The 72,089-nt window shown below is 34.2% G+C and overlaps 3 protein-coding genes, 3 long non-coding RNA genes and 1 pseudogene across 12 annotated transcripts; 4 read left to right on the forward strand and 3 right to left on the reverse strand.

Moving 5' to 3' along the window:
- Positions 1-2,765: 2,765 nt before the first annotated feature.
- Positions 2,766-4,457, reverse strand: LOC139843030 (organic cation/carnitine transporter 7-like; annotated as a pseudogene).
- A 16,263-nt stretch (positions 4,458-20,720) lies between these two features.
- On the forward strand, positions 20,721-24,895 carry LOC139904066 (uncharacterized). 2 transcript variants are annotated; one of them, XR_011778645.1, is made up of 12 exons: positions 20,721-20,963; positions 21,056-21,109; positions 21,365-21,500; positions 21,861-22,015; positions 22,090-22,333; positions 22,431-22,506; positions 22,613-22,815; positions 23,217-23,267; positions 23,365-23,428; positions 23,511-23,587; positions 24,516-24,622; positions 24,715-24,895. It is a non-coding gene; the product is annotated as an uncharacterized lncRNA (long non-coding RNA). The 2 variants fall into 2 exon arrangements; XR_011778644.1 differs by having other exon boundaries at positions 21,861-22,333.
- Positions 24,896-25,516: 621 nt separating this feature from the next.
- Positions 25,517-26,682, forward strand: LOC139904067 (uncharacterized). The gene is made up of 4 exons (XR_011778646.1): positions 25,517-25,655; positions 25,956-26,121; positions 26,295-26,373; positions 26,459-26,682. It is a non-coding gene; the product is annotated as an uncharacterized lncRNA (long non-coding RNA).
- A 1,487-nt stretch (positions 26,683-28,169) lies between these two features.
- LOC139839813 (uncharacterized) lies at positions 28,170-35,306 on the forward strand. Of its 5 annotated transcripts, none has more exons than XR_011757080.1 (15): positions 28,170-28,327; positions 28,554-29,068; positions 29,185-29,366; positions 29,473-29,568; positions 29,839-29,935; positions 30,233-30,282; positions 30,444-30,579; positions 31,166-31,265; positions 31,822-32,144; positions 32,300-32,406; positions 32,507-32,654; positions 32,942-33,081; positions 33,175-33,840; positions 34,584-34,647; positions 35,188-35,306. It is a non-coding gene; the product is annotated as an uncharacterized lncRNA (long non-coding RNA). The 5 variants fall into 5 exon arrangements; XR_011757082.1 differs by lacking the exon at positions 28,170-28,327 and having other exon boundaries at positions 28,473-29,068; positions 33,175-33,268; positions 33,477-33,840; XR_011757083.1 differs by lacking the exon at positions 28,170-28,327 and having other exon boundaries at positions 28,473-29,068; positions 33,175-33,213; positions 33,477-33,840.
- An 8,710-nt stretch (positions 35,307-44,016) lies between these two features.
- On the forward strand, positions 44,017-54,995 carry LOC139843031 (uncharacterized). The gene is made up of 3 exons (XM_071833116.1): positions 44,017-44,163; positions 44,414-44,931; positions 54,758-54,995. Exons 1-3 carry the CDS (start codon positions 44,017-44,019, stop codon positions 54,993-54,995), a joined length of 903 nt encoding a protein of 300 aa, XP_071689217.1.
- A 2,730-nt stretch (positions 54,996-57,725) lies between these two features.
- LOC139904068 (probable pre-mRNA-splicing factor ATP-dependent RNA helicase DEAH5) lies at positions 57,726-62,712 on the reverse strand. Of its 2 annotated transcripts, XR_011778647.1 has the most exons (4): positions 60,193-62,712; positions 59,213-59,655; positions 58,967-59,051; positions 57,726-57,968 (listed from the first exon to the last, which is right to left on the reverse strand). XR_011778647.1 is itself a non-coding variant. In XM_071885999.1 (2 exons), exons 1-2 carry the CDS (start codon positions 62,652-62,654, stop codon positions 59,361-59,363), a joined length of 2,757 nt encoding a protein of 918 aa, XP_071742100.1. In that variant the 5' UTR covers positions 62,655-62,712; the 3' UTR covers positions 59,066-59,360. The 2 variants fall into 2 exon arrangements, 1 of the variants encoding a protein (XP_071742100.1); XM_071885999.1 differs by lacking the exons at positions 57,726-57,968; positions 58,967-59,051 and having other exon boundaries at positions 59,066-59,655.
- Positions 62,713-64,312: 1,600 nt separating this feature from the next.
- Positions 64,313-68,011, reverse strand: LOC139843032 (protein REPRESSOR OF SILENCING 3). Its single transcript, XM_071833117.1, has 4 exons — positions 67,783-68,011; positions 66,950-67,180; positions 65,829-66,254; positions 64,313-65,365 (listed from the first exon to the last, which is right to left on the reverse strand). The coding sequence occupies exons 1-4, from the start codon at positions 67,987-67,989 to the stop codon at positions 64,313-64,315; spliced, it is 1,917 nt and encodes a 638-aa protein (XP_071689218.1). The 5' UTR covers positions 67,990-68,011.
- Between the last annotated feature and the right edge of the window lie 4,078 nt (positions 68,012-72,089).

Below are 72,089 nucleotides of genomic sequence, written 5' to 3' on the forward strand. Positions count from 1 at the left end.
TTAGTACACAATAAGATGTTAAACCATTCTTAGATCATGTTAAATATATATAAATACATATATATACACAAACGTATAATTATCGTTTGTTATATAGTTCGTGATGTCATCGGTCAAATTGGACGGTCAAACGTTGTGTAAAACTCTTTTTAAAATCATAAATCTCAACAATTTAGATTACTTATCATGTTGGTAAGGTTTAATTTATGTAAATATTAATCTCATAGGTATAAAATGATCGGAAAAATCCGGGTCGTTACAAGTGTTGAAACGTGGTGTTTTATGGAGTTTATGAGGCGTTTTGTTAGTTTGTTATTGCTAAAGGCGCACCGAGGATGAAAACGTTAAGTATTTATCGGGTATATTGGGTTTTGAGTGAAGAAAGAGTGTAAAAAGTCGAAGGAACCAGACGCAGTGTATCGTCGCGGCGCGGAAAGGGGCCTCGCGGCGCGACATAGTACTAGTTTCCAGATCAGAAAGTGAGTTAAGAAGGTAACTATTTTATGAGTATCTCCGCGGCGCGACCAATAACGTCGCGGCGCGACACCTCTGGCGGTTCAGCCATTTTGGCAAGTATAAAAGGCCCGAATTTAACCCTAAATAATTCATTATCGTATCCAGACGAATTCCAGCCACTTTTTGACGAACTTAGGTGATTTTTGGGGATCTTCAAGGTCATTCTAAGGTACCAATCATTCCGGGAACAAGTCTCGATTCGTTTATCTTTCAGGATTCAATCTTTGATTAGGTTTATTCTTTTGTTATCAACAATGAATTTCTCTATTTCTTTGATTGTTATTTTGGTTTTAGCCATGATTGTAGGCTAAGCTTTTAATGTTTGTCTAGACTGAATATTTGCAAGTGTTTGGATGAAACCTTGATGTTTTATTAATTGATGCATGATAATTATGAGTTTTGATTAAGAACCATTCTTGTAGGTATTGATTATTGTTACTAGGTTGATTAGTGAATCTTGTTTGAACAAAGGGAACCCTGTTTCAATTTAGTGATCTAATTTCCAATTGATTTGTCTTAACCGATTGGGTGCTTACTGGACCAAGGGGGTAAACCGGGTAACGTAATTGAACAAAATAGGGGTGAATTGTGTGGAGCGAACGCGTAACCAATTGAATCTTAATCTTATAATTAGCTAGTTACTAAGTCACAAACGAAAGATGGTATTTGGTGAAAGGGAACCCTAAGCCAATTAATCCTAGTTTGACGTGTTTGCTAAAAGAGAACTCTGGGTAAACCGACTCTGTAATTGCGTGCATTGATTAATAGAACTAGTGCTTAATAACAAATCATCCAACACTGCGAATAGGATATCTAGGCGAACATTCTTTTATCCATTGAATTCAAATATCTTTACTTTTCCGTTGAGTCTGCATTTCTTTTACTTAAACTTAAAAACACAAAAATATTGTCTTTTACTTTTTAAAGCTATCTTGATTTGGCTAATCGTTAAATAGCCGCAAAACAAACTATCTCGTACTTTCAATTTTCATAGTTTAACTTAGTTTACTTTTATTTGCAAACTTAATTCTCACGTTAATACTGTCCTTGGAACGATACTTGGAATTACCATTTTTATACTATTGCACGATCGGGTACACTGCCCGTAAGTGTGTAGTAATCTTTAACCAGGCATATTTCCAAAGATAATTTATATACTAGATTTCACACATCATTTATCTTCTTTTTTTTACATGTAGATCTAGGTTTGTTCTTATGTAATTACCTATATATAACATGTTTATAATATGAATATGAATTAACTAAGATCAAAGTTGTAAATAGTTTAGGGTTTTTATTAACCAAGAAAATAACCATATAATGTATTTTTATATTTATCGTTTGCAACTTTAACAAACTCCATCGGTAACACCACATCATATCATCTGACTGAGGATCTATTTGGTTAATGAAACGAAAATTCACCTTTTGATTATTAGTTGAGCCTCCTGCAGCCTGTGAGTAGGATTTTTGTTCTTGACCACCATCAACCCCCGCATCATCATTTTGTTTATAACCTTCATCTCCCTTGCTAGGAGAGTTATTATTAGAGGAAGGAACAGGGTTTGAATGAAGAACATCCTTTCCATCATCAACAGTTTGTGTCCCTGGATTATCTTTGATCTTGTTCATGTGAACACCAGCTGCGGTATCATCCTCGTGATCATCACAGCCTTCATTGTTAGGATATGTATCATCATCACCCTTCGTATCTTTAACTGAAGGATCCTTTTCTGTTTCAGCTTTCGAACCCTTAGGCGAAGAGACTAGAGGAGGAAAGTCATAATCATTGTGGATAGATTCATGATCAGATGAGTCACCTGAGTGCACGCTAACATGTTCATCCTGTTTAAAATCATCCACCGAAGCACTTGTAGGCGTATTGGCCACTTTCATGTCAGTCTTGTTTACACCAGAACTTTCAGAATCAGATGTATTAACATCGTACGATTGGCTTCCCAAGTCTGTTCCCAGAGATCGATTACGACCTGTGTCTGAGACTTCTCCCTCCTTAGATTCGCCTACCTCCGGTTCCCTCTCCTTCGAAAGCTCATCAAGAGCTTCCCTAATTTTCCGATTGCGCAACACCCTGCCCGGTGTCGCCATAAATTTCTTCTTGTTCTTGCCACCCATCACGCCGCTTGCCGGAGCAAGAAAAAAAAAAGAAAACAGAAAATCGGCGAGACAGGAGTTACTCAAGACCACCGGATAGAAGCCGGTGGCCGGAGGAAAGGAGCTGCACAATCGATCTACAAAATGGCAGTAGAAGATCCACGAATAAAAAGTTTTGAAGGAGAAGAGGGATGCGGGTTTAAAAGAATCAGAGAAAGCAAGAACCATAAGAGAAGTGTTGTTTTGATCAACATTGGTGATAAAAGCATGAAAATAGATGGAGATTTTATTTGGGAACCACATGTTTTATTTAACATTGAAGAGAGTAACTCGGTTGTTTCATACGAGTGACCATCATTCGCCTTAAGATTTATCTGATCAGAAACAAGTTGGCCGATTGGGAGTTTTTTTTTTTTTTTTTTTTTTTTTTTGTTAAGCGATGCACCCTTTTCCAGTATATTTTGTGCCTCGATTAATCTTCCTTGCATACAAAGGTATCGTGGAGACTCGGGAACGAAACTATAAAATATTAGTGCCACAAGATATGGAACTGCAGATAATCCAAGTAGCCACCTCCAGCCGTATTTAGGCATGATCCATTGCAATCAAAAAGATTACAAATTGGACTCAGCTTAAGGCTGCAAAGAGGGACATATATCACAGATGGTCCATTTGGCAGAGGCGGAGACAAGGGGGACAGAGAGGTGCTCAGCCTCCTCCAAGGCTTGAATAAAGTTCAAATCTTAATTGTATTTTATGCCCAAATAATTATAAGCCTCCCTTAATGATCAAGTCTTAAGTGTATTATTATGTCCAAATAATTGTAAATTAGTTGGCCGATTTGTTCAAGACACGTATAATTTACAAGCAGTTTTAAAAATTAGTTTAAAAATTATAAATATAATATAATATGTGTTTATCGAGTAAGCCACCCTCATTTCTCAATCCTGGTTTCGCCTCTGCCATTTGGTTTGTATCATAAATCATCGGTAGTCCCTGTACTTTTTTTTTCGTCGGGATGGTCCATGTGGTCTAAACTTTGAATCACCGATGATATGGTGCATATCCACATGGATCATCCTTGACGAAAAAATGCAAACCATAGGGACCATCGGTGATTCAAATGCAAATCACAGTGACCATCCTTGACCGGAAAAAGTATACTAGGACCACCGGTGGGATCTGATACAAACCAGAGGGACCATTCGTGATATTTTGTCTCAAAGATGTTATTGTATATACGTGCCCAAGCAAGTGAAGCCTCGATGATGGTTGCAACGGTCCAAAAAGTTGACAAACCAACCATCCAAAAGCCTCTGTTTGAAAAATGGGACAAACTCTATAAACCATGACGTGAACACGTGCCCACCTCCAACACCAACACCAACAATGCAACGAAGCACCAGCAACGATGCGTAATCCGGAGCAAAAGCACCCGAGAAGCCTGCTACACTTGTTATCATAGCTGCACCGAGGAATCCCTTCCTAATTATGCATTAATGGGCAAATGAGAATATGATAAAAAGAATTGATATTATTTACGTTCATCGAGGGACGTACTTTATGCCATAAGAATCAGAGATGGCACCCCACAAATACGCTCCAACGAGCATTCCTCCAAAAGCCACAATTGAAATCAAGCTCTCTTCATTTGAAGATAGGCCCCACTCCGGCTGAACGGCGGGTCCTATAAACGACAAAAGCATCATTTCCATTGTGTCGGCTATCCAACCAAGTCCAGCATATGCGAAAATGATTATTTGGAGCTTCCCAAATCCAATTGTAGAAAGTGCATCATCTAATGTATATACATTTTCTTGATCACCCATTTAACAAGCAGAGTAAACAAAAAGTAATATCAGAACACTGGTTTAGTAATGATCATAAATTATAAAATAGTGTTAGATGAGGTTAAAATACTCAGAATCCAATCAAATCAAATTTTATACAACAAATAGGAAAAGACAGCGAGATTGGAAATTGCCATAATTAACATATTTAAACGTAATGGTCCTTGCGACAATACTTTTTATTGAAGTACAAGTAGAATGATAAACGTAATTGAAGTCGATTAGACATTACATTTAACATTCTCAATTATGCAATTATAGTTATAATTATTATTATTATTATATTATATTATATTATATTTATATTTATAATAATAGTAATAGTGATACTGATAGTGATAATGTTATAGAGTAAGTTAATTCGTTGGTTCTTACAGTTATATTAAAAATATTGATTTGGTCCTTAAAATTTTTTAATTATCTGAATAGTCATTTATTTACAAAATTATTATCAAGATAGTCCTTTATTTAAAAACTATTGCCTAGTACCTTATACTGAATTACTAACATTCGAAATCTATCTGATTAGTTATGTTATAGGACTATCTATGTAACAAAATGTCTAATTAAAGGACTATCGATATAATCCAAAAGGTTTAAAGGACTAAAACAACAATTCCGATATAACAATAAAGACCAACTAAATAATTTACTCCAATTTTATTGTACTAATAACGAATAATAAACGAGTATAGAGGAAAATGAGTGGCTCGCTGGTAACGCACGGAGTCAGAAATTTTTTTCACCAGAAGTAAAAAAAAAAAAAATTTAACGTATTTTTTTTATACAATATATGGAAGTTTTGGGGCCAAAATATAAAGTTGTTCGAGTAAAATTGGAGGTTTTGAGCAAAATACGAAGGTTTTGGGGCAAAATATGGAGATTTTGGGGTAAAATATGAAGGCTTTAGGGCAAATAAAATTCACTAGAGGCAAAATCAAAAAATCGTTAAAAATTGCACTAAAATTGCAAATCCACTAGGGGTGGGCGCCCCACCCCGCCCCATCATAAGTTCACCCCTGTGGTAACTTAATGAAGTCAATTACTCCATATTAGATACTTTAAAAGAAAAGAAAAAAAGAGTTGGGGTTCATATGTTTCATTTTGAGTGTTAGACTTGAATGATTTCTAATTTTTTCGTTTGTGTCGTTTAGATTGATCACCCTCTTTTTGTAGCGTATTTATTGGTTTGGTTTTGCTTGTTTCATTAAGGTTTGATGTAGGCTTGTTCTTTGTCCGGTTAGTTAGTATTGTGAGCTTCCATTTGGTTGTATGGTTTGTTTACCTCGGTAGTTCGTACGTTTATTGGGGGTTTCAATATTTTATGAACTTCTATTCGACTATAAAAATGCTGTAATTATTAATATTATTATTTTGAAAGGCAAACAAATTTTATTAAACTTAGAAAACAATACATAGAAGGCATATGAGGCAATGCTTGTTGTAATTATTTTAGCTCCATCAACTGCAATAAAGGACGAATTATCTAGTTTAACCGTTTAATGATCATAACATGGTGATCAGGTTGACCTTTAAATGCTAAAAATTGAACTTAAATTAGTTACACTAAGTCAATAAGTTTACTTTTTGATTATTGGGTGATGATTTTGGGTTGTTTTTGTGTGTAATCAGTAGTTCCACATCACATAGGGTGGTTAAAAAGGAAGATATTTTTTTTTTTTACTTTTATTTTATTATTATTTTATTTAGCTTTTCTATAGAATGTATGGTCTTCCTTAAATTACCATATTCAAGATGGTGTAACTCTCTTGTCTTCCATGAAGTTGAAGAGCTTTCAACTTCGCTTGGATTTTTGTCAATTGGATTTGGTATTGTTTCAAACTGGATGTTGTTGTTTGTTTGTTTTTAGATGCTTTTAACCGAAGGTCTATGAATGAACGAGGTCTGAAGAGAAGATGTGACCCGAATATTTGAATGTTGAACATTGAAGACACTAAATATAATTAAAATATTTATATTGTTGATATTTTTAATCTAAAAAATAAAATTAATGATTTTAAAAGTAATAAGAAAAGTTTTAATCAACAATTACATCAGTATAATTAACTAATAAAGTAAATAGATTCATGAAAGTTTCAATATCATAATATTTTTAAATAATGTTAAATTAAGAAAAATATTAATACTACTGAGAGTTACAGTGTGGTTGAAGAAATAATTTATCTTTATTTAAAATAAGAGAATGACTGTCTATGTCTTATCTCCACCATATTTCACTTTTATAAGTGAGTTTTGTTGTTGTTGTTATTGTTGTTGATTAATACAAGTGTTAAATAAATTTAATGAATATTTTACAATCTTTTAAGGTGCATATGATATGATTCTTATAAAACTATTTATTTAAGACTCACCAAATTTTTAAAAAAAAAATTATACTCCTTAATATTTATATTATTATTTTTTATAATATATACATATTTATAATTATCTTGAGAATTATATCTTTCATAAAAAAATAAATAAATAAAATACTTAATCTAGTTAAGTAGGTATAATTTCTCTTTAACTAGATATATATACATATATCTAGTTAAATTCGCTACTCTTAGAGCTGCAGGCGTTCAAATTTGCAAATAATCAAAATGATAGCTGGAAGTGGAATTTAAGTAACAATGGTATCTTTTGCACATCCAAGTTAACGTCGATAATTAATCACAAACTGCTACGTGCTTTCTCTCTTGACAATAAAACTCTACTTAATCCGCTGTTACCTCAGAAGATGGGAATTTTTGTTTGGCGTACTCGTTTGGGGCGACTCCCTGTTTTAACGGAATTAGATAAAAGAGGAATCGACTTGGATACACTAAGATGTCAAGTATGCAATGAGGGTCTCGAGACTGTTGACCACACTCTACACCAATGCAATTTCGCACAAGAAGTTTGGACCAGAGTTCTCAAATGGTGGGGCATAAGTAGCTAAACAATCCCAAAGCTTAGAAGATTTGTTGCAGGGTAAATCGGACCCTGCTAGACAAGACCGCCCTTCATTGTTATGGCAAGCAATCACTTGGTCATCTAGCTACCTTATTTAGAAATACAGAAATCATGCCATCTTTCGGAAGAAAAAAGGTCTTGGCCCGATGGCCCTCAACGAAATACAATCGTATCAATGGATCTCGAATCGCTATAGTAAGCTCGCACTCGATTGGAATAAATGGCTCCTCAATCCAAAGTCTTTTGACGATCATTGTTAAAAACCCATCGTGATGTTTTTTTCTTTTTTAGCTTTCGATTTCTTTTGTAGCTCCATAGTTTTCTAGTACTGTTTTCCTATTCCTTTCACATGCATTGACTCATATGCCTTTCTTGTATTGTATAATTTTCTAATTTAATATAAGTTGTTTGCCTTTCTAAAAAAAATAAAAATAATTTCTCTTTAAATATAAACACCCAATTGATACCTTTTTAAAATGAATATTTTATTTTATTTCTACTTAATTTGATACCACTTAATTAATTTAATTAATAAAACTGTTATGAAAGTAAAATTTGTCTGCCAATTTTGTGGCTATAAATTTTCCACAGAATTGCACAGTAATTTATGTTGTATTATAAATATATGAAGATGTAGTTTGCAGAAGATGCACCTTTGAATATATATTTTCATATACATATACTCTCTCTCTCTTTCTCTTCTTTCTATTATTCTCTAATTAGAGACTACATTATTAAAGGTAGTTATAAACTTCTAAAATTATAACACGTTATCAGCACGAAGTGCTTCGTATAATCAAGATTTATCTAAGCAAGCCCAAGTCACTAATCAAGGTAAGAAATTCTTTAATGATATCTTCTATTATTTATTAGTAAGGTAAATATTATTATCATCATAAGTTATATATGGTCGGTTATACCGCCTGAATTATATTTATGTAATCTAACTTTTATTAACTTCACTAACATTTATATTTATGTTATTTAAGTTATATATGGTCGGTTATACCACCTGAATTATATTTCTGTAATCTAACTTTGATTAACTTCACTAACATTTATATTTATGTTATTTAAGTTATATATGGTCGGTTATACCGCCTGAATTATATTTATGTAATCTAACTTTTATTAACTTCACTAACATTTATATTTATGTTATTTAAGTTATATATGGTCGGTTATACCGCCTGAATTATATTTCTGTAATCTAACTCTTATTAACTTCACTAACATTTATATTTATGTTATCTAACATTTATAATTACTTATGCAATTAATCATTATTTATTTCATGCATACTAATGTTTATTCTTAAAATTTATTATTTATGCATAATATGTTTATTCTCTTAATCTTCGTATTTATACTAAACGTATTTATACTAAATGTATTTATAGTAATCGTATTTGTACTAATAAAATTCTTTTATTAAAATTATTATTAATACGACGAGTACATAACAGTCGTTAACGTCAACTAACGACGTTACAACGGTCATATATACATAACGGTTGTTAACGTCAACTGACAACGTTACGACGACTATATTTTTCAAATATAAAATAAACATCTCAGTTTTCACATTTTCAGAAATCAATCTTCATTTTCTCAGATTACCACTCTCAAAAAGTTTTTTGTAAAGATTATTCACACACGGATGATTTTTCCTATTGTATTGGTCATACTAACTATCATCATTGTTGCTAATATACCATCGGGTGAACCTATATTCTATCATGCTCTCATGATTTTATCATTTGTAATCATGCAATTATTCTGTTGTTTGCTACTTATGAATTTAAAATGATTCTAATTTCATTTTATTATTTGTCTATGAATAGAAGTTGATTATGATTATGATTTATGTTGTTCATCTTTTTGATAATAGAAAATGTCGAATTTGAAAAGGCTTAAATTTGCTCCTTTAGAATCAAGTGGGAACAACTACTTAACATGGGTTATGAATGTAGAAAAACATCTCGAATCAATCGGTATTTTAGAAACCCTGAATGAAAATAACAATTGTTACGAACAAAAGAAAGCAATAGCAAGTATTTTTCTTAGCAAACATATTGACGAGTCCTTAGAATCTACATATTATATGATCGAAGATCCAAGTGTATTATGGAAAATACTCAAAGATAGATAGGATATTAATTATCAAGAAATAACGGTGATCCATGAAGGAATAAAATTGAAGATGTTAGTAGACGCACTTATAAGAATCTCGGAGATTCTTATTAATGATCTGGTAACGTGGATCATCAGTCTAGTATTTCTTGAATACATGAACATCTTGTTTATCTCTACAAATAAGTCTCAAAAGAAAATAAAACGAGAGTGAATCTGTTGAAAAATCTTGATTAAATAAACCCTGAGCTATCTTGAGACTTGAATGGTTTGAATTTTCTAAGATGCCTAGCTTACTATGTATCACTCATAAATAAATGGTTTTAGACCATAACACATATGTTTATTAAGTGTTATCTTTTATATACTTCAGATTGTAACTTGTTTGCATGTAATATAATTTGATTATCTTGCTGAAATATAACTCATTATTTGCTTATCTTATTTGAAGTTTTAGTATGAATCTTGCTAAAATACAACATCAATTAAATGGTAAAGACCTATGTATTGCAGATAGTGGTAACATACAAATCTAAGAAATATTTCATTGATTTAAATCAAATGAAAGAATTATAGATACTATATCAGGTCTTGCAAACTTGATATAAGGAACGGAAAAGGCAAAAATATATATTACCAAATGGTACGAATTTTCTGATAAACAATGCTTTGTTTTCTCCCAATCAAAGAGAAATTTGTTAAGTTTCTCTGATATATATCATAATGGATATGATTATCAGTCAATGATAACCGAAAATGAGAAATACCTATGTAGCACCGAAAAACGCATATGATGAAAAGCGCAGCGCATTTGATTAAAAGCGCATATGATAAAAAGCGCATATGATGAAAAGCGCAGCGCATATGATTAAAAGCGCATATGATGAAAAGCGCAGCGCATATGATTAAAAGCGCATATGATGAAAAGCGCAGCGCATATGATTAAAAGCGCATATGATGAAAAGCGCAGCGCATATGATGAAAAGCGCAGCGCATATGATTAATAGCGCAGCGCATATGATTAAAAGTGCATATGATGAAAAGTGCATATGATGAAAAGCGCAGCGCATATGATTAAAAGCGCATATGGTGAAAAAGATATATGATGAAAAGCGCATATGGTGATTAATGAAAAAGCACATATGGTGATTAATGAAAAGCACATATGGTGATTAATGAAAAGAATATTGACAAAGAATCACCAATGTTTCTTGAAAGAATTCAAGGTTATATATATGGACTAATTCATCCATCATGTGGACCATTTTGATATTTCATGGTTCTAATAGACGCATCTAGCGGATGGTATCATGTTTGTGTGTTATCAAGCCGTAATATGACATTTGCAAAGTTTATTGCACAAAATATTAAATTGAGAACACATTATTCTGATTACATCATTAAAAGGATGAGACTTGATAATGCTAGTGAGTTAACATCTCAAGCATTTAATAATTATTATATGTCTACAGGGATTGTTGTTGAATATCATGTTGCTCATGTGCATACACAAAATAGTTTAGCCGAATCACTAATTAAACGATTGCAGTTAATAGCTAGACCATTGATAATGAGAACAAAACTCCCAGTATCTGTATGGGGTCATGCAATTTTACATGCTGCATCATTAATTCGCATTAGACCAAGTGCACGTCATACATATTCTCCCTTGCAACTTGCTTTTGGCCATCAGCCAAATATTTCCCACCTTAGAACATTTGATTGTGTGGTTTATGTTCCTATCTCACCACCACAACGCACTAAAATGGGTCCTCAAAGAAGGATAGGAATATATGTTGGATATGAAACATCTTCAATCATAAGATATATTGAACCCATAACGGGTGATGTTTTTACAGCACGATTTGCTGATTGTTACTTTAATGAAACATTGTTCCCTAGATTAGGGGGAGAAATAAAAAATAAAGAAAATGATGTTTCATGGTGTGAACCTCAATTAATGTATCTTGATCCTCGCACAAAAGAATGCGAGACCGAAGTTCAAAAAATAATGCATATGCAAGAACTTGCGAATAAATTGTCTGATGCATTTACAGATACAAAAAGAGTGACTAAATCATATATACCAGCAGCAAATGCTCCAGCTCGAATTGAAATTCCAAAAGCTGGCAATAATGTCACTCTTGAGTCTTTGCCACGCCAGAAACGTGGGAGACCAATTGGTTCCAAAGATAAAAATCCTCGAAAAAGAAAATCAGCTGATAATGAGGTAAAAAAAAAGGTGTTCAAGAAGAACCACAAATCAATATTCTTTCTGCAGAGGATATTGACGATGTAAATACACAAATTACAATAAATTATGCAATATTATGGAACCGAAACAAAATGACAAATATTGATTTTTCATATAATCTTACAATGACATCATGAATAAGGATGATGATCTGGAACCAAAATCTGTCATTGCATGTCAAAATAGACATGATTGGACTCAAAGGATAGGAGCAATACGGGCTAAATTAGAATCGCTCAATAAAAGAAAAGTTTTCAGATCAATCGTATCACTTTTAAAGATGTGAAATGTATGAAATAAAAAAATGAATTTTTATCCGAAAAAGAAATGAGAAAAAATGAAGTTACAAGATAAAGCTAGACTTGTAACTCAAGATTTCTCTCAAAGACCATGAATGGTTTATGAGAAAAAACTTATTCTCCTGTTATGGATGCAATTACTTTTAGATACTTAATCAGCCTAACAGTTTTTAAAAAATTTAGAAATGCATCTCATGGATGTTATTACTACTTATTTAAATGAATCACTTGATAGTGATATACATGAATATTCATGAAGAGTTTAAGGTATCAGAAACATCTAATGCAAAACCCATAGAAATGTATTCCATTGAATCACAAAAATTTTTATATGGGTTGATACAATAGTATAACTGATTAAATGATTACTTGATAATAAAAAGGGTATACAAATAATCTTATTTGAACATGTGTTCTTATTAAGAAAACAATGTCCGGATATGTGATTGTAAGTTGTTTATGTCAATGATCATAACATCATATGAACAAATAAAGAGATCTATGAAATCATTCAACTTCTAAAAAAAAAATTAAATGAAAGATCTTGAAAAAAAAAAAACCAAGTATTCCCTTGGATTGCAAATTGAGCATATGCCTAATGGTTTAATTGTATATCAAACAAACTATACCGAAAAGATTTGAAAACATTTTTAAAGACAAAACCATTGGTTGATATATCACTCAATATTGACACTGATACATTTCATCCCCGTGGAGATCATGAAGATCTTTATGGATTAGATGTTCCATATCTTAGTGCAATTGGGGTTATTATGTATTTTACAAATTGTACAAGACCTGACATTTCTTTTGCAGTTAATTTGTTAATAAGGTTCAGCTCAACCCCTACAAAAAGACATTGAAATGGGATCAAGCAGATATTTTGATACCCTTGAGGAACTGCTGATTTAAAATTATTTTATTCTAACACTTCAAAACAAGATTTGGTTGATTATGTATATGCAGGTCATTCATCAAATCCTCATAAAGATAAATCTCAAACTCGATATGTATTCCTAAATGGAGGTACCACAAAATCATGGCGTTCTTAAAACAAACACTTGTTGCAACATCATCAAATCATGACGAAGTGATTGCATTATATGAAACTACTCGAAAATGTGTTTGGTTGAGATCAATGACACAAATCATTATTGATTCTTGTGGACTAGAACGCTATAAAAGACCAACAACTATATATGAAGATAATGCAGCTTGCATAATACAAATGAAAGAAGAGTATCAAAAGTGACAGAACAAAATATAAATGCCGACGAGGCGGCAAAGCCATAGACGGTCTTAACGGTCATAAGTTTGATGAAAAATAATGGTATGTTGGTAAGGCTCAGAAAAGACTAAAAGGGAATAGGAATTGAAACAAAGGTTTTGAGCAAACCATGAAGGAGACTGTAGACAAATCACAGGGGCTAAACTTGTACATAAAAGATTTAGATGATACCGTTTCAGATGAAAACCTCAGATTCTTGTCATATACTCAAGATCTCGTAAAAGACAACCAGATTAAAATGAGATACGTTCAATCAACAACTCTGCTGATCTTTATACCAAAGCACTGTCAACCGCTGTTTTCAGAACATACGTTCACAATATTAGCATGAAGCAAGTTCAAAAGATGTGATGACTCTGCGATGTCTACTTGAGGGGGAGTCAACTCTATACTGCACTCTTTTTCCTTTGACTAAAGTTTTTATCCCACTGGATTTTTCTTTAGCAAGGTTTTTAACGATGCAGTACTAGTTGCTCTATAATGAACTAAAATTGTCATCCAAGGAGGAGTGTTATGAAAGTCAAATATGTCTGCCAATTTTGTGGCTATAAATTTTCCACCGAATTGCACAGTAACTTATGTTGTACTATAAATATATGAAGATGTAGTTTGCAGAAGATGCACCTTTGAATATATATTTTCATATACATATATTCTCTCTCTTTCTTTTCTTTCTATTATTCTCTAATTAGAGATTACATTATTAAAGGTAGTTATAAACTCCTAAAATTATAACAAAAACAACATTTAATATTTGGAGAAGTCTCAAAGTAATTTAATAAGAGAAATTTACCAAAACCCATGTTAGATTAAACACAATGTCGAAACGAAAATAAAGGTTTTACGCGGGTGGGTTATGTTAGTAATTTTATTTATGGCTTAGTTTATACTCGGGTTATGTTAATAATTTTAATTTATCAATGGCTTATAGTTTTTACGCGGATACAAATGTGACCGTTAGTAACTTGGAGGCTACTCTTAAATCAGGAGTTGGGTATAATAAATATATGTGGAATTCAAGAATCAAATCAATCTATCATCTCTCCTCACCCAAATCCCTAACTTGTTCCTCCCACCATAATCACCAAATAAAACCCTAATTTCCCGTTCATCACCATAATCACCCAAACAAAACCCTTCCGAGTGGATCATCTTTGACCCGACCCACCTACCTTTCTCTCCATATCAAACTGCAAAATCAAGAATCCGAATCCACCATTGTTACTGCTCAACTTCAAGAATGTTAAATACCTCCACTTCATCACCCCATCAGGTTTCACAATTATTAATTACTCTTACTTTTATTATTATTATTATTATTATTATTATTATTATTATTATTATTATTATTATTATTATTATTATTATTATTATTATTATTATAAAAAACTTAAAAGTTTTAAAACTTACAAAAAATTAGTGGGAAGCCTAGAGACAATCTGGGCCCCACACCTCTAGCAATAGCAAAACCTATCCTAGTAAAAATATGAGCAGCAGCACCGGCACCAATATGTTGCGCCATCGAACTCTTCTGAACCCGCTTTAGCAAAGAAACAGCCTCCTTCTCTAATTCCCAAGGGAAGAAAATGAGAAAGGAATGAAACCATAACCAATCGCCAGACAACTAGATTCGTACTTGACCCGCTTTTGACGAGCCGCATCAATCACAGCACGTCCAGGGACAAAGTCAGAAAGCCCAGACCGTGTCAAAGGAGAAGACCCTGTTAAGTCAACACAAACATCGCGACCACAATCCCAGGAATAAAGTAACACATCTGCAGGTCTGAGGGCCCTGTCGTTCCCTCCAGGCAACCCAATGTCAACCTCCTTTCTCGCTGAAATCCCAGATCGATAACAAACATCAACAAGGGAATCCCGGACAATATAAATAGTATGTCAGTATGATATAGGCTATCCTGCAATTCAAATTAAACATAAAAATATAAAATTTTCATTAACTAGAAGAAAAGAAAAAAAAACCACAAAATACAGTGTCATCCATAACAACAAAAACAACAACGACGGTAGAAGCAACAATATATTATTATTATTATTAATCATTATTACTAATATTGTTGCTTCTACCGTCGTCGTTGTTTTTGTTGTTATGGATGACACTGTATTTTGTGGTTTTTTTTTCTTTTCTTCTAGTTAATGAAAATTTTATATTTTTATGTTTAATTTGAATTGCAGGATAGCCTATATCATACTGACATACTATAGTCAATAATTGATTCGAATGTGGATGATGATATCTTTGGGGGTTCAATGTTCATGTGTTCTTTATTCCAGTACAGAACATCTGCTACTTCTTATCAATTACACAAAAGCGGAATTGAAGGTATAATTGTATAAATGATGATTTTGTTCATCATGGTTTACATCTAATTGGATCAAGAATCTTGTTTTAACATACATACAATACAATACAATAAAAAATAATAATAATTATAATAATTGACACTTCACCACAAACAGATACTATGATTTAAGAGTCGGTCAGAGGCTTCTTGAAAATGTAACATTACATATTTTCAGATACAATAAGGTAATATGACCAAAAACTCCAAGATTTGCATTTATATTTGAATGGTTTTAACTTTGTATTACACATTCTATTACCATCGTCAGTTAATTAAATACTAGCTTAAGACCCGCAAGATTTGCGGGTTACGGCAATAAAAATTACTAAATAAAATACATTATTTATCATCACATCAATTAAAACGACAAAAATTGTATATAACAAACAAATCAAAGCAAGGCCCGTAGTTGAACAAATTGTAGATTTAAATTAATTATTATCGAAGAACCACTCGTTTGAAATAGTAATTTAGTTTCAACATTGAACCATCAAATTGTCTTTTTGTAAGTATATATCGCATATCAATTAAGCTCTTTTCACAGAGTTTATCATTCTACATAAAAAACACAACAAAATATTGTATTTGCTCGACAAGTATTTTCATTGTTGATGTTCTTCCAACCAATCGAGATAAATTTTTGATAACAATTTATAATTTGCAAGCTATAATTTTAACGGAGAAAAATATACGATAATATGAATAAATCTTTAACTATATACACAGTAAAATAAAAGAAGTAAATAATCTTAGATAAAGGGGACGGTACCTACATAAAAGCTTAAATTAGAAAAGATAAATTTTAAAAACAATGGGTACACCTAAAGGTGATGAATTAGTGCACATCTTATACACTCGCATGAAATTCCTAAAAATAACCAAATTGGTGGTATCAACACCAAACCTACAATATCACTAATATGCATTCGATGATCCATATTAATTTGTATAATCAACACTTATATTCAACATAATTGCATAATGACAAATGGAAGTGAAGCTGCCTTCTCTATCATGAAAATTATTGATATTCTTCTTTCAAGCAATCTTTAGAAGTGTATGACCAATTCAAAAATGAATCTCAATACACAGTTATGTGAAATCCCACATGAAATTACCTCGAGTTTGAATTTGAATAGTCAAAATAACATTGTTTGTCTGTATGCAAGTCCCTATGACAAATTAAAGTCAAACTAATCCAATTAGACCTTTTATATGTTACAACGTGAAACCATCACCCAATTAAAATATTTCGACAAAGAATCGCATGTTATGAGTACAAATAATGCTTGACTTTTCTGATGACTTATGCCAATTTCAGATTATATCTCCATTGAAAGTCGAAACACAACCTTTCGATTAAACTGGTAATAATAAAACAAAAACGACGGTTTGATTTTCCACATTGAATTTTAAAAATCAAACCTCCAATATACCCACACACTTCAACCACACAGTAATCCATAGACCAATTAGCATGGCCATTATCAAAATCAATCAAACAGACTGGTATTTATGATTTTAAATAAACTGAAAATATCATAAATCATGCTTCTAATCATAAGGCAACAGCAACACGCTCTCAACAGATTTAACTATGTTCATAATTTCCTGAAAACAAAAATATCATAAAAAGGTCACAAATTGAGCTATAACTAAAAAACCAAACTAATATTCAAAAAAAAAAAAAAAAAAACTTCATTGCACCTTTTACATAGTATTGCATCAAATGTTGCTCCACTTACAGTTTCATTGGAGTACCCTCACCATGCTTCACCTAAGTTTAGGTTAAGTAAATAATGAGTCAAAAATAGAAAAAACATAAGTTTCATAAAATAAAAACGAAACAATTGATAACTCTTCTTTAATATCCCAAGCAAAAATATAGAAGTTTTTGCACATCATCAAATGCATTTCTAAGTCTTCAAAACAGTTTATTAAGTAAATTAATTATTTTGAAACCATATGCTTGGTACAATTTTACCAAATACAGTAACAAAAGGGAATACATATTGACTTTTGAAATACTTGCTACTTCATATAAAATTTTAAGGTTCTTAGATCGCCGCATTAGACTTCAATATAGAACTTGTGAAAACTTATGATTGACCTCTTAAGCCAAACTGTATTCTTTTTATGGAAAAGAGTATTTATATAAAAGAAGGGTTAAGACGCTAACCTTGGATGCTAATAAGGTATTGTATGTCTAATTGTTTATGCAAAATAATAAGTATAATTGCACGAAACAAGCATATTAAGATGCTCAATAAGATGTAATCATGTAAAAAAGCAAGTAATACCATGGTCATAAAAGCAACCGCCTGGATCCTCTCCGAAGTATCAAATGGAGACGTAGACATATTACCGTAAAGCAAAATTATTACAACAAATAATATAAAGTAAAAGTTCTGTGACAGATGAAAGATCCGAGAGACAAATTTAGTCATACCAGTAAAGAGTACAATAGGCCAAGGCTTTATGCTTCACTTTCGACATAAAAAAACTCCTTCAATGCCTATGGAAAAAAGGTATGCAGGATATGCAGCGATAGAGTTATGTAGAGGAAACAACTAATATTGACCAAATTTCACCATTCCAGTCTCCAGATACAATCATGCAGTTCTATATGTGATAAACATAAATACTATTTTATCAGTAAGATATTTTTTCTAATTAAAACTACTTCACATTATAATAACACAAAGACCATTTGAACTGTCGAACCCACTTAGCGTGTTATGCTCACTTTATTGTTCATATTCTGCATTTGATCCAAGTTTGACTCGTTATAACATCATCATGTTAAAAATGCAACATCTAATCATTTACCTTCCGGAAAAATCAGATACAAGTCCATCATTTTCAGACGTAGTCATTCCATGGTTAGTGTTTACACTCAAATGAGTCAAATATGACCTCCTAAATCGTTTGATACAAATAGATACTAAGAAGTGAATAAGGTTCAAGTATTCACAAATATCTTAATAAATTTCATAAGCTTTAAAAAGTGAAAACAGTGTTTGGTCACTATTTTGTTCAATCAACAATCAATCAACCCAACCCATCCTGTTTTGACCTGTATCTTAAATCGAACACGGTAATGACCTTTCTTATCTCAACTTCCGCATACGATTAAGGTTGAACCCTAATTTTGTAGTTGACCATCGTATTAACTTTGTAATAGACCATAGTAGATGAGGTTTTGTATGTAAAGTTCATTAGATTAAACCCTTAAATATCATTTTATAAATTCCTCGTCTAACTTTTAAGACTTTGTTGCCACTCGACCATTAATAGCTTAACCATCTCCTTTCTTGTGGTATTTCAAAAATAAATAAATAAATATCAACACAGGTCCATTAGCTGATGAATGTTAACAATGCAAATAATTACCTTTGAAGCAAACACTTGAATCATCAATCGATTATTCGACAGGATACACAACGATTGCTCCCATTACTTGTCAAGATTTTTTGTAAGATTTTCCTTCTGCAAAAGGTCAACACATTGAACAGGTTATCTACTTCACAAAACATATAGTAACACCTTTAAAGAAATAAAATCTACATAGTTAAAAAGCAGTTGATCAATATTAGCAATACATTGCGCTTAAATGCAAGCAAGGATCTGACAAATCTAAATTACAAATCAATCAATCTAAACAAATGGCAAAATAAAAATTTAACCTAAATCAAAATCAATAATAAAAACTCCAGAAATTAAACATGTGGTGAATTGATCGAAAATATGTTACCTCCCAAAACCGTTCGACTAAATAGTAAAAAGAATCAAAACTTATTGTCATCGATTTGAAACATAATTCCCTCGTTCCATGATTTCGGACGTCTTGACCATCATCGAAACTTGAATTGATAAGATTGCTTCATCGTTAGATTCTGTTAATCAAAAAACCCAGAACCGACTGGAGATTCGAATAACCCTTACAATGAGTTTCGAGAAGAATTTGATTTTGGAGTAACATCGATGAGAAGCATTTGATTAAGGGATTTTTTTGTAGAAGCGATTGTGTTTTAGGAGCGTATGAAGAACGGGTATAACGATCGTGATGTTGAATTCACTGATTGTTGATCGATTGTTAGAAGGACGAATCAGACAGGTATAATGTGTCGTGATCTGGAATTCACTGTTTGTTAATCGATTGTTGAATCTGTTTTAGGGTTTGAATGAATGACGTGATCAGTTTAGGTTTCGGTTAGGGACCAATTTAGGGTTCAAATGAACAACTGAATGAAAGGGATAAGAGTGACCCCTCAACTGCATTATTTCTCCCGTATAATGTAAGGGTAAGGGTATTTAGGGTATTTTAATTGTTAAGTGTGACTTATTGATCAATAACTAAAATGAATGGTTAGATTATAGGGGTAGTGGATGTCTTTTAATTGATCTAATGGTTAAGATTCAAGGAATTTTTTTAAGATATCTCAATTAAGTTTTTCTTATAATGTATAGTGTAGATTAACTTCTACTTTAGTTTGAAGTATTTGTATTCAGCTTTAATGATCAAATTCAAGATGCCATAAATGGTGGTTTCTTCACAGGATTATCTTTGCAAGTAATGCGAATGTAACATTTTTATTTCTTCTATGTGAATTTGAATTATCCAATCACCGTGTTGTGTTTTAGTGTTTTAAAAATAAGATTTGACCCTCTTCAGTGGTAACTTTTACAGCCAAAAAGTAATGACCTTGATACTGGGGCTGATACAGCAGCAGATATGCTAGCTTTACCCAAGGGTCATATTAAGGTGAAGTACCCTTTCTTTAATTAATGTAACAAAATAAAAGAATTTATTTTTCCAGATGATTATATTTGTATATCTTGATATGCTTTCTTATCCAGTCTTTACAAGTTCAAATTTTTTGGTTGGTTAGGCTGCTTACTTAAAGGAGTTTGTTCTTACACAATTGTGAAGGTTAAGATGTACAATACTCATTTCTATCATCTCAAATTATAGCGTAGTTGTGCGTCTTTTATCTTTGGTTTATAGGTTAAAGGATCAGATATTTCAACTTATTGTGGACCTCCCGCTGCGTATGCTTCACAGCCAGTGGAAACAGTAGGATTGTGTTGTATTGTCAAAACATATTCGACTACTCTTTGTTTCTCTTCATATCTGTCTATTTGCACTCTGATTGCCTTTTCGCAGATTAACTATCTCAAATATTAGTGAAGGTATTTTACTTTATAAAACCGAGCCCGTATATTATCTATGTTTTTGTTTTCACATTCTGACTTTAGCTTTTTGTTCCTATTTTTGTAATTAGTATAGAAGATGTCCACGAATTTGTTCCAGGGTTACCTCAACATGGCCCTTATAGGTAATATTTCTGAACTCATTAGTATGTTATATCCTTCGGGCGCCAATTAGGCAAATTCAAGTTCTTACATGTCGTATAACAGCTATTCGTAAATTGTGGTCGTTATCAATGCTTGTTAAATCTCAAGCCCTGTATTCCAAGGCAAAAATCTCCAATTGAACCTTGCTATAAATAAAACACCATGCTTTGACACCACCTTTGCTTTTATTTGTTTTTTTGATATAAAATCTATATTGTTATCTTTTGGGTGCACAGATGATGTCAACGGAAATTTTAGTAAAGATATTAACAATCAAGAGTAAATAAAACTGATTATTTGTCGTGCCCGTCGAACATCACAGCACTATGCAGATAGAAAAGTGTACAGCAAATGATCCATATGCCACAGACGGTTTGTGCCTTGGAAATTCAAATACTTTTGTATCAGATGTGACAACATGGGCGGTTTGAGTTTCGGGTCAAAACAGGTCTTGGGTTGAAATTGGTTATTTGTGGCACAAGTTAAACGGGTCAGGCCAGGTTGAATAAATCTGCTGACATTTTCTCTTGCCCATTTTTTTAAAAAGCCAGTTATTAGTAACTAACATACATGTGATGAAGTATATTAAAACAGTAAAATCACATAGTACTCTAAGTCACTGATAAACACAACCCAGATGGACCCATTTATATGTAAATGAGTCAAATTTGTCACCTATTTAATAGCACCTTTATGTCTCGCTTTTTCTGTCATGCACTGTTATTTTTACAGGTTCTCAGGTGATGGGTTGCGAACCTTTTTAGTCAATCTTGATTCTGATGCTATAAAATCTCATAAATGGGATGATTTGTTAGAGGAGAAGTCTCCGATGTATATGATTATTCCGACATTAGTAATTTCTGAACTATACATATAAGTGATTTCAGGTTTGCCATTATATAGGCCTCATATAATTCTTTTAATTGTTCCTTGTAAAACTCTAATTTGCTCTAAGTTTCAGGATTTCATTTTTCAAAGTGATGACAATAGGCAAGTTAAGTACAATTGTTCCACAAATCTCTCACTGCACCGACCATAGTAAATGATTAATACGCCAGAGGGTACGTTTACTGTGTGTGCCTTAGAAATTTAAATACTTTTATATCGGATGAGACAAGAAGGGTGGTTTGATTAAAGGGGTCTTCTATAACAAAAACAAATATCACCTATGTGTCTGCTCGCTCTTTGATATTATTAGTTTGAAGGTATTTTACATCCTTTATAAGACCGAGCCCATATATGTTATATATATATTTTTGTTTTCACATTGTGACTTTATATTTTTGTTCCTGTTTTTTAAAGGCCCGGGTCATTGTAACAGCTGTTCATCCATCGTGGTCGTTTTCAAACGTTGTTCAATCAAGCCCTATATACCAAGGCAAAGTTCTCCGATTGCACATTGCTTCAAATAAAACACCATGCTTTGACACCTCCTTTGCTTTTATTTGCTCTATTGATATAAAAATTTTCTTGTTATTTTTTAGGTGCGCAGATGATGTCAACTGAAATTTTAGTTTAGAACTTAACATATGAGATCCATCATCGGCTTGTGTTTGTTAAGCCTCGAAACATTCAAGAATAGATGAAACTGACTACTGTTCCCTGAAAAGAGTTACTTTGGTATGTTAATCCTACTTTCGTCTATGCAGATACAAAAGTGTATAGCAAATGATCCATATGCCAGAGGGTACGTTTTACAGTTTGTGCCTTGGAAACTCAAATACTTTTGTATCAGGTGTGACAAGATGGGCGGGGTTGATTAACGGGTTAAAACAGGTCTTGGTCTTGGGTTGAAAGTTGAATAAAATTGGTCTTGGGTTGAATAAAGCTGCCGACATTTTTTTTTGCCAATTTTCAAGAAAAGCTAGTTATGGGTACTAACATGTGAAGAATAATATAAGTAAATGAGTCGAATTTATAAGTAAATGAGTCGAATTTGTTATCTATTTGATAGCACCTTCATGTCACGCCTTTTCAGTTATTTTTATAGGTTCTCAGACTGTTTTAGTCAATCTTGATTCTGACATTAGTATTCTCTGAACTATATATATAACTGATTTAACTGCCTATTACGTGGATGTGTTACAGATTGATGGGTTCCTTTTTGATCTTATGGGTCATATGATGCAAAGTACCATGGTATGTCTCATTACATTATTTTTCCTTGCACTCCCATTCATATGATAAATTTTCTTTAACTATTAATTGCAACGTTTTCCTTTTCTCGATTTTATAGATGAGATACTACGGTCTAAGTCTGTAGATCATTACTCATATAATTCTAGTGACTGGTTCAACAGGTGCTATTTTTATTACTATCTTACTATGTGAGGAACAACTATGTTAAATTTATACTCTGTAATTTGTAATTATCTTTTTCAGGTTAGATTTTAGCTATGATTTGAACAATTACGGGGTGTGCCTTCTCCAAAAGGAAAGTTTGAAAAAAGCTGGCCAGTGTAAGATTTTTTGGCGCTTATTTTACGGTTTCTGCAATTGGTTTAATTTCGTTTTTTGTTCACATTTCAGATTCTGACTTTGTGTGACCGTTTTTAAAGATCTAGTGTCCTTTTTGTTTCTGTTTGTAGCTATATTTAATCTATAGTAAACTTTTGTGAAGGCGTTAGAGCAGTTTAGCATCGATTTTATAATAGGAATGTTAATGAGAAACATATGGATGCCCTCCATACTAAAACTCACATAGTATATACACTTAAAGTTTTCAAATGTTATCCAGGTTAGTATTTCGAACTTTTTGCCGATACTTTTGTGAAATGGGTGATTGGGTCTGTGCTGTAATGCTACGTGATATATCTATCCATCAGTCAAATGGGTGAATTAAATATTAAATGTATATAGATATAAATGGAAATAATCCATACGAGTTGAAAGTCACCCAATACATTTTCTTTATTAGTAAATCCTTTAGATTGTTAATTTTAATAATTGGGTCTTCTGTAGTCAAATTTAACACACAAACAAATCATGGACTAAAATTTGATCAAAAAATCAATCTGACTGGATATATTTTTACATGCGCAAGGTTTTTTTTTTTTTTTTAAATGTATATATTTTTTATTTATTTTTAAGAAAAAACAGCTACTCGTACAAGAATTTACTAATTATGACCCGCCCAACCTGCCTGTTGCCCGGATTTGCATCCCAATTGTTTGGAAAACAGTCATCCTTGAAATAGTCCGATTCCACAATACCGTTCCACCACAGGTCCAGATGTCATTGTAATGAGTATTCAAAATGGGCCACGAAGGTGTTCCAGGGGGTTATCTCAACTTGAACCTAAGTGAACATTTTTGAACTGATTAGTATGTTATATATATCCTTCGGGTGCCCTTTAATCCAGTCAAGTTCTTACTTGTCCAATAACAGTTATTCGTACATTTTGGTCGTTATGAGTGCTTGTCCAACCGATATCTCATTTTCCAGCCCTGTATCACAAGCCAAAGTTCTCCAATTTCAAATATAACCCAATGCAGGTATGTTTTGCTACAAATAGAACACTATGCTTGACACAACCCCGACTTGTTTTATTGATGAAAATTTATCGTGTAATTTTTTTGGTGTGCAGATGATTTCAACTGAAAATTTGGTGAAGAACTCAACATACGATCGCTCATCAGGATAGGCTTTCATCAATGACAACTGTTGTGTGTTTGTTAAGCCCCGAAACATTCAACGGTAGATAAAACTGACAACTGTTCCTCGAAATGAGCTGATTTTGGCATTTTGTTTTTGAAGTGCATAGAAAATGATCCTTATGCCAGGGGGTACGTTAACTATGTGCGCCTTGGAAATTTAAATACTTTTTTTTTTGGCGAAAAAACGAGAACTTAAAACAGAAAACGTTTTCGAAAAGAAAACGAATTCAACAAGAAAAGGACCTTGTCGAGGCTTGTACCTAGAAAATGAATATCAACCAACTATCTATACCGAGCATCGCCTAACTTATACCGGAACTAAACTAATCAAAACAAGCGGAAATTTAAATACTTAATAATTAATAAATCTAACATTTTAATATATTGGAGAAGTCTCAAAGTAATTTTACTAAGAGAAAATTACCATAACCCATGTCAGAGTGAATACAATGTTGAAACGAAAATTAAATATTTACGAAAATTATGTTGATAAATTTATTTATATTTAGGCTTAATTCTTACGCGGGTCAGGTGTTTAGGAATAACTTAGTTTTTACGCGGATACAATAATGTTACCGTTAGGTAACTTGTAGGCTAAACCAAGAAGTTCGGTGGCTATAAATAAATCATAAATTAAATAAGTTAAAATCAAGAATTAATTAATCAGTCATCTCTCCTCACCCAACCAAATGAATCCCTAATTTAATTTCTCCTTCATCTTTTCACCATAATCACAATCACCCAAACAAACAAAACCCCTAATTTACGAATGGATCATCTTTATTCTTTAACCCGACCCACCATTGCAAACTGATGAATATCAAGAATCCGTACCCACCATTCACCATTGTTACTGCTCAACTTCAAGAATGTAAGATACCACCTCTTTATCACCCCCCTCAGCTTTCTTAATTATTACTATTTACTCTTACTTTTATTATAATTAATTATTACTGTATTATTATTACTTTTATGAAGTACTCCGTATCAGGTAGAAGATTAAAGGGAAATAAGTGTGGGGATAAAACTTTGAAGTATAAAATAAACTAAAAAAAAATGACTAGTTGTAACGTAACGGGTGTTTTGGATATTGAAAAGGGGTATGTATTTTGTGGTTTTTTTTTGGATGATGCAATTTTTTTTTTAACTTTATGTTAAATTTGAATTGCAGGATAGCCTATATCATACAGAGTACTCTAGAGAGCATACTGGGGGTATTTCAGTCAATAATTGCTTCGAATATAGATGATGATATTTTTTGGGGTTCATGTTTTCTTTATTCCGGTACAGTAAAAGTACATCTGCTACTTTATCAATTACAGAAAATGGAATCGAAGGTATAAATGATGATTTTTTTCATCATGGTTTACATTTAATTATTGGATCAAGAATCTTGTTTTAACATACATACATACATACAATTACAATAATAAATCATAATTGACACTTCACCACAAACAGATATGATGAGAATGTAACAGGGTTTCCATTTGTTTATCCTCTTTAACAGGGTCTCCTTACAGGATTATGTTTGCAATGTATGTATAACCTGATTTTGTTCCTCATGATTAACACTTCACCACAAACAGGTAGTGTATGTTAAAAGCTTCAAAGAGATGATCATAGGCTTCTCGAAATAAGATTTGACTTCTTTTAGTGGTAACTTTTTTACAGCCAAAAGGTCATGACCATGATACTGAGGCTGATACTGCACCCACATATGCTTGCTTTATTCAAGGATCATATTACATATCATAGTGAAGTACCCTTCTTTAATTAATAACAAAATAAAAGAATCTGTTCTGTTTTACCTACTAATTATATCCATATATCTTGATATGCTTTATTATCCAGTGTTTACAAGTTCAACTTTTTAGGTTGGGAAGGCTGCTATCTTAAAGGAGTTTGTTCTTACAAATTTGTATGGGTCAAGATGTACAACATACACATTGTTACACAAAACTCATTTCTATCATCTCAAATTTTAGCATGATTGTGCGTATTTTATCTTTGGTTTAAAGGTCAAAGGATCTGATATTTCAAATTATGGTTAAAGGATCTGATTAACAATGTGTCTACTCGCTCTTTGATATTATTAGTTTGAACTTTGAAGGTATTTTACATCCTTTATAAAACCGAGTCCAAATATGTTATATGCTTTTGTTTTTACATTTCACCTTCTAATTATATCCATATATCTTGATATGCTTTATTATCCAGTGTTTACAAGTTCAACTTTTTAGGTTGGGAAGGCTGCTATCTTAAAGGAGTTTGTTCTTACAAATTTGTATGGGTCAAGATGTACAACATACACATTGTTACACAAAACTCATTTCTATCATCTCAAATTTTAGCATGATTGTGCGTATTTTATCTTTGGTTTAAAGGTCAAAGGATCTGATATTTCAAATTATGGTTAAAGGATCTGATTAACAATGTGTCTACTCGCTCTTTGATATTATTAGTTTGAACTTTGAAGGTATTTTACATCCTTTATAAAACCGAGTCCAAATATGTTATATGCTTTTGTTTTTACATTTCACCTTCTGACTTAATCTTTTTGTTTCTCTTTCTAAAGGCCCAGATGATGTCATTGTAACAGCTATTCATCCATCGTGGTCGTAATCAATGCTTGTTCAATCAAGCCCTGTATTTTAAGGCAAAGTGCTCCAAATATGTTATATCCTTTTGTTTTCACATTTCACATTCTGACTTTATCTTTTTGTTCCTGTTTTTAAAGGCCCAGATGATGTCATTGTAATGAGTATTGAAGATGGCCACATAGGTATTCCAGTGTTATCTCGACTTGACCCTAAGATGGCAAACTTCTCCAATTGCAAATAAAACATCATGTTTTGACACCACCTTTGCTTTTATTTGTCTTATTGATCGGTATAAAATTTATCTTGTTGTATTTTTGGTGCGCGGATGATGTCAACTGAAATTTTAGTAAGGAACTACACATATGGTCCATCATCAGGATGCTTCTGGCTTATGTTTTGTCTATGCAGTGGAGATAGGAAATTGTATACCAGATGATTCATATGCCAAAGGGTACGTTTACGGTTTGTGCCTTGGAAATTCAATCTACTTTTGCATCACATGTGACATGATGGGCGGGTTGATTAACGGGTCAAAATAGGTCTTGGGTTGAAACTGGTCATTTTTGGCACAAGTTAAATGGTCCAGGCAAGGTTGAATAAATCTGCCGACACTTTTTCTTGCCAATTTTCAAGAAAAGCTATCGGTAACTAACATTTGAAGTATAATAAAATAGTATTATCACATTAGTACTCCATGTCACTGATAAAATACAACCCATATTGACCCATCTATAAATAAATGAGTCGAATTTGTCACCTATTTGATAGCACCTTCATGTCTCGCTCTTTCTGCCATACATTGTTATTTTTATAGATTCTCGGGTGATGGGAAGCGAATAATTTTAGTCAATCTTGAATCTGATGCTATAAATCCTCAAAAATGGGATGATTTGGTAGATAAGAAGTCTGATATAGCTGATTATTATACAAGTGATTTCAGGTTTGTCATTATACAGGTTTTATTTGTGTTTCTTATAATCGTTCGTTGTACAACTATAATTTGCTCTATGCTAAGTAAAAGAAACATAATGTGGAAGGAAAAAATTGTGGGTTGTTTGTTTCCTTTGTTATCCTTGCCCTTCATCTTGCATATGATTATGTTACGGTGCTAATGCAACTGTTCATTGTGATATCTGTGGAGGTTATGTTGCCTTTTGTTCACTCAGGTGAGTTTTGATCCCCAAGTATTAACTTTTCTTGCTCAACGAATTATGGAAATTTGTCGGTAAGAGAAGTTAATTTCCTTATTATTTAAGTATTTCATTTTCCATAAGTGATGACAATAAGGGTGGGTTAAATAAAGGGGTCAAAACAGGCTTTGGGTTGAAACTGGTCATTTTTGACACAAGTTAAACGGGCCAAGCCAGGTTGAATAAATCTGCCAACATTTTTTCCGGCCCATTTTCAGGAAAAGCTAATTATTAGTAACCAACTTGTAAAGTATAATAAAACAGTATTATTACAATTATTATATACTAAGTCACGGTAAAATGCAACCCAGATTGACCCATTTATAAGTAAATCAGTTGAAATGGCCACCTATTTGATAGAACTTTCATGTCTTGCTTTAGTCAATCTTGATTCTGATGCTACAAAACCTCAGAATGAGATAATTCGGCAGAAGTCTGCTATAGCTGATTATTATGACGTTGGTATTCTCTGAATATACAAGTGATTTCAGGTTTGTCATTATATAGGTCTCATTTGTTTTTCTTATAATCTTTCCTTGATCTAGCATATGATTTTGTACGATACTAATGACTCAATTGTTCATCACAATGCTGTTATGATGTATAGACAATATTTTGCTAAAGGAGTTGGGTGGTCTACTTCATTTGAACATATTATCAGATGAAAATGAATAATGGAAAATTGTCGTAAGAGAAGTTTATTTTCTTGCTCATTAATGATTTCAATTTCTGAAGTTATGACAATAGACAAGTTACTATGTGTATAGCAAATGATCCATATGCCAGAGGGTACGTTTACTATGTGTGCCTTGGAAATTTAAATACTTATATATCAGATGCGACAAGATGGGCGGGTTGATTAACGTGTGGAAATTTGTGCGTTTGCACTTTGCAGTGTTGTCGTTCGTTGTCCTTGATCATCATGTACAGTACTAATGACTCAACTATCCGTCCTGATATTCGTAGAGCTTATGTTGCCTTTGCTTCTCAGGTTAGTATAGATCCTCAAGCATTAACTTTTATTCGCTCAAAAACATGAATTACAAGTGAAAATTTCTAAACACTAACACATGTATTTGTTTGTTACTCATTAGACATTTAAAATGCTATAATGTGTAGACAATATTTTATTGTTAAGGAGTCTGTTGGTCTACTCCATTTGAATAATTTTTGTCAGATGTTGGGCTCACATATATCCATTTGCTCCCAATTTTCCAACTTGGAGATCTTGACGATGATAATGAAAAATGGAAATTTGTAGGTGAAAGTTTTTTTCCTTCTACATTACGGCCATCCGAAATGATCATCTTTGACCATAATCCGAACCGACCATTTTGTTACTGCTCAACTTTAAGAATGTAAGATACCACCTCTTCATTATTTACTATTACTATTATCTTTTTTGGAACTTTGCTAGTACTATTATTACTATTACTATTATTGTTGCTGCTGTTGCTCTTATAAAGTATCAGGTAGAAGATAAAGTGAAATTAGCGTGGGCGTATAACTTAAAGTGTAAAATAAACTCAAAAAAGAGCTAGTTGTAGCGGGTTATTTTGGATATCAAAAGGGGCCGTATGGATGACATTGTATTTTGTGGGTTGTTTTCTAGTTAATGAAATTTTTTATATTTTTATGTTGATTTTGAATTGCAGGATAGCCTATCTAAGTCAATAATTGCCTCAATTGTGGATGATCTTTCGAGGTTCATGTTTTCTTTATTCCAATACAGTACATCTTCCGTTACTTTATCAGTTACGCGAAACGGAATTGAAGATATAAATGATTTTGTTCATCGTGATTTACATTTGATTGCATCAAGAATCTTGTTTTAACATACAATAATTCATACTTCACCACAAACAGGTATGATTTAACTGTTAACAGTTTCAAAGAGATGATCAGAGGCTTCTCAAATGTAATATTACAGCCAAAAGGTTATGGCCATGATACCAAGGCTGATACAGTACATATGCTTCCTTTACCCGGGAATCATATTAAGGTGAAGTACCCTTCTCTATAAAATACGGAGTAGCGAATTAAAAGAATCTATTTTTGCAAATAATTCTATCTGTATATCTTGATATGCTTTGTTATCCAGTGTTTAAAGTTTAAAATTTTAGGTTGGGATGACTACTAACTTAAAGGAGTTTGTTCTTACAAAATTGTTAATTTTAGCGTAGTTGTGCATCTTTTATCTTTTTACAAAATTGTTATTCAAAAATTGCACATGCTTCACAGCTAGAGTGGAAACAGTAGGATTGTGTTGTAATGAAAAATAATATTCGACTGCTGTTTCTCTTTATATCTGTCTGTTTGCACTCTGATTAACTTTTCGCAGATTAACTATGTGTCTGCTCGCTCTTTGTTATTATTAGTTTGAAGGTATTTTTACATCCTTTATAAAACCGAGTCCATGTATTAAAACTAGCACATGTGAATTATAATAAAACTGTATAATCACATTAAGTCACTGATAAAACACAACCCAGATTGACCCATTATTACGTAAATGAGTCATATCTATCACCTATTTAATTGCTCCTTCATGTCTCGCTTTTTCTGTCATACACTGTTATTTTATATAGGTTCTCAGGTGATGGGAAACGAACTTTTTAGTCAATCAGTTCTAATGACTCAACTGTTCATCGTGATATCCGTGGAAGTTATGTTGCCTTTGCTTATCATGTAAGTTTTGATCACCAACTATTAACTTTTCTTGCTCACCGATTAATGGAAATTTTTCGGTGAGAGAAGTTTATTCCCATCTTCATATATAATGTAAGGATTCCAATTTCCAAAGTGATGACAATAGGCAAGTTAAGTATAATTGTTCCACAAGTCTCACTGCACCGACCATAGCAAATGATTATAATGCCAGAGGGTACGTTTACTGTGTGTGCCTTAGAAATTACATACTTTTATATCAGATGCGATAAGAAAGGTGGGATTGAAAGGGTTCAAAACAGGCTTTGGGTTGAAACTGTTTATCTTTGGCACACGGTAAACGGTCCAAACCAGGTTGAAAAAATCTGCTGACACATTGTGTGGCCCTTTTTCAGGAAAAGCTAGTTATCAGTAACTAACTTTTGAAGTCTAATAAAACAGTATTATTACAATTATATACCAAGTCACGGTCAAAAGCAACCCAGATTAACCCATTTATAATTAAATCAAACGAAAAGGCCACCTATTTGATAAAACTTTCATGTCTTGCTTCTCTGTTGGACTGCTTTTTCTGTAGGCATCTCAGGTGATGCGAAGCGGACTGTTTTGGTCAATCTTGATTATGATGCTATAAAACCATAGAATGAGATGATTTGGCAGAAGTCTGCTATAGTTGATTATTCTGGTTTGTCATTATATACAAGTGATTTCAGGTTTGTCGTTATATAGGTCTCATTTATATTTCTTATAATCGTTCCTTGTAAAACTTGCATATGATTCTGTACAGAACTAATGACTTAATTGTTCATCCGGATTTAACTGCCTATTACGTGGATCTGTTGCAGATTTTGATTGGTTCCCTTTTTGATGTTATGGGTCATATGATGCAAAGTACAATTGGTATGTGTCAATATATTACTTAATTCATATAATGAATTTTTCTTTAACTATTAATTTCCAAGTACAATTGGTCTTCAGGGTTATGAATCATTAGTATGCTATATATCCTTCTGGTTCCATCTAATCCAGTCAAGTTCTTACTTGTCCAATAACAGTTACTCGTACATTGTGGTCGTTATCAGTGCTTGTCCAACGTATATTTTATTTTCAAGCCCTGTATTACAAGGCAAAGTTCTCTGATCTCTAATTGTACCCAATGCAGGTATGTTTTGTTACAAATAAAACACCATGCTTGACACAACCTCTGCTTTTGTTTGTTTTATTGATAAAAAAATTATTGTGTATTTTTTGTGTGTGTGCAGATGATTTCAGCTGAAAATTTGGTGAAGATTTCAACATATGATCGATCATCAGGATAGGCTTTCGTCAAGGACAACTGGTGTGTTTGTTAAGCCCCGAAACATTCAACTGTAGATGGAATGACAACCGTTCCCGGAAAGAGTTGAGAGGGTACGTTTAATGTGTGTGACTTGGAAATACAAATACTTATATGTCAGATGCGACAAGATGTGCGGGTTGAATAACATGTGAAAACATGTTTTCGGCTGAAAATGGTCACTTTTGGCACAAGTTAAATATTGTAGTAACTTACTTGTGAAAAGCTAGCTATCAGTAACTAACTTGTGAAGTTAAATAAAACAATATTTGCACAATAATATTACATTATTTGCACTATAAAATTCTGAATCACTGATAAAATAAAACACAGCCCAAGTTCTAAATGCTATAATGTTCAGACAATATTTTGGTGAAAGAGTTGGCTTTTGGTGTACATCATTTGGAAATATTATGAGATGCTGGTCTCGCATTTATCCATGTGCTACCAACTTTTCAATTTGGAGATCTTGACGATGAGAATGAAAATCGAAATTTGTAGGCAAGACAATTTTTTTTTTCCTTCTTCATTTTAATATAAATGACTATCTTGACGATGAATATTAGAATGATAAGGAGTTCAGTCTTTGTGCAGGCTGTTAAGTGAGCTTGATTTACCTCTCACGTCAAACAGGTGGGGTTGGCGCTGCCGGAATTGATGGTTTCATTACTGGAGTACATTATAACTTGTAAAACAAGTCTCTTCTTTGTGGGTTTCGACGTTGGTTTCCAAATTCTGTTTGGAATTGAGGGTTCAATATCGGGTTATATCATGACTTGCAATTATTATGTTTAGTCTTATGTGTCTTCAGACCTGAACTTTCTTTTTTTTATAAAGTTTTTCTAATTGTGTTGAACGAGATATCAAATTTGAATCACTGGTTTTCTTATTTTCAGGTTTGGGTTGACGGCAGTGTGCCTAATATCCAATCAGTATTTCACACAAATTGGTAGGGTAGGTGTCGTCGAAGCTAGTTAAGGATGAAAAGAATGAGAACTCAGAATACAGTTAATAGCTTGTTTTACAAGGTCAAAACAAAATTTGCGTTCCTGTTAGAGGCTGCATGATGCACGTGATGGTAATGGTTGAATCTGGGCTCTGACTTAAATGGCTCACTTTTTAGTATGGGTCAAAACAGTTCAGATTGATTGGCCGGGTTAGTCTGTACTGGTTGAATCTGGGCTCTGTTTGATATTCGTGATAGTATTATCTAGTATTCTCTTTTATTAGACAGCCTTCATGCCTCTAATCACCGTATCTGTAAGTTCGTTACTTCTCCTTTGATTTTGTTATTATACCAAATTAAGATTTTTGTTCTAATAGTGTTAAAATCTCTAAAAAACTAGGGGTTTTTTTTTTTTTTTTTTTTTTTTTTTTTTTTTTTTTTTTTTTTGCTTTGATCATGTAGAAAATAGGGTTTTTTACGATACTGTTGATACTCTTAAATTTGAGTTTGCTTAATTCTTTGTTAAATTATCTGAAATTGCGTTTTTTTTTGTTCTATTCTATTTTATTTTTCATAAAAATTCACTATCATGATTTTCTTTCTTTTATGGTAGTTATTTCTGGGAATGTGCTAAAATATTTTTCCCATTCAATGATTCATAACTTGTGTTGGATATTGTACTCGATATTGTACCCGTGTCTTTCGGTAGTAGGCTGGCTGCTTTGTTTCTTGTAAGATGTTGACAAATAAAGCAGTTGTAGAGATACTGCTATTGAGCTAAGTGGTAAATAAGCAAAGTAGTTTACTTTCACAATGTCTAAACAACCAGTGGAAACAGTAGGATTGTGTTGTATTGTCAACACATATTCGACTACACTTTGTTTCTCTTTATATCTGTCTATTTGCACTCTGATTGCCTTATTGCAGTTTTAATATGTGTCTGCTTGCTCTTTGATTTATTTAGTTTGAAGGTATTTTAATATGTGTCTGCGAGTCCAAATATGTTACATCCTTTTGAGTTCACTTTTCAGATTCTGACTTTATCTATTTGTTTCAGGTTTTAAAGGCCCTGCTGTATTAAGATGGCCACGAAGGTGTTCCAGGTTTATCTTAACTTGACCGTAAGTGAATATTTCTGAACTCATTAGTATGTTATAAATTGTGGTCGTTTTCAATGCTTGTTCAATCAAGCCCTCTATTCCAAGGAAAAGTTCTCCTATTGCCCTATATTCAGGCTTGTGTTTGTCTATGTAGATAGTAAAGTGTATAGCAACTGATTTATATGCCAGAGGGTACGTATATGGTTTGTGCCTTGGAAATTCAAATACTTTTGCATCAGATGTGACAAGATGGGCGGGGTTGATTTAACGGGTCAAAACAGGTCTTGGGTTGAAACTGATCTTTTTTGGTACAAGATAAATGGGCCAGGACAGTTTGAATGACACGGCGACACTTCTTCTTGCCCATTTTCAAGAATAACTAGTTCTCACTAACATATGAAGTATAATAAAACTGTTTTATCACATCAATACTCTAAGTTACTGATAAAACACAACCCAAATTGACCCATTTATAGGTAAATGAGTTGAATGTGTCACCTATTTAATAGCACCTTTATGTCTCGCTTTTTCTGTCTCACTGTTATTTTTATCGATTCTCAGGTGATGGGAAGCTAACCTTTTTAGTCAATCTTGATTCTGATGCTATAAAACCTCAAAAATGGGATTGTTTGTTATAGGCGATGTCTGATATAGCTGAACTACACATACAAGTGATTTCAGGTTTGTCATTAATATAGGCCTCATTTATTTTTCTTATTATCGTTCCCTGTAAAAATCTAATTTGCTCCAAGTGATTTCGGGATTTCAATTTCTGAAGTGATGAAATAGGCAAGTTAAGTATAATTGTGGAATCTCACTGCCAGATGGTACGATTACTGTGTGTGTGTGTCAGTGTGTGCCTTGCAAATTTAAATACTTTTATATCGGATGAGACAAAAAGGGTGGGTTGATTAGAGGGGTCAAGACAGGCTTTGGGTTGAAACTGGTATTTTTTGGCACAAGTTAAACGGGCCAAGCCGTGTTGAATAAATCTGCCAACACTTTTTCTGGCCCATTTTGAGGAAAAGCTAGTTATTAATAACTAACTTGTGAAGTATACTAAAACACTATTATTACAATTATATACTTATTCACCGATAAAACGCAACCCAGATTGACCCATTTATATGTAAATCAGTCGAAATGGTCACCTATTTGATAGAACCTTCATGTCTTGCTTCTTTCTTGTCATAGACTGTCTTTTCGTAAGCTCTCTGGTTGAAGCGGACTATTCTAATCAATCATGATTCTGATGCTATAAAACCTCAGTGTGAGATGCTTTTGGCCGAAGTCTCTGAAATATATACAAGTGATTTCAGGTTTGTCATTATATAGGTCTCATTTGTTTTTATTACAATCATTCCTTATAAAAGATTAATATGCTTGCTAAGCTAAGTAAAATAAACAAACGGGGTTGTTTGTTTGCTTTGTTGTTCTTATTCTTGATCTACCATATGATTCTGTACAGCACTAATGACTCAATTCTTCATCCTGGTTCACTTTTGTAGCTTAAAAACTTGAATTACATAAGTTTTTAAACACTAACAAATGTATTTCTACCTTATTCATTAGACATTTAAAATGCTATGATGTTTATACAATATTTTGTTGTAGGAGTTGGTTAGTCTACTTCATTTGAAAATATTATCAGATGCTGGGCTTATACATTTCATTTGCTACCAAATTTCCAATTTAAGAATGCTGAAGATGAAAACAAATAATGGAAATTTGTCAGTAACAGAAGTTTATTTTCTTGTTCATTATTATTTAAGGATTTCATTGTTGAAGTGATGACGATAGGCAACTTAAGTATAATAGTTCCAAAAATCTCAGTGCAGACCATATTAAACTCGTTCTCGTTCTGGTATAACATCGCATTATACACATTAGGAAGCTACAGCCCAACTATGAATTACATCAGCAGATGTTACAATGTGTATGTTTTTTTGGCTGAGTTCGAATACTAAAAAAAAAAAAAAAAATGAAGAAGAAGAAGAAGAAATATTGCAACTTGCATGGGAATGGTGTGGGTACACAGAAACGAATGAAAGATGACGCTGAATTCGCTATAGATTGGTTCCAGGTTATTACTTAAAAGGCATGCAGGTGGTTTCATTGAACACATTACATGCGTAAATAACTCAGCTAGTGAGTATTATATAGATGATCGTAAGTAAGGTAGTATAACATACACATTGTTACACAATATTCATTTCTATCATCTCAAATTTTAGCGTACTTGTGCGTATTTTATCTTTGGTTTATAAGTTGATAAAGGATCAGATATTTCAACTTCCTGTTGTTATATGCTTAACAGCCTGTGGAAACAGTAGTTGTATTGTCAAAACATATTTGACTACTCTTTGTTTCTCGTTATATCTGTCTATATTTGCACTCTGATTGCCTTTTTGCAGATCAACTATGTGTCTGCTCACTCTTTGATATTTATTAGTTCGAAGGTATTTTACATTTTACATCCTTCATAAAACCAAGTCCAAGTATGTTATATCTTTTAATATTTACATTTCAGATTCTGACTTTTATCTTTTTGTTTCCGCTTTTAAAGGCCCAGATGTCATTGTAATGAGTATTGAAGATGGCCATGAAGGTGTTCTAGTGTTATCTCAACTTGACCCTAAGTGAATATTATTCTGAACTCATTGGAATGTTATGTGCCTTGGAAATTCAAATTCTTTTGAATCAGATGTGACAAGATGGGCGGGTTGATTAACGGGTCAAAACAGATCTTAGGTTCATAGTGGTCATTTCTGGCACAAGTTTAACGGGCCAGGCCAGGTTGAGTAAATCTACCGACACTTTTTCTTGCCAATTTTCAAGTAAAGCTAGTTATCAGTAACTAACATGTGAAGTATTATAAAACAGTATTAGTACAATTTTATTCTTCGATAAAACGTAACCCAGATTGACCCATTTATAAGTAAACAAGTCGAACTTGTCACCTATTAGATACCACCTTCACGTCTTGCTTTTGCTGTCATACACTATTATTTTTATAGGTTCTCAGGCGATGGGATGATTTGGCAGAGGAGAAGTCTGATATAGCTGTATATTATTCTTACATTAGTATTTGCTGAATAATATATACTCCGTATGTGATTTCAGGTATGTCATTATATTGGCCTCATTTATTTTTCTTATAATCGTTCATTGTAAGAAGTCTAATTTGCTCTAAACTAAGTAAAAGAAACAAAATGGGCTAGGGAAAAAATTGTGTGGATGTTTGGTTTGCTTTGTTGTAGAGGTTTTGATCTCCAAGTATAAAATTTTCTTGCTGAGCGAATAATGGAAATTTGTCGGTAAGAGAAGTTTGTTTTCTTCTTCATTATAATATTAGTATTTCATTTTCCGAAGTGATGGCAATAGGCAAGTTAAATACTTTTATATCGGATGAGACAAGAAGGGGTGGGTTGATTGATTAAAGGTTCAAAACAGGCCTCGGGTTGAAACTGGTCAATGTAAGATTTTATGGCGCTTGTTTACGGTTTGTACTAAGGTTTTGATTTCATTTTGTTTTCACATTTCACATTCTCAGTTTGTGTGACCATTTTCGAAGATCTAGTGTTCTTTTTTGTTCCTGTTTGAAGCTAGCTTTAATTTATAGTAAACTTTCGTGAAGACGTTAGAGCAATTTAGCATCAGTCTTATAATAGCAATGATAAATAATGGGAAACATAATTTTACATGTTAGATACTCTTCAATTCTCTTCCGTTTGAGGACATCAAATGCTTTTCAAGTTAGTATTTCGAATGTTTGTGAAATGGGTGATTGGGGCTATGTTGTATATCTAATGCTATGTGAGTATATCTATCTGGTCAAATGGGTGGAATTAGATATATAGCTGAAAAGGAAATAAACAAACGGGTTGAAAGTCGCCCCATACATTGCTATATTAGTAAATTCTTTAGATTGTTATTGTTAAATTAATAATTGGGTTTTTTGTAGTCAAATTAAACACACAAATCATGGTTTAAAATTGATCAAAATGTCAGCCTAACGGGATATGTATTTACATGCAAAAGTTCTTTACTTCTTTTAATAAGAAAAAGCAGCTATCCGTACAAGAGTTTATTGATTATGACCCGTACAAGAGTTTACTGATTATGACCCGCCTAACGCTCGAATTTGCATCCCAGTTGCTTGCGAAACAGTCATGCATCAAATAGTCCGATTCTACCGCAGATGTCATTGTTTACTGAGTATTGAAGATGGCAATGAAGGTGTACTGGGGTTGTCTCAACTTTGACCACTCATTAGTATGTTATATCCTTCTGGTTCCTTTTAATCCAGTCAAGTTCTTACATATGTCCTATAACAGCTATTTGTACATTGTGGTCGTTATCTTATTTTCAAGCCTTGTTATTACAAGGCAAAGTTCCCCAATCTCTAATTGCACCCGATGCAGGTATGCTTTGCTACAAATAAGACACCATGCTTGACACAACCTTATATGATTGATCATCAAGATAGGCTTTTGTCAAGGAGACAACTGATGTGTTTGTTAAGCCCGAAAACATTCAACAGTAGAAGAAACTGACAACTGTTCCTCAAGAAGAGTTGAGTTTGGTATGTTAAGCCTACTTTTGTCTATGAAGTGCCTGTCTACCATAAAAGTGCATCGCAAATGATCCATAACCAGAGGGTATGTTTACTACTTTACTTTGTGTGCCTAAGGGGGGCAGAGCCAGAGTGGTGCAGCCGGGGCCGGCCGCCCCCAGTGATCGAATTTTATTCTAGTGTATTGATATGTTAAAGTTCAAAGTTTTGCCTCCATTATTGTATTTATTTATTTTTTTTTTTTTATTATTTTTTTTTTTTTTCCATTTTGCCCCCGTCGAAACAAAATCCTAGATTAGCCACTAACTGCCTTGGAAATTTAAAAAGTTGTATATCAGATGCGGCAAGATGGGCTAACGTGTGAAAACAGGGCTTGGGTTGTAAATGGTCACTTTTGTCACAAGTTAAAACAGGGCCAGGCCACGTTCAATAAATCTGCCTTTACTTTTTCTTGCCCGTTTTCTGGAAAAGCTAGTTATCCGTAATTAACTTGTGAAATACAATAATAAAACATATCTGACTAATTAGTTTGCAGGTGTATATATATATATATATATATATATATATATATATATATATATATATATATATATATATATATATAGTGGTAGGATCAAGAGGGAAGTAACCAATCGGGGGAAAGCAAAAACTTTTTTTTTTTCTTCGTTTTTTGAAAAAATTTTGTTCACGAACATTATAGATGAGATGAAAATATGAACATTTAGTAGAGACACTTTGTGATAAATGTTTTTATTTTGGCGGGAAAACGCTCGAAGAAGTAATATATAACAATTATCGTGTTTTTCAAGCGTATGTTGAGGTTTTAGCTATTGGGTTTTAGATATTAGGGTTTATAGGGTTTAGATATTAGGGTTTAGAAATTTAGGGTTTAGGGTTTAGATTTAGGGTTTAGATTTAGGATTTAGATTGAGTTTTTAACACGAACGGTTTAGAGTTTAGGGTTTAGGGTTTGGTGTTTTGGGTTTATGGAATAAACCCAAAACACCAAACCCTAAACCCTAAACTCTAAATTGGGCTAAATTTTACTTCACAAAACATGAAAAAAAAAAAAAAAAAAACGTTCATATTCTTCACGAACAATATTATCTTGAATGTTATTTTTGTCGATCGTTTTCCCGCCTAAATAATAACATTCATCACGAAGTGTCTCTTCTAAATGTTCATATTTTCATGTGATCTTGATGCCGGAAAATATATATATATATATATATATATATATATATATATATATATATATATATATATATATATATATATATATATATATATATAGGGGCAGGATCAATGAGGAAGTAACCAATCGGGGGGAAGCAAAAACTTTTTTTTTTTTTCGTTTTTTGAAAAAACTTTGTTCACGAACATTATAGATGAAATGAAAATATGAACATTTAGTAGAGACACTTTGTGATAAATGTTTTTATTTTGGCGGGAAAACGCTCGAAGAATTAATATATGACAATTATCGTGTTTTTCGAGCGTATGTTGATGTTTTAGCTATTGGGGTTTAGATATTAGGGTTTAGATATTACGGTTTATAGGGTTTAGATATTAGGGTTTAGAAATTTAGGGTTTAGATTTAGGGTTTAGATTTAGGATTTAGATTGAGTTTTTAACAAGAACGGTTTAGAGTTTAGGGCATAAACCCAAAACACCAAACCCTAAATCCTAAACTCTAAGTCGGGCTAAATTTTACTTCACAAAACATGAAGAAAAAAAACGTTCATATTCTTCACGAACAATATTATCTTGAATGTTATTTTTGTCGATCGTTTTCTCGCCTAAATAATAACATTCATCACGAAGTGTCTCTTCTAAATGTTCATATTTTCGTGTGATCGTGATGCCGGAAAAAAAAATTCCAAAAAAAAAAAAAAAAAAAATTTGCTTCCCCCCGCTTAGTTACTTCCCCATTGATCCTGCCCCTATTAAACCGAGTCCAATCCAAATATGTTATATTATGTTCTAACTCTGCTTTTGCATTGTCAATGACACCGTTGATGAGCGATGCAGGATAAACCATCCAGCCACAAGCGTTGTATCACTTCCCAACTTCTAATTATTTTTATATGATTTTTCTTAATACTCTATTTTCTATTTAATATTACGTTTCAAGATTCTACTTTGTCCCTAATAGAAACATTTGCTTCAAAATTTAGATTATGATAACTTTGATGTTGCTATAGTGTCTTCTTATATAACGAATAAGAGTAATGCAAGACCTGAAAATTTGTACAAAATTTTACCTCTCAAGTATAAACTATTGTATTCATCGATTTTATTCAGTTACAATAAAGTTGTCCTTAAACTGTAGGATTAAAGTAAGCACCTTTCAGACACATAGAATATTGACTAGATCTTTCGAACCGTTTATACTGCATTTTCGTAAAATAATAATAATAGAATCAATAATTGCAGGGTGTTCCTTTTTTCATTTGTTGAGATGAGATGAGACTTGTTCAACGGGTACAATTTTTAATTGTTAGTATGTGGGGAAAAACAAGTATATTAAATTTATATTTTGCAAGTACTTATTTTCAGGCTAGATTTTAGCTACAATTCAATTAATTTTAGGGGTTGGCCTTCCTCCGAACGCCAAGAATGAAAAGAGCTGGCTAATGTAATATTTTATGGTGCTTATTATACGGGTCATAGGCGGATCTTTAGGGGATGCATGAAAGGGTGCTAGCCTCCCCAAAATTTTAAGCAACTAATGTATTTTTTCCAAATGCTGCATAGAAAGAAAGAAAAAAAAAAATGTTCAGTTTTAATGGTGGTTGAAGTTTTTGTGCAGAAATACAAAAATACAATTTTCATCCTTCAATTTTTAACATCTTGTAAAATTATGCACAAAATAAATCGTAGTCAACATGTATATTTTGGGTAAGCAAGGAAATCCTCCTATAAACGAGCACATTGGCTCCCTCATAGAAGGTAAAACCTCGGGTAATCAAGCCTCCGGAGCGTGAGACCTGGTACCGGGTGAATTGCGCATTATGCGCACTCTCTAGTCACACGCCCTTTTTGAACAATTTGGCATAGCCAAGGATTGAACCCGGGTGGTGTGCTTCTTTGGGCAACTCGGTGGCCACTCAGGTAAGCCTGCGTGGTTAAGAAAGATTAATTAATAGAATGGGCATAGCTAGCTAAATCCAACACCGAATATTCACGAAACAAACAACATGTATATTTATAGGGTCAATCACCAAAATACCCATTTTTTTGGCCTTTTCTGAGCTGGAACCCCCTTTTTTTGTTGTTGAGAATTTGCCCGCGCAAGGCGCAAGTATCTTTAGACCTTGCGACCTTGCGGCTTGCGCCTTTGCGTGTAAACGCAAGGCGCAAGGATAAGGACTTGCGTCCTTGCGTCCTTGCGCCTTGCGTCTTATCAGAATGGATTTTTCCTGATTTCTGGATAAGATTTTTTTGGATTCTTTGTACCTTTATGGATAAGATTATGTACATGTCTATTTAATGAGTTAGAACTCCAGATTAATCATTTTATTTCACTTCATTTTCATTTTCAAAAAGATCAAGTCATTAGAGCATCGTTAAGGTACCAACTTTTATCTATTTTTTCACTAATTTGTGTCTTAATGAGCTGTAGTAATGATGAAGCATTTGTTGTTCATGTATGTTGTGGGGGTAATTTTGAATTTGTTAACAACATACCTATGTATCTGCCTCTTGACTGTTTTAGAACCAGATTAAAACTACCACTTGTTCCACAAAAACCAATAAATCGAAGAGTATTGTTAAGGAAAATTCTCAAAAAAATTGAATTGCCACCTAATGCACCTGTTTCGCTAAGATATATTGATAATAATCATATTTTTGATATTACTGATGATCATGAAGATTTTTTTGAGTTTTTAAAACACGCTGTCACAAACGAGCCTATTGATATTTATGTTGTCGACAAAGTTAGAATGCTTCAACCCGGACAAAATTCACAAACACACCAGCCCCAACAAAATCCACAAACACACCATCTCCAACAAAACCTCCGGATTCTCGAGTCTCAACCAAACAAACAAACTCACCATCTGCAAAAAGAACAGGATGAAATACACAATTCCTAACCAAACCTCGAAACACACTATTTGGAAGAAAAACAGGCTGAAATACCACCTCCAAACACAGAAGAATTTGACTTCTTCAACCATGGCGCCGAGAACGTGTGTAAAATAAAAAAAATAGAGAACCCGTTTATACCTGTTGTTGGATCTAGTGAATCGGATGAAGCAAGTGACGAGGAAGATGAAGATGAAGAAGATGAAGAAAAACAAGATGTATTCTGGAATATGCCAACTCTACACAGTCAGCAAGATGAAGAAAACCCAGAATTTACGACCCCAATTCCAACCACGTATCAGGTATCTGATTTGGTCAAAGTTCGTCAAACGTTTTCGAACAAGGAAGAATTCCTAAACCAGCTATTTACAAAATGCCTTGAAGAAAACTTTCAAATAAAGCCTGTAAAGTCAGACAAATCTCGGTACATCGCTAAATGTGTGTTGCCAAATTGTGAGTGGAAATGTAGTGCATACAAAATAAGACACACTGAAAACTTTATGGTTAAAAAGTTGCATGACGTACACACTTGCTCACGCACACAAATTATGGGAAACAATAAACATGCTACTAAAAAGGTGTTGGGTAGTATTCTTATGGATTCGTTCAAGGCTGCTAATCGAGAGTATAAACCAAAAGATATACGTGATGATGTAGCTAATCGGTTTAGAGTGAGCGTATCATACAATCAAGCATGGAGGGCCAAGTGTCAAGCAATAGAGATGTTACGTGGCAGTAGTGATGACTCCTTTAGAATGCTTCCCATTTACCTTCATAACCTTAAGATCCACAACCCGGGGACCATCACCAATTTGGTTACCGATAAAGAAAATAAATTTGTGATGTGTTACATGTCCATTGGAGTAGTTGTAAGTAAATATATATTAGCAAAAACCACCTTTTAATATGTACACCATACGCAAAGGCGCAAGGGTCACCTTGCGCCAACGAATACGCAAGGACGCAATAAAAACCTTGCGCCTGGCATTAAAGACGCAAGGACGCAAGGCTTTACTTGCGCTTCGTGGGCGCAAGACAGAAGAGTGTTCCTTGCGCCTTGCGTATGGTGTATGAGGTCTTTATTAATAATATTTGATTTACTGTGAAAATTTCATGCAGATTCGATCATTTGTGCAACATGTCCGCCCGATAATCATCGTCGATGCTGCACATTTAAAGGGTGGGTACCTGGGTACTAATTTAGTTGCTGTTGCGATGGATGGCAATAATGGAATTTTGCCATTGGCTTATGGAATTGGTGAAGGCGAGACAAACAGTGTTTGGTCATGGTTTTTTGGTAACCTAAGAGATCATTTAATGAGTTATGGTATGGTTGATCGTATGTCAGAGATTACTTTTATTTCTGATCGTGCTGCTTCAATAGCACACGGCATTGCAAACGTGTTTCCGGAAGCGTTTCACGCTCATTGTGCACGTCATTTATTCATGAACATCAAAACTAAATCCAACAAGATGAAATTCTTCGACTGGCACTTTTGGAAAATGGTTAAGGCGTACCGTGCGTCGGATTTTCATGATCATCTAGATGTATTTCGAAGGAGATTGAAAGCGTCTTATAAAGTTCTATGTGAGGATGGTATCAATAGATGGTCCAGAAGTCAATCTACTCATATTAGGTATTCATACCTTACAAGCAACATTGTAGAGTCTATAAACTCTCTATCAAGACATGCTCGTAAACTACCCGTTTGCATGTTGTTCGAATTTTTTCGTTGTTCAATACAGGATTGGTATTTCAAACATCGCAACAAATCAGTTAGTCTTACTTCACCGGTTACTCCATATGTTGAACGTAAGCTAGCTAAGAGGACGGACAAATCAAGAAGATGGCGAGCATTTCCATCGACAAATGATCTAATAGAGGTACATGATGGACGAAAAAATGGGTTGGTTAATCTACAAGATAGAACTTGTTCATGTGGTCAATGGCAATTATCAGGCATACCCTGCGGTCATGTGATTGCATCAGCACGACACTTCGGAGTGGAGGATATTAGTTGTTATGTATCACATTGGTTCAGCACTCAAACATACATAAATACGTATTCCGAACACATTCTTCCTCTCCCCCATCGGTCTGAATGGTCGGATCGGGGTCCCGGGATTTTGCAACTTGTACACCCCCCAGTTCTAAAGAAAAGACAACCTGGACGTCCTAAAGGTAAAAAACGCATTCCTTCAAAAGGTGAAGAAACTTCAAAAAAAGTAAGAACTTGTAGTCGTTGCAAAGAACCAGGTCATTCTCGATCAACATGCCCAGCTGCTTATGACCGAACAGGTGAATCAACTTCTCAACGGGCAAGAAACACAACCTCAAATGTAACATCCCGCATTTTTCCGTTAAATTATTTTAACGCCCGTCTTTTTCTTTTTAAATAATACCCTTCGTATCTAGATTCGTATCCTTTGTTAAGTAACATTTTAAATATTCTCGTTATCGGAATTTAATATCTCCCGTACTCCCGTGAAATTTAAAATAATTCGTTCGGTTAATTCCCGCACCCGATTCATAGTTGAGGGACTAAACTTGACAAGGGATCAAACCCTTGACTAGGTCAAAGGGTCAAACCCCTTTCACCCATTCATTTCCACCTCCATCTCTCTCTCTTTCTCTCTAGCAAGAACACACACTCAAAAACTAAATCCATTCATTCATCATCTAAATCCGGATTAGGGAGCTAGCAACCAAATAAATTACATATTCGTGATCCTCTCTTCATCCTCTTCGTTTTGGTACCAACTTCATCTCATTTGGGTAACTTTCTAAAATCACTAGATTTTGTGTTCTTGATGTTTTTAACTTATAAAAGTGTTAATTAGTGTCTATGGCTCGAGTCTAGTTTGTTTATGTGATTTATATGCTCGATCTCGTTGTTTTAGAGTAACTAGCATGAACTTGAATTTTGTTGTGTTGTTCTTGAATTTAGGATGATCATATGTTGTTAGATGTTAAAAGTTGATGTTTTAATTGTGCTACTAGCATCACTAGCTTCATTATGATGTATAGTTTGATTAATGAAACCTCCTAAATTTGATTATGAAATTTGGTGAATTTAGATTAAGGTTTCATGAACTTAAAATGGACTTTTAATGATTTGAATGACATGGAATGTTAGTTGTAAGTGTTAGGTTGTGTTGTATGCTTAATTACCTTCAAAACGGCATATCATATGTATAAATTGGATTCCCGAAACTTAAATTAAAAATTGATAAACTTGAAACTTGAAAATAAACCTCTATTGATCGCTTGACGGGATTTCGGTTATAGTATATGATGTTTTTGCTTGATGAAAAGTGCTTAGTTGCGTTCCTTGTCGAAAGAGCTTTCCGATGATATAAAATACATGTTCTAATTGTTTGCGGTTTGTAAAATGTGTTGGTTTGTGTTTTGGTTCGTGCACTTAGAGTTGCAGTAAACAGGGTCTGGAAACAAACCAGGACGCCGTCCAGAAAAGCAGGACGCCGTCCCAAACTTAAAAGAGGGACGCCGTCTAGCTCTCAGGGACGCCGTCCCAACCTTAAAAGAGGGACGCCGTCTAGCTATTTGGGACGCCGTCCCATTGTGCTAAAACTGGCTGTTCACTTGGTCATTTGACATGAAAATGTTTGCTATGCTACGGACCTCCGATTAACATGAAACTTGGCCAACATGCTCACATAAGATTATATAACTTAGAAAAATTGTCGGGCATCCAACCCGACCCCGTTGACTTTTCTGTTGACTTTGACCCGACCAAGTTGACTTTTAATCAAACTTAACCAAATAATTGTGCAATCGTTCTAACATGTTTTTATACTTGTACCTTGCATGAAACATGACAACTTGACTCACATGCTACATTATTGAGTCGTAACGAGCCATAGAACTAATTGAACATCTTTGACCCTTCGTGACTATCGTTATTGATACAACCTTTGTTTAGGTCGAGACTAGCGTTGTCCTTTGCGCACATTACTTGTTGAAGTACCTATTTACACTTGCAATCAAAGGTGAGATCATAGTCCCACTTTTTACTCTTTTGAACTTACTTTTGGGATGAGAAAACATAAACGATTCTTTTGAACTAAGTGAACACAAGAACGGGAAAACAAACATTCTACATACGAGTTTAGAACGAAAATCCTCAATCCGATTATCATTAGTTACATCAGATGGTGTAAGCGAGAACTTATGTTATATGGCCATATGGGTTTGACAAACCCTCATTCAAACGGTTCGCTACCGTTTACGAATGAAATATATTTTCGGGAACAGTGTTGTTCTAGCACTAATTGATGGGGTATTCAACGGACGGAACGTTAAGCTTTGATAATTGGGTGCTCGTGAATATTAACTTTTAGAATGTACTATTATCATTTCAATTTTGCAAATCTTGTGGTTCGGCTTACTTTACTTTTACTCAACTACTTACTTAAACCTATGATTTCACCAACGTTTTCGTTGACAGATTTCTATGTTTTTCTCAGGTCACTACACGATATGTGAAACATGCTTCCGCTTACTATATGATACTTGCATTGGATGTCGAGTATACGTGCATTTCATGGAGCGTCTTTTGACTTACCTTAAACTGTGTCGCCTAGATTTCAATCGTACTTATAACGTTGTAACTTAACTTTTGGTTGAACAATTCCTGTAAACTTTGAAACAATCCTTATTTTGAAATGAAGGCGACATATTTTGGTCAAACGTTATCTTAAAGACTTATAATCAGGTAATGGGACCCACGTAGTCGACGCCGTCACTTGACGATTTGTCGGGGTCGCTACAAGTGGTATCAGAGCCTTGGTTGTAGGGATTTAGAGTTCATTTGTGTCAACCCCGAGTCATAGGGTACATAGGTGAATCTAGACTACAACCGGCATATAGACTGAAGTAGGAATTACTTGACTATTTGTGCATTTATACTCGAACTCTTCTATCATATCTGACTTGTATTCGATCTTGATCTTACGTTGATAAATTTTGTTGATGCGCCACCTTGACTTTATGAAGTAATGTTAAATGCACATGAGAATCAGGGTAATATAATTTCCGGGATTATATTACGGTGATTCACATGGACGTTCCGACATTATGACATAAAGAATTTAAGGCGAGTCAAGGAAAATTTTTCTCTCTATCCTTATTCCATACTCCGGTTAGTATTGTTGAAAATACTAACCAACGATATTCTTGTGTCATGAAGGAACAATGGCTTACCAAGGTCAACACAATACTCCTCTCGAAACTCTGGAACAAACTCTTCAACGAATGATAACCACCGCCGTGGGTACGGCCGTGGCCGATCACTTTTCTAACAACAACAATCATGGATCCGGTAATTCAAGCGAAGGTTGCTCCTACAAGAACTTCATGAAATACAATCCTCCCACTTTCGATGGAACCGGAGGACCGGTTACTCTCACCCGATGGTTTGAACAAATGGAGACCGTTTTTAACACAAGCGGTTGTCGAGACCAAGATAAGGTCAAGTTTTCCACTCTCACTTTCACCGGCATTGCTCTCTCGTGGTGGAACAAGTACGTACAATCGGTGGGTATCGATGAAGCCCACACACTCTCATGGACCGAATTAAGAGAAAGAATGATCACCGAATATTTTCTGCGCGACGAGACTCGAAGGCTCGAACAGGGTCTAAAGAATTTAAAAACGGTCGGGAATGACCTCGGAGCTTATAATCAACGGTTTACCGAACTAGTCTCAATGTGTCCGAATCTCATGACTCCCGAATCCCTAAGAGTCGAACTTTACATGGATGGCCTCCCTAAGAGCATTCAACACGGGGTAATGGCATCCCAACCCACTAACCTACAAGAGGCTTTAACAAAGGCCCACCAAACTTTAGAAACGGTGAATGAAATGGAAGCACCGGCACCAATGGCCGAGAACCACTCGAGTAACAACAAAAGAAAATGGGAAGCCTCGCAACCAAGCAACCACAACAATAACAACCTCTCCAAGAAGCCTCTCACCCCCGGCGGCAAGAAAGGGTATGCCGGAAATCTACCTTATTGTAACAAGTGTCGCAAACATCATTTTGGTGAGTGTGGCAAACCATTTTGCATCAAGTGTCACATAAGTGGACATGTGGCCCATGCCTGTAAGAGTACCGCTACCGTCGCTCGAAAGGTGCCCAACGCACACAGGACGGGTGCTTGCTTCGAATGTGGCCAACTGGGTCATTTTAGGAATGTGTGCCCAAAGAAGAAATCAACCCCAACGCACGCCGTTGAACTATCAACATCGACCCCTAGGATGCCCGAGACAACGATGGACTAGTCACGGGTACGTTTCTTCACAACAAACCGTATATTTCATACTTATTCGATTCGGTTACCGCTAGACGTTTTATAACCAAGGCTTTGACTCGTGCTCTTTGCACTCCACCTTTTCCCCTAGACACTACTTAGGCAATTTAAGTGACCAACGGAAAATATTGTGTGCCTATATATTTTATCGGAGGATATACGTTAAGAATTTTGACTTGACACCTATAGAACTAAGGAGCTCAAAACCTATTCGTTAGAAAGAAATTGTTTCCCCGACGTCTTGTATAGATCATTGTGAACTAAGTAATTTTCGGTTGAAAACCGATACCCTCTTCCTTGTATCCATGACCTCATGATTATTGCATGAATCCCGTGTGCGTCCTAAATCGACCTCCGTTCCGGTTAGGGGAGACGATGTCTCCTAAGCCATCTTCCGAACTCACAACGTTAGTTGTAAATCTCTCTTAGTACCATTCGATTTATTTAGGACTCTGTCCGTATTCATGAACCTCCTAAACCACGTATGCAAACTTATCTAGACAAATCGGTTATCGTATTTATAGATGACATCTTGAGTTATTCAAGTAAAGAAGGAAAACGAACAACAACACCATCTTACGCTCGAACTTTTGAGAAAAGAGCAACTCTATACCAAATTCTCCGAGTGAGAATTTCTGTTGAACGAAGTACAATTTTCTAAACCATGATGTGAATGGTCAAGGCATTACAATCAATCTCGAAATCAAGCCACACGTAATCATGAAACTCTCTCAACTCAGACTTGTATTCGTAAAATCCTAGATCTCGTCTATTTTTACCGAAGATTCATTCCTGACTTTTCTCGTGTTACACGACTTTTAAACTCGTTAACTCACTAAGGAAAACTTTAAACCTCTTCATGTCTGAGCCTTGAATGTGATTCTTCACACCAACATTTCTAGCTAAATTCGTACAACACCAGATGGGACTCAAATATGGAAATATTTCTACTTGGACGCCGAAAGGCATACTCCCTCGACTCGAAATCAACGGGACGGAAATTCGTTATTTTGCACGAAGAAGTCGAATACTAAATTGTGGATCCGATCAATATTCTTGTCATCACGTACCACACTACATACCTCTGTTATTTCACCGTTACCGTCTGATATTACTGGAAATTAAGATAACACACAATCCAACGATACATCACTCTTCTTTGACTTAACGTCCTTGTGTTTCTGATAATCGGTCAACTATTATTCAACCCCGAACTATACAACTACGTGTACTACCTCGTTTCTCTTTCAGACTTCAACTTTGGACAACTAGAGGCACGTTATAACAACCTCGAGATGTAAACTCATCCTATTCTAAGTCCTCATTTCACTACTATCCTTACCGTTCGCATTTTCCGTTTAAAGAAACTCCTTGTAACATTTCTCCATGGATAGAGAAACTCCTCATATTACATAAGTATTCGCCACGAGGGTGAATAGTCCTAACGAACATTTTTCGAACCCTAACTAACTTGTTCAAACGTATCTTAAGAGATTCTTTTCCAACACGGTGTATCTTTGTCAATTATTCTGTATCGGAATACTCGTTTCACTTCTAGTTTTACAAGAAACCTTGGGAACCTGCTTAGACATGAGTACCGCGTACCACCCACAAACAGACGAACCGAACAAACGAACGATTTACGTCTTCAAAAGACATGTTTCAAACTTGCATGGTCGCTTTTAATAGATACCTCTTACAACAGTAGTTACCACTCGTGTGTTCACACGCACTTTCCGAAACCCTATATGACCGCTAATGTCATACCCCTATTCGTTGGACCAAAGCATGTGGCAAACAAAACACCGAATCTTAACTCATCCAAGAAACAACAATTGAGATAATCCAAGTCCGAGAAGGGCTCGAGACAACCCATTGTCGCCAGAAGAGTTATACCAAACTTAGAGGAGAACCTCACAAATCCCAGTGTGTAACCGCGTAATATTGAGAACCCGCACCTTGGAAGGGTGTAATCCGTTTCGGGAATCAGGGAAAGTTAAACCCGCGACATGTTAACCCTTTTTGAAACCTTGGGGCGTATTGGAACCGCTCCCTACCGTTTAGAACTTCCGACTCAATTAAGTTTCCGTTTACCCTACATTTCGTGTAACAAACTTAGAAACGTGTCCTGCGGAACAGGAACGTGCAATCCTGCTGAATACATCAACTATCAACGACAAACTTCTCTTCATAGGAAAACCAGTTGAAACCGGGGATCGTAAAAACCGAACCTTAATGCAACGTAAAACCCTGACAAACCAAATTTATGAGAACACTCAAGGACGTACCTTCACTTATTCATAGCATTGACATCTCCAGTCTCGAGTGAGAGGCATCGATTATTACTTCCAACTAAATTTCGGGACGAAATTTCTTTTGAGGTGTGGATAATGTAACATCCCGCATTTTTCCGTTAAATTATTTTAACGCCCGTCTTTTTCTTTTTAAATAATACCCTTCGTATCTAGATTCGTATCCTTTGTTAAGTAACATTTTAAATATTCTCGTTATCGGAATTTAATATCTCCCGTACTCCCGTGAAATTTAAAATAATTCGTTCGGTTAATTCCCGCACCCGATTCATAGTTGAGGGACTAAACTTGACAAGGGATCAAACCCTTGACTAGGTCAAAGGGTCAAACCCCTTTCACCCATTCATTTCCACCTCCATCTCTCTCTCTTTCTCTCTAGCAAGAACACACACTCAAAAACTAAATCCATTCATTCATCATCTAAATCCGGATTAGGGAGCTAGCAACCAAATAAATTACATATTCGTGATCCTCTCTTCATCCTCTTCGTTTTGGTACCAACTTCATCTCATTTGGGTAACTTTCTAAAATCACTAGATTTTGTGTTCTTGATGTTTTTAACTTATAAAAGTGTTAATTAGTGTCTATGGCTCGAGTCTAGTTTGTTTATGTGATTTATATGCTCGATCTCGTTGTTTTAGAGTAACTAGCATGAACTTGAATTTTGTTGTGTTGTTCTTGAATTTAGGATGATCATATGTTGTTAGATGTTAAAAGTTGATGTTTTAATTGTGCTACTAGCATCACTAGCTTCATTATGATGTATAGTTTGATTAATGAAACCTCCTAAATTTGATTATGAAATTTGGTGAATTTAGATTAAGGTTTCATGAACTTAAAATGGACTTTTAATGATTTGAATGACATGGAATGTTAGTTGTAAGTGTTAGGTTGTGTTGTATGCTTAATTACCTTCAAAACGGCATATCATATGTATAAATTGGATTCCCGAAACTTAAATTAAAAATTGATAAACTTGAAACTTGAAAATAAACCTCTATTGATCGCTTGACGGGATTTCGGTTATAGTATATGATGTTTTTGCTTGATGAAAAGTGCTTAGTTGCGTTCCTTGTCGAAAGAGCTTTCCGATGATATAAAATACATGTTCTAATTGTTTGCGGTTTGTAAAATGTGTTGGTTTGTGTTTTGGTTCGTGCACTTAGAGTTGCAGTAAACAGGGTCTGGAAACAAACCAGGACGCCGTCCAGAAAAGCAGGACGCCGTCCCAAACTTAAAAGAGGGACGCCGTCTAGCTCTCAGGGACGCCGTCCCAACCTTAAAAGAGGGACGCCGTCTAGCTATTTGGGACGCCGTCCCATTGTGCTAAAACTGGCTGTTCACTTGGTCATTTGACATGAAAATGTTTGCTATGCTACGGACCTCCGATTAACATGAAACTTGGCCAACATGCTCACATAAGATTATATAACTTAGAAAAATTGTCGGACATCCAACCCGACCCCGTTGACTTTTCTGTTGACTTTGACCCGACCAAGTTGACTTTTAATCAAACTTAACCAAATAATTGTGCAATCGTTCTAACATGTTTTTATACTTGTACCTTGCATGAAACATGACAACTTGACTCACATGCTACATTATTGAGTCGTAACGAGCCATAGAACTAATTGAACATCTTTGACCCTTCGTGACTATCGTTATTGATACAACCTTTGTTTAGGTCGAGACTAGCGTTGTCCTTTGCGCACATTACTTGTTGAAGTACCTATTTACACTTGCAATCAAAGGTGAGATCATAGTCCCACTTTTTACTCTTTTGAACTTACTTTTGGGATGAGAAAACATAAACGATTCTTTTGAACTAAGTGAACACAAGAACGGGAAAACAAACATTCTACATACGAGTTTAGAACGAAAATCCTCAATCCGATTATCATTAGTTACATCAGATGGTGTAAGCGAGAACTTATGTTATATGGCCATATGGGTTTGACAAACCCTCATTCAAACGGTTCGCTACCGTTTACGAATGAAATATATTTTCGGGAACAGTGTTGTTCTAGCACTAATTGATGGGGTATTCAACGGACGGAACGTTAAGCTTTGATAATTGGGTGCTCGTGAATATTAACTTTTAGAATGTACTATTATCATTTCAATTTTGCAAATCTTGTGGTTCGGCTTACTTTACTTTTACTCAACTACTTACTTAAACCTATGATTTCACCAACGTTTTCGTTGACAGATTTCTATGTTTTTCTCAGGTCACTACACGATATGTGAAACATGCTTCCGCTTACTATATGATACTTGCATTGGATGTCGAGTATACGTGCATTTCATGGAGCGTCTTTTGACTTACCTTAAACTGTGTCGCCTAGATTTCAATCGTACTTATAACGTTGTAACTTAACTTTTGGTTGAACAATTCCTGTAAACTTTGAAACAATCCTTATTTTGAAATGAAGGCGACATATTTTGGTCAAACGTTATCTTAAAGACTTATAATCAGGTAATGGGACCCACGTAGTCGACGCCGTCACTTGACGATTTGTCGGGGTCGCTACATCAAAGGCGAAAGAGACAGTCGAACCATCTCAAGCTTATCAATCTCAGTTTTATCCAACGTACAATTTAGGTAGTAATTAGTTCCTAGAATACGTTTATTTTCAGGAACAAATTAAGGTGTGATGTCTTCCATTGTTGTAATATTTTTTAATTAGTATTTTATGATGTGGTTTCGTGTGTTACTTCATATGTTATAATATTGAATGCACAAGCTAGTGTTACAAGAATAATAAAAATGTTGTGGCGCAAGGTCGCAAGATGAACCTTGCGTATGTTTCAAAAATAGGCGCAAGGACGCAAGAAGCACCTTGCGCCTGCTTAATAAAAAGGCGCAAAGACGCAAGAAACACCTTGCGCCTGCTGCTAAATACGAGGCGCAAGGCCGCAAGAAGGACCTTGCGTCTACGGCTATTACGGGACGCAAGGTCGCAAGGTCTGATTACACACCTTTGCGCCTTCAAAAATACAGTTACGGACCTGTTCACAGTTTACAACATTTACAGTTTTATACACAAATTACATAATTAACTACAGTTTTCAAAATAAAACCTCAGTTACCAACTTTTGCTTTCTCTTTTGGTGGGGGTTCCTGGGTATCAAAGCGTGCACGAAAGAAGGTCTTGGCCAACCTCAGTTACCAATTTTTTGTTGATTCTCAGTCATTGATGCCTTTAGTTGAGGTATAACATTCAGCATATTCTTCATCGTCAACTTCGCCTCAACATATCCCTGAAACAGACAGTTTTTCAGAAAAATAATACAGGCGCAAGGACGCAAGTCGCACATTGCGTCTCGTTTATCACACAGGCGCAAGGACGCAAGACGTGCCTTGCGCCAGCTACTACGGACAAACGCAAGGACGCAAGACTTTCCTTGCGCCTATACCAGATTCTAGTTTTAAGCCCTAAAACAATCGTGTTCCAGTTTTTATAAAATGTTAGCTTCCAAATACTGTAACTTTAACAAATCTAGCAACACTATAAGTGAGTTTTGCATCACCAAGCTCGTTGAAGCATTTCATCGAACACTTGGTGTGCAACAAAAATTATATATCATTTTCGACATAGAAATGGAGTAATCGAACGGAGATAGTTGAAAGGAAACACTTACCTGTTCTTGTGACATCTTGATCACGTTTTTTGTCGGTTTTTTTTCTCTTCCTTTTTCTCAATCGTGGTGGTGATGGTGATGCTAATGGAGGCGGTGATGGTAATGGTGGTGAGATGTACTGATGGCGGTGGTGCTGGCGATGGTGGTGGTGGTGGTGGTGATGTGGTAAGTCTCAGAAGAAAGGTCGCAAGGGTAGACGGGTCGCAAGGGGGTCGCAAGTGCAAAGTTCTTTGTAATCGCCGTCGGTCGCAAAGTGGTCGCAAGAGCTGAGTGTCGGGGTGTGTGTGTGTATGTGGTGTCTGATTTCTATATTTGACCTAATTTTTTAACACAAGGACGCAAGGCGCAAGGACGCAAGTCGCAAGGTCGCAAGCGCCTTGCGCGGGCATTTTGTCAAGGTTTTTTTTTTTTGGGTACCAGCTCAGAAAAGTCCAAAAAAATGGGTATTTTGGTGATTGACCCATATTTATATAGAAACTCAAAATTTACTTACTCATTAAACAAGTAACATTTGGGTTTAAAAACTTATTTTAAACTTTTAAAAATATGTATATATATAATTTATTTTACAATATTATATTTTTGATGAAAAAAGAATCGATGAATTAATCAAATTAAAGTTAAATATAATATTAAATATTAATACTTTCACGAATTTTCTAACGTAGGGATGTTGCTAACATGCATAAAATAATTGTCGATGGTGGTTACACGGTGACTTTATAGTGACAATTAATAAATTGTAGTATACTTTCATACATTAACGATAACCTGAGGGTTGTCGTTAGTAAAATTCATATTTTTTTAGTTTAAGTGTTAGATTACAAAATCATTGAATATGACCACGTTAAACTAAATTTTATGTCGATGGTGGTTACACGGTGACTTTATAGTGACAATTATTAAATTGTAGTATACTTGCATACATTAACGATAACCTAAGGGCCGTAGTTGGTAAAATTCATATTTTTTTAGTTTAAGTGTTAGATTACAAAATCATTGAATATGACCACGTTAAACTAAATTTTATGTCGATGGTGGTTACACGGTGACTTTATAGTGACAATTATTAAATTGTAGTATACTTTCATACATTAACGATAACCTAAGGGCTGTCGTTAGTAAAATTCATATTTTTTAATTTAAGTGTTAGATTACAAAATCATTGAATATGACCACGTTAAACTAAGTTTTATGTATTAAAATTTTTCGCTCTCCCATGAAATATGTTCAAGATCCGCCACTGATACGGGTTATTCATTCCCTGGTTTAATTTCATTCTGTTTTCACATTTCATATTCTGAATTTGTGTGACCGTTTTTAAAGTTCTAGTGTTCTTTCTGTTGCTGTTTGACACTATCTATGTAGTATCTATTGTAAACCTTCGTTATGACATTAGAGCAATTTAGCATCAATTTTGTCATAGCTTCTTACTATTCAATTCTCTTTCATTTGAGGACAATCAAATACGGATATCTGTTGCTATTGGGTCAAATGAGTAGGAATTAAATAAATAGCTAAAAAGGAAACAAACCAAACGGGTTGAAAGTCGCCCCAAATTGTTAATGCCTAGTCTGAAACAGTGCTTTATTAGTAAGTTCAGTTTAGATGGTGGTTGAATAGTTTTTTGAACTCATTTGTATGTTATATCCTTCCGGTGCCATTTAATCAAGTCAAGTTTACTGTCCCATAACAGCTATTCGTACGACATTTTGGTCGGTCATAATTCATAAATGCTAGTCCAACTGGACATCTCATTTACAAGCCCTGTATTACAAAACAAAGCTCTTTAGTTTTTTTTTTTTTTACCATAACTAAACAAAGCTCTTTAGTTATGCAGGTATGCTTTGCTACAAATAAATCGCCATGCTTTGACACCACCACTTTCCTTTTATGTTTTTTATTTATTGATTATTTGATTATTAATAAAAATTTAATTTTGCTTTTTTTATGTGTAGTCGTGTAGATGATGTCAACTGAAAATTTAGTGAAGACAAGTTTTAGGTTGAAAGTCGTCGTTTTTGGAAAATCTGCCAACACTCTTCTCTACTTTTTTCAAGAAAACTAGTTATCAGCAACTACTTTGTGAAATATAATACTATATAATAAAATAATATTATCACAATAATATTTTAAATTACTGATAAAACACAAACGACATTGCCTCGTATTTGATAGCACCTTCATGTCTCTTATTTTTGTAGCTCTCGGGTGATGGGAAGCGGACTTTTACCTTCTCCTTTGGCGCACTTTCGGGTATAGACTTTGGCGCATTCATCTATATATCTGAGTATTGCATATATTGTTTTGAACTTCTTCCACATGCTTAGTCATTCGTGCCACAATACAATCTTCAACTACATTAGTAGTGTTAATGTTTATGTAACCTGAAGATTACAATTTCCGATTACGAGTTAGCAGATAAATTACATACTATCCTTGTACTTTGACTTTTATAGTCAAAAAAGAAACATATTCAAAATCAGTAATTATTAGACTTTACACATCATACCAAAATAAAATGGAAATGTATTATGTCATAAACTATAATGTGGATCTCATTCATTTTTGAAAATACTATACAATGTTTACTTACCATCATTTAAAATGAAAATTGAAGTGTTTGACCTCATAAAGTCAATGCCTACCATTTAGATTTATTGTCCCAGTCCAAACTGTGGAATCAACCTGCTTCGAGTCATTCTGCGGAAGTGAATAAGAACACTATTGTTCCTGCTTCCCAGCAGTGGCGATTCCGGATTATAGGTCAATGGGGTCCCGAATTTTTTTTTCGGTAGCACTTATATTTGAATGTTATTTTAGTGATAGTTTACTTTAAAAAAAAAAAAAAACTACAAATTCGAAAAATATATGGGATTCGAGTAATTAAATTTAGTGGTATTCAATACAATTTAAAAGAAAACCTATAAATCTGAAAAATATATGGGGTCCTACACTTAAATTTAGTGGTGTCCTATACAATTTAAAGAGTATTTTTTACCAAAAATTTTCGAACTAGTGGTGTCCCGTGACCCCACGGACATACTACTAAATTCGCCTCTGCTTCCCAATAATCCTTTAAAAATATTGACTGATCCCCCAAGTGCAAATATGGTTTAATTTTGTTAACTTTTAAACTTTTATACAAAAAAATTTAGTTATAAAAAAGAAAACATGTGCTAAATATTGTCATGTGTACTTCAATTTGTGTTGAACATATACTGATATACATACGACATCCTTCATATTTGACACTTTCTTTCTGAAAACTTAACGACATCAGTTATGAAACTGAGAGTATATGACACTAAGGAAACAAACATACAATTTAGAGCTTCAATAGTTACCAATTTATTGTGTAATTGTAAGAGATTTACAATAGTACCTGCCGACGTGTTTACGTCTAGTCTTTAAATTGTACAAGGTAAGCTTCAACAAACCCGTGCCGACGTGTCCTGTTTCTGCTTTACCTGGAGTATTTGTTTAACAAACAATTTCTGGATATCAACTTCAACTAATGCAACTTGAAAGAAACAAACGATACATGAGAAAAGCATATGATTTGAAAACATATCATTGCTTTGTAACCCAACCTCCTTTTGTGCAATCATAACATGAAATAAAAAATTACCATGTATTAAAAAGCACAAAACTTTGTAACATAGTTGGATCATCCAGAAAAAGTAACTGATCATCATGCCCGTCGCTTGCTCAAACGCCATGAATTGGGTTCGTTATAGCAATCATACAGAGGCTCTATCCGTTCTTGTCTTTAACGCTTAGACAGACCTTAAAAAGAACCTTGGTGCCAATTCCACAAGCCATTTTGGATCTAAAACAGTGGCCTCGCGCATGTATTCTTTTTTTGTCATCACTAGCTCATGGTAGATGACCCAATCCGGTTCCCTATCGAAAAGAGCACTACCAGGGTGTATGTAAACCGGTTGGTTCCCAACTATCGTACGATACCCCTCTTTTGGGTCCTTCCGCGCAGCATGGAAGAAAAACCCGGCTGTTATTGCCTTCCGTATCTTAGCAAAGTTCTTCCCAGCTCTCGCAACGTTCAATTTGTACCTAATCAGAAAACAGGTTATCAGTAAAATAAACTATTGATCATATGAGCAAAATTTCACATTAGAACATAATATAGATAACAGGAAGTGCCAAATAACAGGTAAAAAGGATCATTCTTAGAACAAATTGAATCGGGATAGCAAATAACATTTTGTCCTTCATTTACTTGAACTTCACAAATAACTAATGTTTTAAGTAATCATTGGGGAAAGTATATTATTACATTACAATATAAAAAAAGTAATAGTTCAAAAATGATTTCCAATGTTTTAAGCTTTTGGTATGCTTCTTAACCAGTTGAAAACATGGTCAATCCGCCTCCGCTTTATCCCGTCTCTTTAAAATGACCAAATAGACCCATTATCCAATACCATGGCCTAAAGCTACATGCTTACTTAAATGGGTCGAAATAGAAGAGCATGCCTAGGAAATTTATTAAACTAGATTATTGCTTTCACGTTCAGAAATATAATGAGAAACAATTGTCATATACATAGTATCTATCTATGTAATGTAAACAATGGAAAGAGATCATACCTGTTCATAATATATAAAAGTTGGTTTCTGACATCTCGTGCCGTCCTAAGCGATTTTGACTTAACAAAATTCTCTTTGCACCATGTCTTTGAAAATTTATTGGCTTTCCAAGCCTCGTAAACAGCAAGCAAAGTTAAATGATCTCCTTCAGGTTGAAAAAATTCAGCCTTTTTTTTATTTGCTTGGTCTTGTTTTTCCTTAGGTCTGTTAAAGATGTTCCCAGTGGTAATCATCGCAATTATGGTCAAAATCTCATCACTGCAACCCAAATCGACACTCGCAAGAAGCATCTTAGACAACGGAGGATCGAGGGGGAATTCGGCCATTATCCTACCCATATTTGTTAAAAGCCCTTCTTCATCAAGAGCTTCAAGAGTGTAAAGCAGCTCAAGAGCAGAAATCAAAGCTTGAGGAGACGGTGGGTCCATAAAATCGAAAGACATCAGATCATTAATCCCCATTGATTTCAAATTTAATGCTATAAATCCAAGATTTATCCTTTGTATTTCTGGAATTGAAGTAGGTGACATTTCGTTGTTAAAAGCACTTTCAGTGTATAATCTATAGCACCTTCCTGGCCCTGTACGTCCTGCACGCCCAGCCCGTTGCTTAGCTGATGCCTGAGATATTGGAGTGATGACAAGTGATTCAAAACCTTGTTTTGGGTTATACACATTTTGCTTAGCGAAACCAGGATCAATGACATAAATAATCCCATCGATTGTCAAAGAAGCTTCAGCAATATTAGTGGCCACAACCACCTTTCTCTTCCCAGGTGGTGCAGGCTCAAATATCTTAGATTGTGTTTCACTAGGTAGCGCACTATAAGCCGGTAATATGATCAACTCAGGAACATTTAACTCTTTCATTCTCTCATATAAACACTTGCAAGCATGATTGATTTCTTCCTCACCGGTCAAAAACAAAAGTATGTCCCCCTCGGGTTCTGTCAAGTGGATCTGCAATACCGTCTCCAAAGCTGCATCAAGATAGTTGATTGCCCGCTGTTTGACGTAAAATATCTCCACTGGAAATGTCCTTCCTGGAATTGTGAAGATATTGCAATTAAAGAAATAAGCAGAAAACTTTTCAGCATCTAATGTAGCTGATGTGACAATTAACCGAAGGTCGGGTCTTCTTTTCACTAGGCCTTTTAATAACCCGAAAAGTACATCGGTATGCGTTGTTCTCTCATGAGCTTCATCAAGCATAATCACTGAATACTGAGAGAGGTTTTTATCAACCAAAATTTCCCTCAGAAGCATACCATCCGTCATGTATTTAATCACTGTTTCCGGGCAGGTACAGTCCTCAAAACGAATCGAGTATCCAACTTCCTCACCAAAACGACACCCAAACTCTTCAGCAACCCTTTTAGCCACAGATATTGCAGCCAGCCTTCTAGGCTGTGTGCATCCAATCTTACCCCGAGTGGTGTAACCTGCTTCGGCCAGATATTGTGTGACCTGCGTTGTCTTCCCAGAACCTGTCTCACCAATAACAACCAAAACCTGGTTATCATTCACAGCTTGAACCAATTCCTTCTTCAATTTGTATATAGGCAAACTCTGTCTCTGTTCCTGAAGAGAAAGCTTTGACCTTTGACCAAATGTCAATGCTTTACCATTAGAATCCTTCTTCCATTCAAGCGTATCACGTGCAAACACGCCAACTTCCCTCAGATCCTGCGCAAAACACCTATCACCAGACGGGTTTTCCCACGTTCGATTCGGATCTTTAGGGATCGAATCAAGCATCGTTCTTTGTTTTAGGTCCCTAACCTCTCTTTTTTCTTTTATAAGAGCAGACTGCGTTGCTGCTGCACGACTCAATGAACCCAGAGGGTTTTTAAATATCTTGACCGGTGACATATCCATTGAATAATGACTCTTTCCTTGCAGAAACGCAGGCTCATCTTCGTTTAACTCGACCTCAAGCTCCTCATCATATCCACCTTCTTCTTGATACATCATCATTCCTTCATTAGCTTTTTCATCATCATACATCATCGGATACTCTTTCACACTCAAAACTCGTGACGAAATCAACCGACTCGTCACCCATCTCTCCGGTGAGCTCATCCTCCTCTTCAAAGGTCTCCTTGAACGAACCCCAACATTATTATTTCTGTCATCATACTCGCTATTATTGTTCCTAATCTTTTGTTTAGCTTCCAATTCAATTTCTTTCTCCAATGTCTTCGCACGGTCTCTACCATCACCTACATTCAGAGCAGGAAAGCTCGATTTTGATCCCCTGTTGGTATCCTTACCGGATTTAAATTTCGATTTTGGGGGCAGAATTTCATCAACAGTTTTACACGTTCGAGCTATGGATGTAATGTGTTCTGCCACAACTTTATCATCACACACTTTATAGGATTTGAGTTCCGTACATACTTTAAATACGGCGGAGAGATACGTTAGTTTTTTCAGAGTCAGTTCTTTAGTTTGAGAAACCATAATAATTAGCTAGCTAGGGTTTACAGCAAACACAAATTAATAAAAGCAATAGATTTTTAATTAGGGTTACGGAGTATACCTGAAATAAGGTCACGCTCGATTTGTTTGATTAGGGACGAAGGTAGCAAGATTGGTATGTACAACTATCAAAAGGTGTGTGTGTGTGTGTGTTTTTTTAACTATAATGCTGATTGTTAAATCAATGTTATAGAGATTGTTAAAAGGAACTCATTTTTATTTTTGTTATGTACATAACTACAGTGCTTTACGGTATTATACAGCATTATACAAAAATAGATTAGTATGATGGTTGTAAAGTAAAGTATGATGGTTGTGTACTTTACAAAAATAAATTGTGTACATATCATTCTACATTGTGAAATCAACAAAAATATACTTCTTTGATCTAATGTGTGATTCTCACACATTAGTTTTTGATCCATCTACACCTAATTTATTATTATTATTATTATACCCTTAATTATACTTAAAATAATAATATAAGTTCAACTTTCTAAATTATATCATGGGATAAAAAGTGGTGTGTGAGAATCACCCCCCTTAAATCTATTGTCCTTTAACAAAAAACACAATTTAATAAAAAGTGACTATCATATATACTTTTCTATTAGCTTTTCGTTTTTACTTTTTATTTTTACCAATTTTTTTATGTTATATGTATAAATTAGGGGCATAAAAAAACTTTATCACATTATTCGGTAATTAATTTATGACATTTTAAAAAGGAATAATAGACAATAGAAATAGAACGAGAGCAGTATTACATTACATAATACTAGTAGTATGGATGTGTTCTCGGGTACCGTCGATCGGGTTCGGGTTTCCGCCCGAACGTGTGTATTACGTGCAAATGATGAGGGTCGTTGAAATAATTGATCTACCGATGCCAAAAAAATCGCCGTTTAAAAAAAAATGTAATTGTAATTGTAATTTATAGCTAATTATTATAATATAAATTATATACTTTATAAATTATAATTATGATTTATAATTTATAATAAGAAAACACACTTTTAAATGCATTAAAAATAACAGTTTTAAGTTGATTAAACTAAATGAGTTGAAGTTGATGCATTTTCAAACACTAATCCTAAAAATGCTTCCATACTAGAAGTTCAAATTTCTTGCGAAATTTCTTGTACAAGTGGCAAGTGGTACATGAGTAATTCATAATAAAGTTCTTTAGACTACTTTTATCCATAACATATAACATATGTCATGAGATTAATACCGTACCACATCAACATAACATTAACATTTTCTCTCCATCACGTTACACTAATATTCATGACATACTCTGTTACCATCAAATGAACCAACCTAAATTAATTAATTAATACAACTTATTACTCATAATGAATAATGTACAACAAACAAAAGCCAAATACTAAGTGATCAAATATGCTACACAACTGCTTGGGCTAGCATGGCCATTCAAAGAGAGCTCTAATGGAGCTTGCTATTATTGGTGTCTTGGCAGCAGAGCTCGAAGGGGCTGACCGATATTAGTATTCTTACAAGAATACAACCTCATTGGGAAAAAATTAAGTCAGAAAGTACATTCTATCACATCAAATGTAACAAGATCAAATAACTCAAACAATAGAAATACACAAGATACTATTACTACTAATAGTTCAAGCAGATTCATTAGCTAACCGTTTCTTCTTGTTAACCGTTCCTTTCAAAGATGCTTTTGCCTTCCTCCACTCTTTCATGGATTCTTCTGTCCTCATAAACGAGCAGCTTCCCTCAGATTCTAAGTTATCCAGAGACATAATCTTCCTTTTTCTGTCAGTTTTCTTCTTCACAGGTGATAAAGCAACTTCCTTCCCAGTTGGGATCTGATTATCAAGATTCTTGTTTTCAGGTTGTGAATCCAAAGTACCCACTTTCTGTTCATGTTTCGTTTCATAACTTAAACTGGGGACAATCTGTGATATGCTAAATGAACTATTGCTTGCAGTGCTAATCAATTGTGTCCACGAGGACTTATGTCGCCAAAATTCACCTCTAGCTGTTCGAATCAAATCTTGATCATTTTTCACAGGTGCAGTCTCGTTTAATTTCTTCGAATAATCATAATTGTCAACCTTCTCTAACTTGCAATCAAGATCAACTGGTCTTGGTTCCTCATCTTCACGATTAGGTATGTCTTGAACAACATCCGATACGCTAAATTTTTTAACAGTTGCAACAGCAGTTGTTGTCAGTGGAACGTCAAGATTATCGACCACTGGTTCCTTTTCTTTTTGCTGCAAATCATTTGCAATAATGTCGTCGACAACTTCTGTTGTAAGTTCATCTATGTTTGTAAGTAATTCGGGCTCCTTTTTATCATCCTCTGATTTACTTTGGTTATTGTCAACCAAATTCTTCTTATCTATAGATGACTGATCTGCATCATCGCCTTTAACTTCGACTTGCGTTTTTTGAGGAATAGAAGCAATGAACTCTGAAATATTGAATGACGTTTTGCGCTTTTGGCCAAGCATATCTTTCCATGTGGACTTCAGAGACCGCAAAGAATTGCTTTCCGGTTGTTTTTTATCTGATTCTATTTCTGCTTTGTTGTCTATCTTTTTTGATTGGGGTAATTTTGTCTTCTTACTGAGTGGTGTAGTCTTCTTTTGACTACTTTCATTCACAATCTTTGGCTTCTTTGTAATTGGTTTCTTGGCTACAGGTTCCTGATAATCAAACATGTATAGAGCAGAATTAAAGATGGAAAATTTAAAGCTTTTATTAAAACTGGGTCAAAATGTGACGAATAAAAAAGGTTGCTACAAGTGGAACGATTTTAAATAAGCCCATGATGAAATTCTAATGCACACTTCATGAATAGCTTTATTCGAAATCTTGAATTTCTGATCTACAAATATAGTTTTGTAATAAAATTTAGAAACTTTAACTATTTATTAAAAAGGTTATAACATGGACAGAAAAAGTTTTCCGCTCAACCCAATTCGTTTAAAATCAGTGTAAATTACCAATTCAAACTGAACCCAGATTGGCCTGGTATCTGACCCGCCCAATTTGCCATCTCTAGACTAAATAGTAAAATATAACTCTCAAATATTATACTCACTAATCAATACCAAGAAATATAAAAGTGAAAAAATAGAAAAAAGTGACAATAACATTAAATGATACCCGATTTGCCATCATAGTTCTCATTTCCCCCAACATATCTGTACAGTCATTATTCCCATTTGCTACATTGATTATCAGATTATCTTCATCGGTTAAATTATCTTCCTCATCATTTTCCACGTCAACCAATTCATTTTTGGAGCTAGAACCACTTCTTATATTCACCGATTCAGACTTACCTATCACCTGCTTAGACGGATTTGCCCTTTCAAAGATCTTGTTCATCACCGAGTTCATAATATCAAGCTCTTTCTCGTTAATTTCATAACTTGCAGTGTCAACTTCAGGTATTTGTCTTTTACTGGGTGGGGGAAAAGCAAGTGAGTGCTCCTCACAATCACAAAAGTGGGTTGGTAAAGCAGGAACTTGAATATGTTGGAAACTATATTTGTGTTTGCCGATTCCAACTTGAGCTAGTGATTTCACCTATACCAAGAACTAACAAAGTCAATACATATCTGGCACACGTGACAATTTTAACCCACATTAACTTATTGGTTTATTGAGTTTTATCTCTAACAAGTCAAAGATGTGCAACAAAGAATTTGAGGTCAAAAGGACATTGCAATGTTACGAAACTGAAACAAACGTGCTTGAAAGTGATCTATTTGAAGGTTGTAAAATTCGCTAGTCGGTCGGGACCTTGTAGGGACTAATCGGCCAAGTAGTAGACTAGTCGGACATTGACCAGTTTGACTTTACTATAAATGGCCTTCTTGACCAAATAAATCCGAAATTGAGCTAACAAACCCGACTATGATCAACTAAATTTGGACTTCAGACAACTTTGACCAAATCCGGCCTAATCGTAGACTAAGATGACTACGTTATAATCCCGACTAGTCGGGAAGGGACTTTTACAACCATGACCTATTTTTGTGTAAAACCTCATAAATTTCCAATTCTTTTGAAACTTGTGTAATCATATTAAGCAATCCAAATTTTTATTTTATAAATAAATAAAAAAGTACAGAAGTCGTTTCATTTAACCCGGCGCACTTTAAACCCACACAAAAATACCTATTTAAAGCATACTACCTTAAGACCCATTACCCAACAAACCCAGTTTGCCACCCTTACTAAAACAGTTGTTTAACAACAAGATTATATGCAATAATTACCTTCCCTAGCTTGGGGAAGAATATGTTAATCTGTGTCTTATCAGCAGGTGAAGGCTTCTTTGGTTTTTCAATAGTATCACGACTTTTCGAAGCATCATCAGCGTTACAACTGTCGAATGCCTTTTTAACATTTTCAGCTTCCTCTTGCCACTCGCGCTTTAATCGTAAAAGATAGTGTTCCTTAGCCTTCTCAAGCCTCAGCTTCCCTCCTTTCCACATACATCCATTATACTGCCATACATATTGATTCAGTTACAATATTATTAATATTCTAATATAAACTGATAACAGTAAATAAATTCTAATTACCAGATTCTAATTAGGAAAATTACTTCACTAACATACTTTTACAGTAATAAGCGGGTAAAATTGATAGAAAGTTGGGTAAAGCTAGGTCCACTTCCCATAATTTTATGGGAATGTAGGATTATCAGAGATTTTTTTATTCCATTCTGATAAATACCTAATTCTATTGTATATACATAAGACACTACATAAGTTCGAATAAAAAGAATTAGCATATAAAACGAACTCTAAAATATAGCACAAAATAAATAAATAAATAAAAAAAGATGCACAAACTCAAATTTTCTCATAAAGCGCTAATCAGGTAGATCAAAACCTAATTGCATATTGGTTAGTCCACATAAAATTAAAAACTGGACACAACTATAAAAAAACTCGCCCAAACACCAAAATTTGGTATAAGATATAACATATCTGACATGTTTATCCCTTAAAAATGTGGCTGTGAAAGTGCTACTAAAGTAATCTTCCCTTAAATTAAATTAAGATACATATAGAGATTAATAGATGAACAGATAGATACAGACCGTGCTAAATAGTTTAGGAAGTGATTTATCGGATAAAGGAACGAAGTCGAGGTAAGCAAAACTACGATCTTTAGTACGGACAATATCGACGGAGATGACGTCACCTAACGACGAAAAAGTTTTCCGGAGGTCGTCTTCTGTGACGGCGCCGCCTAATCCTCCGACGTATATTCTTGTTTTATTGTCTAGGGGGGTTGCTTCTTCCATTGTTATCGAGCACACAGATGAAAGTAAGTCAGACTTTTGAGGTAATACGAAGATGCGTTCAACGACATAGGTTAGAAAATATGGGCCGGGTTAGTTTTGGGCCGGATATGTTAGCCCAAGAGTTTGACATGCTGTACATTGTCCATGAGAATGATGATTATTATGATTTGATATTAGACCATTTCTAACTCTAATAGTTGTAATCATTTATGGTACATTTTGAGTAATGTGGTAAGGTCATGAAGTGAAGTTAAATAAAAGGAAATGTCAAATTGAGTGTTAAATTTATGGTAGGTGATGTGGTAAAATATAATTGACAGCTTGATATAAGAAAAATAAATTAATAATATATAATAAAGATTAATGGTTAATTATTATTGGCTAAAAAAATTCTGACGCATTCTTTTCCCGTCAGATTTGCGACTGACGTCCCTTCAACGTTACGAGTGACGGTCCGTTAGAGGCATTAGGGGTGTCAGAGAGGATTCCACCTCATGTGAAGGACTAAAGTGACGCTCGGATATGCATGGTCTTAATGAAAAATTCTCTCTCTTAAGAAACGCTTCCCCCTTTTTTTTTTTTTTTTGAAATCTCTGGTTTTCCACCCATCTTTTTTACATTTTGAAGCCACTATGTGAGATCGGATCTTTTCGTTTTATTTTTCTTTTGTCCCTCCCTCCTTAACCAGTTTTTAAATTTTTTTGAGGTCCAATGACATTTTCCAATCATCTTAATTAATCTAAGGGGACGAATACTCTCATTTTCATATGTATCCTGGATGATGATTGCATTTGTTTTTTCTCTTACTAGTTCGGTTGTAGATCAGATTCCTTATGTTCTTTCCATAGATCCTGTACACTAGCTTTGAAGCATAAATTTTCCTCAATCACCTTCGTCGAATTTCTTCTCGTTGGTCGGCCCTTCTACGACGGTTTTATCCTTGTGCCGGTGCCCCTTTGGTATATAAGTTATTGATTGGTGGTTTGGTAGCTTACGAGTGTACTAGGGGTGATTCCTTCTCGGTGTTTGGTTGCGGATTCTTGTGGATCACCCGTTGTGGTTTCAGCCGTCTTTCGATTATATTCAGTCTTTCTTCGATGTTTTGTCATCGTTTTGAGGTGGTGATTGAAGATTGGGGACTTACTTGGTGTACTTCACGTGGTGACTTTGTTCATTTTCGTGTATTTCAATTGTTTTAATGTTGGTTGGGTTCCATTAGTTGGTTTGTGAGTATATGTGTTTCTGGTCAATGTATTTAAATGTATTAGGATCTAGGATAATTGTTGTATCAAAGATCGTTGAATCTTTTAATTGGATGTAAATTTTTCTTAATTTGTAACACATTAGGTCTACCGATTAATTTTAATTTTAACTTAGATTTTTTTCAAAAGAGCACCCCGATATCGCTAAATTAATGTCCCTTTGATATTATAAAACGATAAAATGTGATTCAACTATATTTCAAGTTACTACCACAAAGCCTTAATCTTATGTGTATTTGGCAAATAAACCGGTAGATGAAGATAAAAAGATTAGAACTCATATTTAAAGCTAGGAGATATAACTTTTATTTTATAATAATTGTTTCACAAGATATTAGAAGTTTAAAGATGTTAAAAAACATATATATAGAGATAATAAGTAAATGTTATATAAGGATATATAATATCTTCAAATCATGACACTCTACTCGTGAAATTGAGTATTTTTGTTGTTCTATACGATATTTAAATATAATTTCATCTTTCTTAAGCTTCTAACTTATTAAAAACTACTACAATCAAGTAGCGTATATTCCGCAACCTATTTTTCATAAACTCTTGAAATTTTGTCTATCAAAAGATGCTAGAAATTGGAGTTTATAGAAAAAAAGTAAACTTAAGTTATTATAAGTCAAAGGTTGAAAAAGACGTGAGACGTAGTCGAGATGCTAGGGATCTTAAAATGTCTCAACGTTAAAAATGGGCCGAGAAGAAAGTTGATCAACGTAAACATAAACAGATATCTCAAAATAAACATAGATATTTGTCTTTAATTTGAAATATTTATGTTTGTAATAACTATTTTTGAAATTTATTTAAAAAGTCAACGTTGGTCAACATCTGTTTCGATCGCCTCGGCCGTTATTGACCGTCTTTTTAATGTTGTTGACCGTTTTTTAAGCGTTAACCGTTTTTAACCGTTTGTAGGTCCGTTGCAACGGTAACATGATAAACCGTTGCGATGCCCGTCTAAGCCATATTTTTACAACACTGTTGTAAGCTACTAGATGCTAGTGTGACAATACACCCATATTAACTAAAATATTGAACTTATCAGGTTTATATCAATTAACTAAACTGATCAAAGGTTGTACGGTTGAGCTACTTTATTGAATAAATGAAATGTCAATATATCGTCGCGTCATATTTTTCAAAAAGATTGAGCAAAAATGAACTCAATCTATCGCTTATAATTGAAGACTAAGTTTTTACTAACTATTAATTTAACTTTTTTTCTTCTAAATAATAAAAAATGTTACCGCCTACTCATCATACACGTTAACATTTTTTAGAAATATTGCATATTCAATGTCCTCGGATCCTTTTATATCTTGCTGAAGTATCACACGGTTCATTACGTCGAGGTCACTTGTTATTCCTTTAGGCACGTTGTCTCGTACCTGCAAAATATTGCCTCGATGGGTTTGTGTCCTTCATCCATGGGTTTGTTAGAAATTGGGTATAAATTGACCGCCAGATTCGTTATTGAATCGTGTAATCACTGTCTCTATAAAGTATTTTGACCCTACGATTGCCTTGGTTGCACGAAATCTTTACAGGGATAAGACAAGAACGCAATCGGTGTTTTTGGCAATGAAATCACTGAACAAATTGTTAGAAAATATGTCTATGTTTTCTGTTTGTTGATGAATGCAGAATGAATTATAAAACGTCCAAAATCTGTTATGTAAAACAGTTAGACAAATGAAAGGATGTATCCCTTCATTTTAGGCGGGAAAAACTGTTATACCGAAAAGGTATAACTATTGGATTGCACCTTTTCATTGATAACAAATAGTGCAATTTCAGTTGAGGTTTCGGGGCGCTGCCCCTTGGACCGGGCAAGGGGGCGCTGCCCCTTGGACCGGGCAAGGGGGCGCAGCCCCCTTGACCCCCGCATTTTGTGTGACGACCCGGAAATTTCCGACCAAATTTAACATTAATCTTTATATGATTTAATGTTCCGACACGATAAGCAAAGTTTGTAATATTGAAATCTTAAAAACTTTGAACTATGTCATTTATCCTTTTGACTATGCTCGACGATTCACGAACATTTATGTGTATATGGATATGTATATATAATATATAGTTATATTATTTAAAAACGTTAACAAAGTATTTGATGTATAATACTTTACATGAATGTATTTGATTCATTATATGTTTAATATACTTATCGACGGAATTAAAAGATAATATCAAATGATTGAATTATCAGATACATTGTGATTATGATTACGGGTCTTTGTTATGAGGTCCACTATGATTTAAGAAATCTTTCCTTTTTAACAATATTCGGAAGAAATGGTAAAGTGGTCTTCTAGTGAGAAAAAAGTGTCAATTAATGAGAGTTAGACAAATGTTAGTGGAGACTCCTGTTTGATTTTCAATACATGCTTTACAATAATTTACTCGTGACTTTTGATAAGGTAACTATTTAACTTTCATATTATTTAATGTAAAAGTGAAATTATGAAATGTAGATAACTTAGAAGATGAATATCGACAAGTTAAGTAAATCGACATTGTATATTAAAATAATTTCATACACTTAACTATCCATTGGACCTTATCCGACGATTAACAAACAATTGTTTGTGAATAAATATATTTATATATATAAAAATATAAATGTAAGTATACATATAATAATTGGAAATAATAAAATATAATTTAAACATTAAAATTTAATATCTAAAATAAGATATAAAATAATTAAGTTATAATTAAAATGAATTTATATATAAACATATGATTTCTATATATAATAATTATTATATGTATATTGTAATATATGTTAATGTGTATAAAAATTTAATACTCAAATATTAGTTA

The sequence above is a fragment of the Rutidosis leptorrhynchoides genome, chromosome 4 (assembly GCF_046630445.1).
Source record: "Rutidosis leptorrhynchoides isolate AG116_Rl617_1_P2 chromosome 4, CSIRO_AGI_Rlap_v1, whole genome shotgun sequence".
In the NCBI taxonomy this organism is placed as follows: Eukaryota; Viridiplantae; Streptophyta; class Magnoliopsida; order Asterales; family Asteraceae; genus Rutidosis; species Rutidosis leptorrhynchoides.

What these genes read in the sequence shown, in the direction of transcription:
- LOC139843031 (XM_071833116.1), top strand. Translation starts at nt 44,017, where the DNA reads ATGTTACGTGGCAGTAGTGATGACTCCTTTAGAATGCTTCCCATTTAC. An exon ending in ACATGTCCATTGGAGTAGTT is followed by an intron (nt 44,164 to 44,413) that starts GTAAGTAAATAT and finishes AATTTCATGCAG; the next exon opens with ATTCGATCATTTGTGCAACA. An exon ending in AGTCAATCTACTCATATTAG is followed by an intron (nt 44,932 to 54,757) that starts GTATTCATACCT and finishes TTTCAAAAATAG; the next exon opens with GCGCAAGGACGCAAGAAGCA.
- LOC139904068 (XM_071885999.1), bottom strand. Translation starts at nt 62,654, where the DNA reads ATGGTTTCTCAAACTAAAGAACTGACTCTGAAAAAACTAACGTATCTC. An exon ending in CTTTTATATATTATGAACAG is followed by an intron (nt 59,656 to 60,192) that starts GTATGATCTCTT and finishes TTTTCTGATTAG; the next exon opens with GTACAAATTGAACGTTGCGA.
- LOC139843032 (XM_071833117.1), bottom strand. Translation starts at nt 67,989, where the DNA reads ATGGAAGAAGCAACCCCCCTAGACAATAAAACAAGAATATACGTCGGA. An exon ending in TTCCTAAACTATTTAGCACG is followed by an intron (nt 67,181 to 67,782) that starts GTCTGTATCTAT and finishes TATGTATGGCAG; the next exon opens with TATAATGGATGTATGTGGAA. An exon ending in TCTTCCCCAAGCTAGGGAAG is followed by an intron (nt 66,255 to 66,949) that starts GTAATTATTGCA and finishes TTCTTGGTATAG; the next exon opens with GTGAAATCACTAGCTCAAGT.